At 40.4% G+C, this 71214-nt stretch overlaps 5 protein-coding genes across 7 annotated transcripts; 2 read left to right on the top strand and 3 right to left on the bottom strand.

Moving 5' to 3' along the window:
• The first annotated feature begins 37845 nt into the window (after positions 1–37845).
• On the top strand, positions 37846–41141 carry LOC127019606 (protein EOLA1-like). Its single transcript, XM_050901739.1, has 3 exons — positions 37846–37909; positions 38400–38682; positions 39982–41141. The coding sequence occupies exons 2-3, from the start codon at positions 38430–38432 to the stop codon at positions 40197–40199; spliced, it is 471 nt and encodes a 156-aa protein (XP_050757696.1). The 5' UTR covers positions 37846–37909; positions 38400–38429; the 3' UTR covers positions 40200–41141.
• On the top strand, positions 37846–56275 carry LOC127019607 (protein EOLA1-like). 2 transcript variants are annotated; one of them, XM_050901740.1, is made up of 3 exons: positions 37846–37909; positions 53534–53816; positions 55116–56275. In XM_050901740.1, the coding sequence occupies exons 2-3, from the start codon at positions 53564–53566 to the stop codon at positions 55331–55333; spliced, it is 471 nt and encodes a 156-aa protein (XP_050757697.1). In that variant the 5' UTR covers positions 37846–37909; positions 53534–53563; the 3' UTR covers positions 55334–56275. The 2 variants fall into 2 exon arrangements, with proteins under 2 accessions (XP_050757697.1, XP_050757698.1); XM_050901741.1 differs by lacking the exon at positions 37846–37909 and adding an exon at positions 52950–53043.
• Positions 41106–43829, bottom strand: LOC127019603 (heat shock transcription factor, Y-linked-like). The gene is made up of 2 exons (XM_050901735.1): positions 43089–43829; positions 41106–41839 (listed from the first exon to the last, which is right to left on the bottom strand). The coding sequence occupies exons 1-2, from the start codon at positions 43593–43595 to the stop codon at positions 41273–41275; spliced, it is 1074 nt and encodes a 357-aa protein (XP_050757692.1). The 5' UTR covers positions 43596–43829; the 3' UTR covers positions 41106–41272.
• LOC127019602 (heat shock transcription factor, Y-linked-like) lies at positions 56240–58172 on the bottom strand. Its single transcript, XM_050901733.1, has 2 exons — positions 57648–58172; positions 56240–56984 (listed from the first exon to the last, which is right to left on the bottom strand). The coding sequence occupies exons 1-2, from the start codon at positions 58152–58154 to the stop codon at positions 56325–56327; spliced, it is 1167 nt and encodes a 388-aa protein (XP_050757690.1). The 5' UTR covers positions 58155–58172; the 3' UTR covers positions 56240–56324.
• Positions 58173–59320: 1148 nt separating this feature from the next.
• TMEM185A (transmembrane protein 185A) lies at positions 59321–70775 on the bottom strand. 2 transcript variants are annotated; one of them, XM_050901736.1, is made up of 7 exons: positions 70701–70775; positions 67759–67935; positions 66109–66316; positions 63375–63458; positions 62239–62415; positions 61775–61898; positions 59321–59931 (listed from the first exon to the last, which is right to left on the bottom strand). In XM_050901736.1, exons 1-7 carry the CDS (start codon positions 70736–70738, stop codon positions 59687–59689), a joined length of 1053 nt encoding a protein of 350 aa, XP_050757693.1. In that variant the 5' UTR covers positions 70739–70775; the 3' UTR covers positions 59321–59686. The 2 variants fall into 2 exon arrangements, with proteins under 2 accessions (XP_050757693.1, XP_050757694.1); XM_050901737.1 differs by lacking the exon at positions 67759–67935.
• Positions 70776–71214: the final 439 nt, after the last annotated feature.

Raw genomic sequence — 71214 nt, 5'->3', positions numbered from 1 at the left:
GTGTCTTAAAGTCTCATTAATGAAACAAAAATCTTCGGAGAAGGGCTGATGTATTTGTAAATAAATCATCTGTGACTGTTAGCTGAAAAAAAAGCATTTTGTGAGGGAAAAAAAAACAGAGTACAAATGCTGGGAAGATCATACCTCTAGACCTTTTTTCAGTAGTGTCCCATGGCATGCAAGACACTCTTAACAAAACAGAGTTACTATAATTTAGTTTAATTTCTACAGTTCTTAGTAGAATTCTAAAGACAGTATAATAATCAGCACACAGGATGGTAATCCATTTTTATTGAGCACCCCAGAGCCTCCCTGAACAGGCAGCTCTTTCACCCTGCATTTTAATCACTCAGGAATGCACGAAGAAGGGGTAATGCTCTATGTAATATATATATAAAAGTAACTTGGATACATTACAGTGGTGTCCACCTAAGATGATTCTACACTTCTTCACCTCTAAATTTCCCACTAACTCTACTCTGGCATTATCAGCAAAGCTGAAGGGGGCAGATAAAGCAGGGGAGAGAAGCATAAAGAAGGCCATACCATTAACTCAGATATAATGAAAAGTCACTTATGGCACTTTAAACAGTTCTTAAAATTCATGAAAACTTTGCTTATGGGAAGTTTCACTCCTATGCAGTCTTCTCTGAATTACACTTCAGTGGGATTTCTTCTGTGATCAGCAGCTCTAATAATCAGGCACTACAAAAAGTTTCTGCTCTACTTGTGCTGGGGTGATTACGTAGATGCCTGACAGACTGTGTACGGATGACTGTATGTATGTAATACTGGAAAGGGGAGATTATTAATCTATTTTCCATAACCTTTTTGTCCTTTTGCTCCCAATGGGACGATTTTGCAGTGGCATAATGCAGGGTTTGTACACCCCATTATATGAGTCTGGAAGGAGCTAATGGGCTGTTGGGTACCTAATCAGCCTCTCCCAGAGGCGAACAACAGACTTCAAAGGAGGAACAAAAAATGAAGAGCCCTGCTTAATTAGTGCTTAGCTAAGCAGAGGAGCAGACTTCGGGGAACACACAAGGATAACTGGTCCCTGTCAGAGTCCCTTGGTAGAGAGGTAGGCCTGGCAAAAGACGTTCGCTTCTTCGGCTGCCAACGTTCAACTTAAGCTTGCCTGAGCAGCATGGACATTTTTCATATATTAGTCATTCACAGAAAAGAACAAAGAATCTGCTGTCAATACAACCCAGAAGCAAAACAAAAATGGAATTGTTCTGTATGTTTAGGTCTAATTTCACATACACCAAAAGAAATAGAGGTTGCACATATCTTAAGCAGACAGTTACATCCTTTCACACCTTCAGGTGTCTGAGGGCTGGGTGGAGCAGTGGAATGACCAGGAGGGAATGCAGGCAGAGGTACAGGTTGCTGTACACTGGGGGAAGCTAACAAGGGCACGGTCCCAGGTACACTCACTGCCTGGCAAGCTTTAGAGAACAGTGACAATTCCGGAGGCATTTTTATAAATTAACTGTAAGTTGCAAAGGGCTTTTAAACATTAACTGTGTACAACTTTTGTGCTTTTATTATAAAAGGCATGAAAAGATTTGGTTTTGTCATGATAGGTGTTTTTAGGTTTTTTCCTTTCTTACTTTTTACCTAAGAAATATCAGAAACTAAATCTGGTCTTTGACTTGCCTGTGAGAGCTGGACAGTAACTGAGAAGAGGACGATGTTCTAAGACAAATATATGTTCATAATAAGCTCATAAATAAATACTTAATAAAGGACAGACAAACAAAACCTGAATTTCTTTTACAGAATTCATACTCCACAGAATTGTGAACCACACAGATACCTTATCTGACTCTTTGCAGGTTATCATCATAGTATTCAAAAGAATAAACTTAAAAAAAAAAAAATTAAGGAGTAATTAAAAAGATAACCAAGGTAAGTTTTAAGGGATATACAAAAATATACCCGCACCTTACCTGTCTTTAGCAGAAAGAGATTATGAGAAAATATTGTTCCAGAAGAAACTTTTAATAAACAATTTCACTATCAAACTAGCTAGATATTTTCTGCTTAAATGTTTTATGTATGCATGTGTATAAATGCATATATTTAAATAACAATATTTTGTCCTCTTTTTGTTACAATCAATTTTAATTGTTCTTTCTCAATTTCATTTTTCTCTCTCTAACTGCATCTGAGATCAAGGTTGGGATAACTAGGTACACTGATATTAACAGAATATACCATTTGAGTATAGAGACCTCCAACACAAATACTTTCTCTTAGAAACCTTTTAATTTCTTGCTTGCATCTTGCTGTGTTGGAAACAAAGTAGATTGATTTCTCGTAATACCCAGGAGAATACAAGACATCGACAGCTGAGGAAAGGGACACAGAAGCTTTGGAGACATTAAAATAACAGAAATAAGAGCTTAAGAATAGCATCTATACAGACTGCATCACATCCTGTATTATGAAACCTACTCACGTCTAGAGGATACCACTTTGTTTTCAAAGACCAAATGAAGTGCACAGTCAGATTTATTATATGCTTCAAAAAAAGAGAGATATGGTCTCTGAATAAAGAATCCATGCTCAAATGCACAGCAAAACAAATATACAATTTTCTTATTTCACATTCTTCATACTGAGCATCACAGAGGTGCACAAGCCTTTTTATGCAGGTTAATTCATAGATGGGAAAATAAAACCCGTGTTAATAACAGAAATCTATAAAAGCTCAAGTCCTTAGAACAGAGGCTTTAAAAGCAAGCAGAATTAAGAGTGGCTGTTCACCACAGGGTAACTGAGGGAAAAAAAAGTTAAAGATGGATAAACTGTGGTGACAGTGTCTGTTTATTCTTTATCTTAAGACTAACCAAGTAGGGCATGAGCAAAGTATTATAAAGAAATAAAAAATGTGATAGACAAATAAGTCTTAAAATGGAAAGATTAACTGCTACCTCTCCTAATATTTACTACAAGCTTTTGACAATCAAGGACCTTCTGTAGAAATACCCAGCTCTTGGGTTTTAAAACACAATGAATTAAATCTAATTTAGAAACATCTGGTGTTTGTGTTAAAAAACCCCAGAAAGTAAGTAGAAAAGCATCATGATCTAAAGAGGCTAAAGGAAAGACAGCATGAGGGAAGTCCTGTTAAAACTGAACAAATTATTATATTTTCATTTTGTACAGATCTAAGTTCAGCGTGAAGACTTCCAGCAAAACATAGCCTAAAAGTGGAAAAGGCAACCTATTATTCTCTATTAGCTTCAGCTGTTTCAAAAGGATGGGATATCTTTATTATTAAAATATTAACCAGTATCTATTTTGTATTGACTTTTCACTTTATTCATTGCTTACATTAAATATGTAGCAGAGCAAAAATAGTGGTAATATAAGAAATAAAGATGTCCATTTAACATCTCCTGAAACAGTCTTGTGAATAACTACATGCAATGTAAAGCTAAAATCTCTGAATTTAAGAATGTCTTTATTTTGCCACTTAAATAAAATGAATACAACATCCATAAGATTATTACAAGAGATTTCATTAAAAACTAGTACTTTGCTCTCCTAGCTATGTATTAAGAGGAAACCTACTTTCTTTCACATATATTATCACTCCTTCAGAACTTGATATAGGGCTAATAAACGAAGGACCTATACTTTATTGAAAAAAATCCTTCAAGATCCCTTGCAAGTTCTGTAAAACTAGGAATAATAAATGCAGTACCTGTCCAAGCTGGTAATTCTGGTCATTATAATTCATGTATCTAAAATCTCAACACACTTGCAATTTGATACAGCACTGGTTCCCAAACTTCTGTTCCAACAAACCACTGTCAGCACAGAATATTTATTGAAGGCCACTGTGCACACTTCATACAGACATTTTAATTGGAAGCAGATCATCTTCAGGCTGCTCCTGGAGGCATCACCAGAAGCGCAAGCCTATGTGCATCCCCCTTCCTGTTCCGTAGTATTTCTACTATTGACGTCAGGCAAACCTTAAACAATCTGGAAATTTAGCTTTTCTAATCAACTGGAAGAATCATTAACAGTGAAAATTTTGGTTGCTTTCCTGGGGAGTCCTGCTTGCATTTGACTCTCCTGTATTCCTTGAAATGGACATCCATACACATATGCACAAAATCCATAAATATATAGGCAGAAAGAAAAGCAAAAATAGACACAAAACACGAGTACTGCCAAATCTCATTAAGAAGATATGCAACTCCCATTTGGTTAAAAAACTCAGATCAACATGAAATTTCTTTTAACAACTTTTTAGATGCATGTTACTTCAGATTACAAATGCTATAAGACTGTTGGAAAATTTCCTTTCATTAAAAATATATTTAAATGCATTTAGAACATCTATTCAAATGCTAGACATGCTAGATCTATAGTCTGCCTAACCATCATGAATAACTATTAAAATGCAACAATAAATAAAACTCTTTAATGGAAAGGATCCTTATCATGCAGTTCATTTGATGCCATGACCCACTTACAAATAACAAAAGGTCCAGTAACTCTAATAGAACCCGCCAGAAATACTGCTATTTCACAGCTTTTAACCCTAAATCCTGCCTTTGAAAATCTGGAATAACAATCATTGCAGTATGCCCTTAAAAAGAACAAATCCAGTCTCCAGTTCCAGAGCCAGGGAATCTTCAGCCGTATCACAGCTCAAGCGTCCCCTCTCTCATACAAATTACTGCTGCCTAGGGAAATAAAATCTTTCAGGTGTCAAGTTCAAAATACTCAGAATATTTAGTCCAATAGCTCATCAGGTTACATTTCACTAGAAGTTAGAGAGAACAAAGGGAACAAAAGGCATTGTTGGCCCTCTGTTGCTGTATGAGTATAATCTTACATAACTAAATGCAACTGAGTAACAAATTGGCAGCCCCACAACTGTTTTCAGACGAAATTGTTATTCAGCTGTTTCTTTTGGTTGCTTTCTCCACAAAATGAGTATTTCTTCAGGCTTCTCTGGGTTGAAGTTTAGTTAATTAGCTCTCCTCCAAATCTTGTTATAATTCAGAGAACTGTTAATCTGTTAGTCAAATTGGCTAACATGAAGACATAGATGTGAACAACAGTTTACTGGGGATATTATAACACTTATCCCTTGATTTCTCTTATTACTAACCTATGCATACAGAAAGGGAGGGGTGGTAGAGGTGGTTTTATGTTATCCATAGTGCAAGTTTTGAGAACAGGTAAGTAACTGTTCAGTAGAACTCTGTACGATTTCTCAGAAAAAAAGAAGAGAGCCGCTCCAAAACAATTTTCTCTACCCTTTCAAAGGAACACCAGCGCTACAGGCAGGTGACAGCACTAAGGCAGCGCAAGGGGAACAGCACATGCTCAGTATCTCCGGGAACTGACTGCTATGCTATGGTTAGTACAGTGCCTACATCACTTACAAACTGACTGGGATGAAAGAAATATGAAGACTCCAGGTATTGCCATCTACTCACAAAATCATAACATTACTCCCATGCGTGCCACTTCCCAGAGACAATAATCACATAAATCCTCCATTACCAACCAGCAGGGGAAAGCCCTACGGGGTTCTACAATCACCCATGCCAAGCAGCGCATGCAGGTGTCTGTCACAGCTTCCCTCCACTGATGATCACATATTTCATTTTGCTTTTACTCCACCGCAAATCTTAATGCAATATCTTTGACATAGTCCTCAGATTCTAGCAACCATGCTCCATCTGCTTTACAATATTCAGTAGCCTTTTGTGACCTTACTTCCCTATTACCCTAGATTGACCGGAAAGTCAAGAAAATTAGTTGAAATACAACTTTCCAAGTGATAAAAATGAGGAAGACCATTAGGGAACTCATTCTGTGCCACTGTAATTACTACTGGAGCTGGGTGAACACAAGTAAAATGAAAATGGGCTGTTGAGGGACATCATATATAACATAACAACTTAAATAGCTGTCCAAAGTGCGAAAGATGACAACAGTTTACTACTATAGGAAAGTATGTGGTCTGAAGGCATGTACATTGGCTCTACCACTTGGGCAAAAATATTTTTGTGTGTGTGTGTGTCTCAGTTTCCACTGCTGCAAAACTAACAGCACTTACAAATTTATCTCGCAGAAGTTCCTGAGAATTTAGTGGTAAGTGATATTATTAGACAACAGTAGTACAGACACTAGATGCATCATTCTGTGAAAGTTAATATTTACTTAAGAAGCACTGTATGGTACGCACAGATCAATAAGAAAAGATGTGAAATATTACTATAATACTTCCTCATTATATGCCAGAAGCCATCTCCCCTCCACATTCAAAGTAACCCATATTTCCCAAGGATAACCGTAATTCTTAATTATGAAATGATGACTTAGTCAGCGCACCTGCCCTTTAAGCATAAAATACCTGCTTTACATAGCATGTGCCTCTTTTGTGATTTCAAAGAAACTGTAAATGTAGAAGAGTGTGAAGATCAACAGTCAACAGTCAAAAAGTTTTCTGATGACAAATAACCACCTTTGAAGTGGTCTACTTCAATATTGTTATTTCTGGAATTTCAAGCATGAACTCTGCAAGCAGCCAGACTACACATTTCTATTTAGTGGCAATAAAAGTCAGCTAATTTGGTACCAAGTATGACAGGATGTTATTGTTTATGTATGGTCTTTATCTCATAGTTAAGGGAAAATCTGCCAAATTCCACAAGTTATTTCCTTATTAAAGGGAATTTTAGAAATAGAGGGAGGCACAGTGTTAGTGTGCAGTTCCCTAATTTTTTTCCATTGAAATGAAAATGTCATCCTTAGAAAATACACTTCAGTACTGAATATATTCATTAGTCTTTTGCATTTGATCTTAATTTGATGACAAAGACATTAAATGGATGTCATACTATACTGAATGCAGTTTTGACAATGGGTTCATTCATCCATTGTAGTAAGAAAAGGTCCTTGTATTAAAACGGCTTAAAATTTTCAAAGCATCATCTCAAAAGGTGATTAATTTACATGTTAGCTTAAAAAAAATCATGTCACATTCATTTTAAGTTTTTTCCTTAAAAAGTAATCAAAACACATTTGCACATTGCAACACTATTGGGTGGCCCCTGCAAAATCACAGTGCATAAATTACAAAGCAAGCTTTTTCACAGTAAACACAGAGCTGTGCACAAATTATAATGATGTCCTCTTAATCCCCAAAGCAGAGCAGAGCTAAATACATCTTTAAAATGTTCAAGAGCTGTTACTTTGGGGGTTTTTTTAACCCATATTGCAGTGCTATGAGCTTAAATTTCTATCATTGTGTCGCTCCACGCAGTGGATCTCTGAACATACATGCTTTCATCCTGTGAATTTAGGTGAGAGGATTCCCACCCCACCCCCCCATAAACCAATGCCTATTTTCCAGTCTTCGAAATAATGCCATTTGTAGTTTGGTTCTAACTGTAGTTACACAAGAACCTGTGAGATATCAAACAGGCTAATGAAACCCGACTGCTCTAAAAGGGACTGGCTGAGAGCTTGGCATTCATTTGCTAAATAAACATTTGAAGTTGTTATCTACTGCAAATGCTTTCACTTGGGGTCCAATAGTAACTTTCTTGTTATAACACTAATATTTCTAGTAATACCATAATGCATTGTATGTTAACTGAGTCATAGTATTTGACTGCCATAGCTATATCAATACTAATTTCTGAAACTTTTAGGCATGGAATGTATAAGCCTCTATAAATCTGATAGGAAATTTTATTCAAACACTGAATTCTTCCTATATATTTCTAATAGTTGTTTCAATTTCCTACCATACAGTCTAACCAGAAACTGATTATTATTAATAAGAAACATCTTTCATCCTTTATTATCGTATATAACTATCTTTCTGTGAAAAGTGAGGTGGATTATAAAATAGTAAAATAATGAAGTGATATTAATGAGAAAAATACTGATTAAAGTGATTTGAAAAGAAGAAAGTGTTGATTATACCCACATCCATTGTTTTTTTATATTGAATTAGTCCCAGTATGAGTGTCCGAACAGTAATGCTATAGTGCAGTAGGCACCAAATTAATTATTCTTTTGAATACTTTGAGCTAGAGTTACGCTTTCGCAGCTACCGTATTTCAAAACAATGAAATACTGTCATCAAAATGGCTTTGACTATTAAGCTGGATTTGAGTGAAATGATCTGTCATTGCTTTTCAGATTAATATATTAATAATTTGTGATATTTGTAATATATATTCCTATATTTCTTCAGGAAAAAGACTCCCAGAAATGTCCAGTTGTTTAACAGTATTTAAACTGGCATACAGTAGCACTCCTTTCCTATGCTGTAGCCACCTCATGACATAGCATGCATGCAAATTCAAAATGCTTTAGTTATTGTTATTTATATCTTTATTTTGTATTTTTAATTTTGGCAGGCAAGGCACTTCTTCTCCAACATAGGAAATTATTTGATCACAAAGATTAAAGAGCAAAATATGACCTGGGAATAAATACCCTAATATGATGAGTAAAATATCACGGGTCTGCCTCACCCTTCGTTGAAGAAAAATAGAAACTTATGTAATGAGGAGTTCATAACTTGCAATTACAGCCCCTGAAGTAAGGTAAGATCTGGATTGCATTTTAGCCAAAGCACAATTCAAAGACTGTCCTGCATCTGTTAAATCTATAGCTCACCTCTTTCAGAAAACATTAACATTCCTTGTACCTGCTCTACACGCTGTATTTATATGGCAGTCAGCTCCCAAATAGATGGCACGATTAAGATCAAAACAGTTGCTTGTCCCAGTATGCAAAGAAAAGGGAATTTTCTTATCTGCACGTACAGTACTTTGAGGCTGTCCTATGAAAGGTATCTCTCAATTAAATATCACTATTTCCCCCCTCTCCCCACCCCAAAAAGGTTGCAAACCTTGTATGTGATTTTTATTATGCCTAGGGGAATGGATGAAAAATTACGAATTGCCAAAAGTGTAACTAGAAAAACTGCCTTGAAGTGGGTGGGGGAGTTTAGATCTTGGCAGCTGCTGTGTAATCAAAACCTTTTACAAAAGCTAAAATAAATTAAGTCTTGTTACAGAAGCTTGCTGATTCTGGGAGTTATTGTCCTGCAGACATTGTAAGATGTTCAGCTTTTCAGACAGCATTCACTGGGGTAGGTGTCCAGAGCGAATGCACTGTATGTCCCCTGAACAGGAATAATTCACAAAAGCACAAGATTTTTGAAACAATGCAGAATCCATGCTTTTGAAAGCATGAAATGTAGCTAAGAAATGAAACTCTGGCTATTTGTGGACTCTGTTTGCTAATTTCTTTAAACTTAAGTCCTGTTAACCAAAGAAATCAGTAGGGTCTAGAAAGCTAACTTCCATGGCTGACACGGATATTCAGTGCATCTTTACTGATATTTGTAACAGCAAGCCATAGGCATTGAACTGAATCTTAATATAATTTTAAACTAAATTAATTTTGTCAACTGCATTTTGCTTAAGATATTGTTGACATCTAAGGAAAAAGTAAGGTAAAAAACTTGCTAGAAAGAAAAACAGGATTAAATTATGTCTTGTAAGGCATGGTTCAGAACACGTGATCGAAGATGTACCCAGAGGCGACTGTAATACTTTACATACCATTATTGGTTTCATTGATGTCAATAAGGAGAGAAAGTTGAACTTTCATCTAAACTCCTGTCTCTCAAATATCCCTCCTCGCTTTTGAGAAACTACGGCTCCAAGATGGTGTCCTTGCTATTAGGCATCAGGTAATATAATAATGGAGAGCTACTTCTTTAGACATACCGGCACCTGACTAGACTGGAAAAAGCCCCCAACACTCCCAATAGCTTTAGCATATGCTTATAGCAAGAGTAAGGTTTCATGGTAGAACAGGATTTTGAAATCTTCTGTTTTCAACCCATAGTTGAATAGAACTACAGAATCTGGAAGTCATCTGCACCTGGGCAATTGGACAGAGTTTGGACAGAACACCTGCATACATAGCCTGTAAGGAATTGCTAAGCATCAAGCGGATTCAAGCTTCTTGTTTCTGCTTTGGGATTAAAGCCAAACAGCAAATACAAATAACTTGAGCACAATCAAGAACAAGTGCTTTTTAAAACCCAGAAAATTAATCCTTTCCTGAATAATGGATTATAATTTTGTATTTATAACTCATATATTTAATTTTCAGGTGTTTCCTGAGGTTCATATTGACTCACATACCAACATGCATTCAAACCAACTTTAAAAAAAAGATCTTATTTTTAAATATGATATGAAATGCATAACAACTCTCAAGGAGAATTCCACAATATAAGTGGAACACCCACGTAACTTCTTTTTTTCCATGTAAACAGAGACCTATGATTAAAATCTGAGCTCCCATGGTTTTGATGCATACAAGTATGCATTACACACACTGTCTCAGCAGGCACTCATTATGCAGTCACAGCAAAGAAAAAGTAAATGCCTCACTGAACAAGGAGGAAGGAGGAGATTCTTCACTAGTTCAGTTGAAAGGCAACAACAACTTAGAGAAAAGAGGAATTATTGCATACTCCTTTTTTATCCATGATTTGGGATAAAATTATTTACTGATAATAAATAGCTAAAACAGTATTTCAGCTAAAAATTGCTTCTGGAAGCTATAAGCCTCAAGAATTTCTTACCATTCAAAGAGTAACTACACAGTATATAAGATTAACCAGGTAATGTAAAACCTGAGTAAATTATTAATTCAAGTTAAACCAGTAACAACAACCTGACCTTTAATATTTTGGGGGTAAATGATATATGTTCAATTACTCCAGACACACAGTTGCTGAAAGCTAGAATTAATCCAGGAGACATGGTCTAGTTCTTTATAGAATTTTTGTTCTACAGAGGATATAAATTAACCCATTGGTTTCAGATACCATAAATAATACAGATTATGTCAATATGCACACTTAAAAGAAGGTTACTTTTACATTATGTCCTCCCTTCTTTCTCCAAAGCCCAACTGCATACATTATCTTTAAGACGTTGCCCCAGTCATGTAGAATAATACAGGCTATATGCATCACGTATACTGCTGCATTCAACTTCAAAGTAACTGTTTGCCTCATTCACATTCTTATAGGACACATGTGGAAAACTCTACTCAGTATGCCAACAGCTACCGAGATATCCAAGCTAAACACAGCTCTTGTGCGGTCACGGGTATCCCCAAAGCTTCTACTTGTGTTATCCCATTATCTGAACATCAGTTTGGGAAAGACAGAAATGAAAATGGCTGGATTCCACTGCAGCTTAATCCATTTGATTCTCCCACTACATCAGAACCATAAAACTCTGAACCACAGATATTCCATTGCCTACAGTGTGGTGCAGAGAGCTAGATCTGAATGAGAAACAGTTGTTCCCATCTCACGACAATCAAGATTTCATTTATTTTCCCACTTTACACTATAATGATTTCCATCCTCCCTCCAAAAGCACATATTAAGCTAACCTCCCTGTAGAATATCTAGCAACAGATTAGATAGATTAGCAATAGATTAGGACATTTGCCTGATGTGAGAAAAAGTGTCAAGCCCCCAATTCAAATATTATATCAATCATTTATAAAACCCACATAATTTCTAGCAGTGGAAATTTGGAAATCTGCTGCCAGAGCAGACAAATAGAACACAGCCACAGCAGCCACTTGAGTCACATCACAGGAATGAACCTGGAGTTTCTGCAATCCTCCTATGCAACTAACTCTTCTTGGGCATGTTCTCCAATCCTGTAAATACACAAACATTGACTAGTTTCTACTGAAGGTTTTCAGAAAACATTGCTCCCTTTTATAATGCCATTCAGTCCAACACTTCAACTGAGTGGATTTCCTACTCCAATTATATTTTGAAGGTGCATTTTCAAAGAGCTGTACCTCTCTCATTTAAACCAGAAATCTCATTCTTGACAAAAATGCCTCTTGCCAGCCTACAAAGAGTTCTGGTTTGAAGAAATCTGGCCAATAAAATATCTAGTTAGATAATTCCTGATCAACACAACTAGAATTATTTAGCAGTTTGGGGGCTTGCATCATTTGAAAGCAGGACAATTAGTAAGAATATAAAAAAGGGCTTATTCTTTTGCAAGTAACTGAGATAAAAAGAAAACCAATATTTGACACCATCAGGGAAGTAGTTTAAAAAGGACATTATAGTGACTTACTATGGTAAGGACTGTACATTACACTTTGGTATCTCCATGCAATCCCTATTGATAGAAATGAATGTTGTTTATCTATACCTGAGGGAAGAATTTATTTTTAAGAATGCAAATACAGATTACATATTTAAATTAATGAAGCATGTAATGTATGTCAAGGACGAATTGTACAGAAATTTTTTTTACTAGTTTTAATGCTATCTGTAGCAGTTTTCACACATTCTTTAATTAGTCTGTAGGCATTTTGAAGGTTAAAGAACAATGAACTTTGAGAACATAATCATGAAGTTCAATGTGAAGAACAACATAAATCATATGCTGGAAGGGTGGCATTTCAATTTTGCCAGAGGCAAGGCAAAAAGCATAAAAACAACTATGTTAAATGGAAACTTGTTACGTTAAAAGTAAAGGTAAGAAAGAAATAGTAAGACTAAAGCTAAGACTGAAAATTACACATTTATCACAGTTGTTTTCCGCAATGTCTTTCCTATTCAAGCTTTACAACCTAAGGAGTCAAAGACAGAGGGTGCAGTGACTGTGTAAATTAAAGAAGCATTTAGCAATAAGGCAAACAACTGTAAACTTTGGAGGGGTGTTCTGAAAGTATATATCTGGAAGAGCAAATGCTGCCCAGCACACCAGGAATTTCCTCTACACTTACTATTATACACTGATTATTCCATAAATTCTTCCACTTCCATCTTAACACTACTAGAGGCTCACGGGTGGGACTAAGACAAATATTCCCTGAGAAAAATAGCAGCTGGAATTGCACTACTGTGTCATTGAGCCAAATTCTGTTACGAAACTCCAACTGTTAAGTTTTAGACTGGTATATGGCCAGGGTTCAGCCCATCCATGTGAAAGAGGCCCTATATTCAGCGTACAGCCAGTCTGATACCATAGGTGCCAAAACTTACGCAAAGTATGTGCTCTAAACATGGGCAGCGAGTCAAGCATTTAAATAACTTCACGATCAGTTTTAGGATAACATTTTTAACAGAAGCGGCTGGTTAGAAAATATCTAGCATAACTCCTTCCCCTCTAGCCTTTCCTTCCTTGTAGTGGTTGAAATTTTACCACTTTGTTGCTAACAGTATTTGCATAGTCACTGTTGAACCTAAGGTCTAAGGCAAAAAAACCCCACCCATCAGAACTATAGGCTTTTTGCTGACTGTTGTTGATGGCTTTAATTTTCTGTTGAATAGCAAACCCAAGTCTTCCTCTTATTAACAACATAATTGCAGAACTATTTCCGGCCGCTACTGATCCCTCTTGCTAAATGCACTCCTTTCTGCACCTTTACCTTTCCTACTGCAGTAATAACTGTGCTACAATTGTGGAACACCTTGAGTTGGAAAGAACCTTTGGAGATCATTTAGTCTGAACACCCTGCTCCAAACAGGGTTAGGCTGGGTTGCTCAGTGCCTGTCCAGGCAAGCTTTGAATAACTCAAAGGGCAGAGAATCCACAACCTCTCTGGACAACCTGTTCCAGTGCTGGAGTTCCCTGTTGTGAAGTTTGGGGTTTTTTCCACCAAGTTTAATAAGAACCTTCCTTGTTGCAACTTGTGATGTTTGGTTCTTTTTTGTTCTTATCCTGAACAACCAGAACCATTTTCCACCTTGTTGATTCTTCCATGTGTTAGAGGTCAATGAAGAGTTCATGATTTGCAGCCCCTAATGGATAAAACTCCACCCACCCTCCTGAAAACATATACTTCAGCAGTTGCATCTAGTGCAAGAATGCAGTTATAAAACACAGATGAAAAGTCCATACGTTTAAATTTTTATTAAATAAAAACATCAGATCAACTGTTGAAATGTACTGCATGTTAAAACTGTAGTGTGTTTCATCATGTGCTTGCAGTATGTTTTGCCACAACCTAGCAAAATACTACGGCATGCACACAGTCTTAAGCACTTGAGTAGTTCCACTGATCTTCAAAGGGATTATTCACATACTTAAGTTAAGTACTTTATTAAATGTTTTGATGGATCACAGTCGCAGTCGAGGTCACAGTTTCTGTATAAACTTGGGCCACATCTATATAACAACATAACATCAGAAGATATTTTTTTCAGATTGTACAGCACCTAGAGTTGAATGTTAGTGTGTACACGTATAAAGTCAAGGAATATTCTTCAAAACAGGGATTTATTCTACTAGCTCTTCAGCATTTTGGATATGTAACATGTGTATTTTTATCACATTGTAACTGTAGTAATTTGATTATGATATGTATATAGATAGATATACAAAATAAATTTAGCTAGCATTGGACTAAATACTGTAGAGCTTGCTCATTTAGACTATTTGCAAGAATAAAGGAAGGCTTGGCTCATTATTTGTAAACATATTCAGTACCTACTGTAGACAGAGACCAGAAATACTGAATATTCTAAAGCAAATCTATCCTAGTTCTGTAATGAAATTTTAAATTTCTAAACAGCTAAGGACTGTCAAATGGAAAGAACGTAATAAAACTATTAGTTTGTTGCAAGGTGATTAAATTTACATAAAGACTGTGGCTTTGATTAAATGCTAGGGGGGAGGGAAGAATCCTGTAAAATACAGAATCCCCTAAGTCTCACATCTGACTTTGTCAGTTTTATACTTCATGCTTACAGATTCAGCTATAGTAGTAGTAAAACCTGGTTTTTTTAATCACTGAAAATATGGAATAGCTGTAAATCAAATATACTTGGACTCTGATTGCGTACCTCAAGTTTAATTTTGGAAATTAAATTTAGGAAAAAATGTAAATAGAAACAGTAGCTTTAGAAGTGCATTTTTTGTCTATTCTTTTGTATGTGGTTTGCTCAAATGACATCATCAACATCAACACTATCAACAGACAAAATTCCTAGAACTGAAAGATTTCTTCCACGGACCACATATTCTTCGTTAAAATGGTGTAGGCTTTCTTATGAAATATGTTTCTCAAAGAATTTCAGTTTACAAATTGCAGGAGAACTCTAAAGTCCTGAATTTAAGTGAGTAAAAAGAAGGGAGTGGAACACAATATAAGAAAAATACACCCATAATACGTGGAATAAATAATAATATGAAATCAAGGCAACAGCAGTTTCTGTCTCACAGTACTAAGCATATTTTTGTTCAAGCAAGTATGCAGTTTACCTGCAATAAGGTTGTCCTATTTCATGAAACAGTTTGCAAGTACTCACCTTGGAAATACAAGACAATGCAGTTTCAAGTAAAAATATGCACAGTTATTTTTAAATATCACAAATGAAATAATTATCAAAATAAGAAATCTGAAAATCTTGTTTTGATTAAACATAGCAAAAACTTCTGCATTATTTCACTCAAGTAGGAGAAAAATGCTTGAAAGAATTTAGCTGCCTTAAAAAGTACTAATAAAACCCATTCTTACCACTTTGAAGTGAAACTGGAAGAGAAGGGAATGCAGCATCAGCATATTATCCACTGAGCCTAGGTTGCTTTATTCACTGTTGAAGTACTAATTTTGCTGCCATATTTGAAGAAGAGTGCTTTACTATACGTATTTTTACAAATACGTAGCCTAAGTACCACCAAGTGCCTCGCATAGATTCCCACCAAAATATGAGCCCTGTTAATAACGCTCTGCAGGTTTTGCAAGGTAACATCACATCCATTCATCTTCCCTGAGACATCCTCCTGGTCAGTTTCCGACATTCAAAATTTACTGCTAGTCATTTACAGAGATCAAAGGTAGCTGCATCATGCCAAAAGCACTGTATTTTCACATTAAGGAAAATCTCTTACCAGAAGTTGTGTCTGGTATATAAATGATCTCCTAGAAGTGCCTTATTAGTCAGTTATAAGCACTTGTCTACTTGTAATCCACTAGCTATTTCAGGTAATCTATTAAGACAATACCAAATAGATTCTGTTTCTCTTTCTATTGGAACATCTAAACTTCTAATTTTGAATTTAAATGCTAAGACTTACCAACTCATGATCTGCAAATCACAATGAAAGAGATGCTTTAAAATTATTTTAAAGTACATTTTACACGATATCCTGTTTTGATATGTGAGATAGCTAACCTAAAAAGTGTTTTTTATGCTTCCAAAGGATGTAAACCAAAATCTTCTTCATTCTTTGATGCTGTCACAAACAGAGAATGTAAAGAAAATGCCAGCAAGATACTATAATTAAACAAATATGAGCAAGTAAATCTCAACAGTGACTTGTAGAAAACTGACAGTATTTCCTTGCTGCTGCAGTTACAGCTTCTAGCAAGGCCACAATTCATCAACGGAAGGCCTCTCCAACAGAAATCTCAGCCAACAAATCTATTAAAACACTGTACCTTGTTTTCCTACAGTATGAGGATAACGAGAGCAGTACCAGTTACTTTTTCCTTTTTTCTCTTACAGACAGAAACAGCGTTGGAAGCACCAGTCAGAGTTAGACCACATGTTGGTTCCACAACTGCCACCAATAAATACTTGCTTCTAAATCCCCTGATATTAACTCGCTGGTATGAGCAGCTCCAGATCTTCAACTGGGGGCCATATGTGCAGGATGTGTTAATACTAAAAAAACCCCATAGTCTGTTGAACTAGCAAGTTTTGGTTACTATTACAGCTGGATTTTTATGTGCTAATTAGTTTCACAAATTCAACATTTGCACATTTCAACAGATTCCTACATAGACCAAACAACAAAAGTCACAGACAGAACAACTGCTTTTAGTTTTCTTGGCTTTTTACTGCTGGACTCCTCACAATTCCTTTTTCTTGTTTTCAGAGCAGTCTATTTTCTTTGAACGGATTGTTTTTAATAATTTGGTAAATAATTTTAACAATTTGATAAACTTCAATAATTTGACAAAGCATTTCATGTTACAAATGCTACACACAACTATATTGGTAGTTGGCTACACGCACCTCTGCTTAATGAGTTGTATATGCAACAGGCCAAACCATCGATGGTGTCTCAAGGGTGCATCACTTGAGGTAGTCAGCTCAGACAGACCCACTGTGCCTGACTAGAAGGTACTTCTCATCTAGGTATGTTACTCTCACATCTCAGTTCTAAAGATGGGACTTTCTAAGTTGGCTAGACACAAGGCAGAAGCACAGAACCCTATAGCTTTGCTTGCTTGGAAACACACCTAACGAGCAGATCCTGCTAAAAAAAAAATAAAAAAACAACCCAAAACTTATGTGACTAAGGCACTGTATTAGGAGTAAGTACCATAAGACCTTATTTTCCAAAGCCCTGTGCATTCATACCTCCTTTGGGATAAAAGACAGGTACAGCTCTTCATCATTTCTCGGATAAAGCCACTTGTCTTATAGTGCCCTCCCTTTCTATCTGTATATTAGGATAGGACATCTCAGACAAATAGGAGTGTTGAAAATATGTTCATTAATGCTCCTATGACAGTTTCATAATTAGGTGTTGGAGGATGTCTAAGGACTGTGAAAGACATCGTTATCATTTTTTAGTTAGATCTAATTTCTCTTATCTTCTTTCTTGTGGTTAGTCACCAGGTTCTAGCCCCAAAACTGTTCTGCTGAGCAGTGCTATCTACTATTTTTGCTCTGTGTTTTAAATTAATCCACTTCAGCTCAGGTCTAGACTGCCACCATCAGCATTGCTACACATCCCATTAGGCAGCTACAGCAATGATTTATTATTTAATGACAGCAATGTGGCAGAAGTGCTGGCGTTATGTTTCTTAATATCTATTAAGAGTTCAATAAAACAATCTGCTGAAGGTCTTTTTGTTTCTCTGACGTACAAAGACATTTTCTACAGATAATGCAGCAGATCACACAGTAGTAAGTATGAACCTCAGTAGGAAACTTGTATGCTTTATTTCAAATCTGTCAACATTTTTCATGTATCTCCAAAGAAACTATTCATTGCACTCTTCTCCCCACAAATCCTCCAAATTAAATATGCTTAATACAGAAAATACATTCTAAAAGACTTAGAATGGAAAAAAATACAAGTATTAATAAAGTCAGAAAAACATGTTAAGTTTTTCATGCATCTCACTACATCTTCTTTCACTTTGCATAAAATAGTGTGCTAAGCTTAAGGACATAATTCCAATGGAGGTACATAAACATTTGCATATCAGTTCGCATTCTGTATGCAGCTCATATACGTCTAAATGGGCCTGGGAGGCCTCTACCCTCAGTACATAGATTCATAGTTTGCAGCAGCATAAAACATATTAATCAAGTACTACAGACATCATACTCCAATCTAGAAGCCACAGAACTAGCCATGAGGAAACACACATTTCTGTCATCCAGGCAGTAACTATAAAAGATGAAATTATCGTTCAGCAGTAGGGAAATTCGTGATCACAGAACTTAGGACTTCATAGGATTAAGACCTACATGCTTGAACTCATTGCCAGAAGGATTAAAGCTGACTGTCAGCTTTACTACATTCAGAACAAAATGCAAGAAATGCAAGAAAGCCAGTGAAAATCAAAAACTTAAGCTCCAAATTCTACCCTTTTTAGGTCCAGCTATAATTTTCATGCATCCCAGTCAGCCCTATGAAAAGAACCCACAACAATCCCAGGAATGAGAATTTTTCTTTGAATATTCATCATGTTTGTCATCGTAGCAAGCGTCTGTGCTTTCTCTTTAAAGAAACATCTTTTTACTTACAGATACGTCTTCAAAATGAAGTTTCCAGATACAATTGACTTGCAATATAGCGCTGCTACCGTGTTTTGTGACTTGCAGAGTCACTAATTTTCTGTACCTCAATTTTCCCATCTGTAAAATGAAACCAATAAAAGATATTCTGCTCAGATAGCAGAAGTGTTATTTTGCGAATAACATGTAATTTAGAACTCTCAAATTCAGAATTCTAAACACAGATTGAGCTCTTGGACAAGGACTGCAATCTAAATAAGAGAGCACTAGAATATTCTGATTTTTACCAATGACCAGTCAACCCACAAATATGATAGTTACCATGCAAGTTTTGTTTAGAAAATAAGAGTAAAAATCCCCCTTCAGGTATGGGAGCATCATTAAAGATTACCAGCAGTTTATTGGGGAATCATGCACAATACAAATGCAGTTATATCAGCTGTTTTAATTTACTAAAGAAATCCTCAAGATTTGTAGTGAATTAACCATAATATTTCTTTATTCTTTGGCTATTTTAACATAAGAATTTTTAAAGCGTTTTAGTAATGTGTTTGTCTTTGATTATCTATTTTGACTGCCCTATCCATTAGCTCATGCATCTGTCAAGAGGGGTATGCACTGGTCTGTATTTATATTTTACAAATTAAAGTGTACTGTGGCAGCTGAAACTTGGTGGGAACTGGGAGATTCTCCCTCTCACACAGGCAAGACGCTGTTGATCCCCAGAATCTTGCTTATGTGCAAGGCAGTAGCTTCCAGCTCTGAGTGAGATCAGACCTCAGTGGGAGCTGGCAGCAACTGCTTCTCACAGATGCCTCTTCTCAAGATGCCACAGCTCCCAGCTATAAGCTTGTGGCCCTCTGCCAGCTCTGCTCTGTGCCACTCACAAGGCCTACACATCACCTTTCATACCTGTGTGGTAGGTTGTTAATCTCTGCTTTAGTGCTTTGCAGTGCAAATTATACTTTAATCTTAATTTCCTTGTGACAAAGCAAATATGATTAAGAGTCTAAAAATAAGCAGAAATCTCTGGTGCGCTTGCGCTTTTAGCCTAGGATTATAGCAACCCAGATTGATCAAACCATCACAGCTCCCTCTCCTGCAACCTTGTCTCCTTTTTCAATGTAATACCTTTAGTTCAGTGAAGAACCATCCAGAAGAAAACACTTCATTCTCTTCCTATTCCTAATCTGTCCCAGTAACCACAATGCTTTTTTTTTTTTTTCCTTGAGGTACCTACAGCTCTATAGGCAACACACAAATGATTTCTGGAACTCTGACAACCACGAATTTTCAGCTAAGAGATCACGGATAAAGTACAAGTTGCCAACAGCTAAGCCATTTTTCTTTATTTGATCATCGCTTTTAGCAGTAACAGCCAATTTGTCACTAAACAAATAAACTACCCATGCATTGAGTTCTGCAGTGACTGAAGTGATATTAACCTAATCCAGAAACAGGGAGTCCCTTGAACTGCAGTATTTTTTCCAGTTGAAACCCTTATTTACATGCCTTTTTAAAATTATTATTTTGTACTTTGTTTGACTTCAGTTACATAAGGAATAGCTCAGTGCGGTAGCCGGTCCATGAGTTGTTTAGCTTAATGTATTGATTTGGGGTATTTCTATCTTTCATATATACACACATAATAAATGAGAAGACGAATGAATGATGATTGGGTAGGACAAAAATATTTGAAAAGAGCTCAACCTTTTTTTTTGCCTTAATTTGCACTTACTTTCAGAGAGAGCATAGTAATAGTATATCAGGATCTTTAAAAAAAGCACCCACCATTGTTATACAGTTTAGTGGATTCATGATGTGAAATGCAACTAAACAGTTCACACTAAAGCTGACTCAGATAGCTTAGACATACTGAGCACAGTATTTTACCAACAGTTTTACAGACTGTGATACCAACACATGTAGATACACACGAGATGTGCTTTTAAAACCTTCTGTTGGCAGCTTTCTTTTAATGGCCATCAGGTTTCTCATTCTTTCCATTTTCAATAACAACCCTTTAACTATCCAAGGCCAGTTATGTTGTGCCAAACAGTTATCCAATGAGTATGAAAGCAAAACGACAACTTTGCACAGAGAATATAACATGGAAGTTGCAACCACACGGAATTAATAAGTATTTAAATTGCTGAAAATTATGGCTTCTAACTTAGCTTTGTTAAGACAGATAATCACAAAATATATAGGCAATCTTAAGATTTCTTAAGATTTTTTTTTTAATTTCTTTAGAAATTTGTCAAAATATTTTAAGATTTCTTCAGAGCTGTCATAGACAGAAAGCCAAGCAGCACACAGATCGATCACTGGATAGAGTCTTCCATCTTCAGCTTACAGAAGAAGTTCAGTTCACGTTGCTAGAAGCACATGCTTGATTCAATTGAAATTTGCAAAATACATTTAAGAAAACCCAAACTTTACATACACTATTTTTCATGCTTGCTCTATTTCATGTTGATGAATAACACCTATAAAAGGTAAAATAAAGGCTCATGACAGGAATTAAATAGCTGGGATTTCCTAGAACAGTATAGATATTTATCAAGATGGGTGTCTCTATGACAACAATTTTAAAAGGTCACCTCAACAAGGTTTCAGTGGGAACACCAAGCTGAAGAACAAATCTTATTCTGAAGTCATGTTGACACCACTGACTGATAGTGCTGTGCAGAATAAGTACAACCTAAAGCCAAATATGCCAATGGCATTAAAGAGGTGAAGAAATGGTGCATGTCAAAAGGCAAAGAGCAAAATAAAGTTAGAGAGAAATTGTGTTTAGAAGTGTCATATTGGGAGCTTAAAACAGAAAAAATGATAACTTAAACTTGATAGTTTCCTTTTAAGAAGTACCAAATCTTGTGATAAAGTTGGATGGTTCTTGGAATGCAATCCATAATTTTTACTAACAGTCTTCTGCAAAGAATCACAATAAACCTTTGTTGAAGTCTTCTAAGATATGTTCATAAGATGTACAGCAACTCTGAATTTGTTGAGATGATAATTCATTGTACTGACTCAATTTCTACATATACTATCAAAGAAGATTGTCTAAAAAGGTACAGAATTCTTATCTTTACAATAAGTCTTGACTGTAGCAGTCTAGTCTCTTAGCAGAGTAATTTTGAAAAAAAGGCAAAAGACATTATGGTTCCCACATTAGAACAATATAAACATGAACTTTTTCAAAGAAGTAGTAGTAGGCAATTGTTAGATGTAGTGTAACACTGTTTGAACAGGATCTTTCAGAGGCCCACTTTGCTCACTTACCTGGTTGCATAAGGCATTATCCACTCCTCGAAAGCAAGTTAGGTATACAAATGAGCGAATCAAGCTCTGTAACCCTACTATTTTTTTCTGAATTTATAGCCATACAAAGAAATCTTCATAAGTCTTGGTTCTTATTCTGAATGTTCTGAAAAACTATTACACTTTCTGGCTAGGATTAATGGATCGAAACTCTTAAAACAAATTGTGACAATCTGATAGCAAATCAGAGGTCCAGACAATGCTTTATAGTGCGCTAATAACTATCTCACAATGGAAAATAGAGATCAGATTAAACAGTTGTAATAATTGCCTTTCGACAATGTCAAAAAGACAGCTATGAAAAATGAACATTTGCACCCAAAAAGAATGCATGTAAGGTTAAAACACTGAACCAGAACTCAGTATCTCTAGACCTATTTAATACTTTTGAATAGATTTCCTGTGTGACCTTGGTTAGATGATTTAATCTTTTGCCGTTTCATTTCTCTATGTCAGTTTTGGGCAGAAACTGTCTTCTTGGTGTGTGTCTGAAATTTTAAAAACTGATTAGAAACTTTAAGTCACACATCCAATTGAAATTAATAGGAGTTTTCTGAGGGAAAAAAAAATCAGCTTGGAATATGCTTACAAAAACAAGAGTACACAAACCCAAGTTTTTCTGTATTTCAGACAACTGGATAACTGCATTAGCACAGTATGATGCGCAATCTAGTGTGACTACCTGGCTTGCATCCAACCAATTCAGAGAGCAGACCAAGGAGCCTAGATGTATTTCTAGCCACCCACATAGTTCTGAAAATCTCCATATGCACTGCTATTACAAAGGGGCTCTGCTACAATTTTGGATTTCTAGGCACCTCTAACAAAAACTACCCCCCCACACAAATATAAATAAATAGATATCCTTTACTCTACCTCAGCTACCTCATATAGGTTTGTAAATATTTTCCAAAGTTATGGGTTTTATAATTTTTAAATTCTTTCTCACTGAAGCCAGGGTCTGTGCACTGTAATGAATAAATAGAAGATCAAGTCATCTTGATGTATCATGTGACAGTAATCTGAATCTTAAGTGCATGAACAGAAGTAACACAGGAAGTCTAGGAAGATGACACTAGGGTTGAACAAGTGCAATAAAAGTTATTTATTGACTAAGCAAACTTGTTCTTTTTTCCTTTAAGCTTTTTTCTTGAAGTTTACTTGTCAAATGCCAGCCTTTGGAACACCACACAGGAATGATGGAATGACCTGGAATTTTTTAGAAGGTATGGACAGTCCTTTCCTAGAGCTACCATCACTGACACTTGGAAGTTTCTGAAACCTGCAAGGAATTTAAGACCCTGTGTAATGACCCACGACTTCTGCAATGACTTGATCTTGCAATCATTGCATCCTTAATAGTTATCACTAGCTTTCTTGGTCACTTGGTAATTCAGTGTGTGCGAAAGTATATGTGTGGCATGGTGTATGGGGGGGTGGGGGGGGTGGTGTTTCAAAGGAGAATTAGCATGCCAGTGTTATTTTCAAATAGACTTCCAGGCAAATGTCTTCCCAGTAGAGTATCACAACCGACATGGCTACTTCCGACCCCTGTACTTAAACACACTCAAAATCCAAGTATTTATGACTTGCTATTCATGAGGAAGGCCTACAGAATCACTGAAGGACGAGATGCAGAGAAACTATCAGTCTCTCCCCAAATCCTCCTTTGGGCAGATGGAGTCTTAAAGTAAACAAACAACAGCTTCTCAGAGCTCTTGTGGTTAGGAGAGGTTGTGGACAAAGCTTAAAATATAAAAGTAATGGCAAATTATAAAAAAAAGTAAATGAAAATGATGAAACAAAGAAAATCTATATAAAGTAGCTGCTGTCAGTTAAAATAGGAAAGAAATACTCTCCAACTATCCCAACATGCAGTAATGGAAAAAGAAAACAGAAAGTAGAAGAAAAAAAAAAATACTTCTAATACTTACTTACATGTGCTTAAATAGATCATTACCTCTCTTACATGAGCAACTGTCTTTTCTGAGCCTGGTCTGGAAGTCAGTAATACCTATTCCCAAATAATGGATAACCAGAGCAGGAAAGCCAATAAGGAGCAGATAGGTCACATGCTATAGAAGGAGACTGTAATGATGCTTCAATTATTAATAATTTAGTTTAGCATTCAGTTTTTAACATTTCATGAGGATTCATTGTCACATCATCCAACAAGGATGGAAGATGCAAGGCAAGAAGATAAAATGCAAAAAGAAATAGAAGGGGGAAAGGGACAGAAAAGAACAAGTCTTTTTATTGTTCCAGGCTTATTTAGTTGCTAAACTCAATCTGGTTTAGCTTTACTCTTTATGGATCACTTAGCTGAACTTGTAACTAAAAGAGAGAACGCTCTAGGAATACAGTCCCATGACATATCTGGAAATCACTTTTTGAATTATACAGATCGTGGATTATACAAACCGCTATCTTTTTCGTATGTGCAGACACTTTTTTTATGTAAGATACCTTTCCAGCTCACATCTGTTTTTATGCATGCACGTATATACATAGATAAACACACAACGGGCATGTACATCTCTTGTTAAAGGCAACTGGTCATACACGTATACATACTGTGCCAAAGTACAATCCTGAATGTTTTGTTCTGTTGACTGAAATCAGATTCATTGCATATAATAGCACATACCGCCAAGTACAGCAGGGTATCACACGGAAGTTAGTGTCTCCTTGCCTGCAAAGGATCAATTCTTTCTTATGTTTCTCCCAGAAATTTCCTTACACACAGCTTGTTCTTTCAGGAGTGTATGAGAACTTGAGTAGGGACACTTTTGATACTGCAGAAGAGAGGGGTAACTAAAATTCATTATGGAAGTCTGCACAGCTTGCGAAGGCCACAAACACAGCACCCCATTTTACCTCATTTACTGCGATGTAGAAGAGCCAAACAGTATCCACTAGATCAAAATTCATACAAAACAGACTCTCTGCATGCCAAATAAATACGTCGTTATGGATCAATCTGTTTATAAGTAATATATCACTGAGTTTTAATAACACTTTGCATAATTAAGTCTAGACAGATAAAGTCTAGTCCTAGTGAATATACAGCTATATTTCAGTGGTTCCTCTATGTAGATAAATTTTGAAAATGCTAATACATAAAGTTGTTTTGTAAGGCTAGCTCTCTATATGCTGCATATTTACCAGGAAGATCATCTTTTGATCTTGAGCTTTGGGTTCTTTTGACTTGATGCACCCGTAGAAATAAGTGGAACCACTTAGTTATGTGAATAAACTACCCAGGATTCAGCTGTTAGCATTTCTAACTCTAGGTGTCATTTTCAGACAAACACAACCATGGTAGAGGTTGAAAAACTACTAGAGAGCAAGATATATTTTAATAAAGATGTTAAGACTCACTCAGATGAATAACTGAAGAATCACCCTAGCCTAAAGAAAAAGAAATTTACATGATCCTACAACAGTGAAGTAAAAAAATTTTCCCAATGATTTAAAAAAAAAAAAGGGCTTATTATTAACAAGCTGAAGATTACCTATTAATAATTTTCCTTGCAAAGAAGACTGTGTTAAAACATACAGCTACATTCATAAGTAGTACAATTTAAAAGTATACTAATGAATCAATGGTTTGTTGTTCTTATAGATTGGCTAAAAATTGTGGTGTTGCAGAATTACAGTTCGGAGTGGGGAAGCATCCACTGTGTGAAAACACACCAGTACTTAGCAACTATTTGTTTATTCTCTTGTTCCTGAAGCTGCATAGGAAATTACTACCTGTCTGTGGTAACTGGCAATTACAAGCAAAAAGAAATTAACTAAAGTAAGTGTTACCTTACTAAAATGGAAGTAGGCATTTAACAAAACAAATAGAACACAACTACAGCATGCAAGTTACTAAGGATGTTCAGTTTCTTTAAGCAGAACATACAGTATAGGTGACAATTTTTCCAGTAGCTTGTGATGTATCATACAACCATTTTAAACAGCGATAGAATATGTATTAGATGATATACAAGTAAATACTGTAGTGGCTTCACAGTCCTGCTCTTTCATATCAACATGATTCCATAGCTCCTGAGGTTAAAAACTGCTGTGGCTTTAGATTTTAAGTACTGGGCACAGAAATAATTTACATGTGGGAATCTAAAGCTGCAAAATTTTGTTACATTGCATTTGCCCTGTGTCATTTTCACAGGCATTAACAACACTGGAGGCTCTACTGTCTTCAATGCTGCCAAAACTGATATATCAGACTTCAAGTAGGTTTAAATATTTATATCTAGAACTGCTATTTTCAGGCTGTGCACAGATTTAACTGCATTTAGTTTTAACTCTGGTAATTTCTGTGCACACTTTAAACTCAAGTATGCCAGATGTTTAAATGCCACAGAGGACTAGTATTACTTGCTTAGTTATATAGGTCCATTCCTCATGTATGCAGTTACCTAACAAGAAAGTACAGAAAAGACACCTTCCAGAGGGGCTAACACCACCTTCTGATGAGACTCATAGCGAGAGACTTGCCGATTCTGAGTTCTAGATATAACTGACTGACTCATTTTGCAAACTTCTGTCTGCATTCTCAGCAGTGAACATATAAATTAAAAATGTTCAGATTTTCACAGGCTAAACTTATGTAACCATGTTCTAAAATGTTGGCCTTCCTTCTAACTAATGTTTGCAAAAGGAATCAAAATATTTAAGGGAACTATACTGCAAAATGTTGGTTGTTATATAAAAGTAAAAATACAGAACTATTAACAAAACCCCCAAACAAGGTGATAAAACAAAAAAATGACAGCAAAGAACACTATTCATACAGCATTGAAAAGGGAATATGCAGAGATTAATCACAAAGTTTAAATTTGAGTATAAACATAAACTTATTTCTATAAAATATCAAACTTAATAAACTTAGGTTGAAAAAAAACCCTAACACAAAATAAACATAAACTTTAAGAAATAACAGGATAATGTAACAAAATGAAAAAAATACAAAATGAAATAAAGGAAGCAGAGATACTGAACTTACTACTACTGCAGCACTTGAGTTTACACTTTATAGAAACCCTATGAACTAACATCACAGGGCACTACAGGCACTAGGGTTCTGGACACCCTCAAGTTAGTACCAAAGCTTGAATTCTCTATTAGAAAAGAACACCTTGACCAGCTAATTCCAGATTTATCATTTCTGCCACACAGCCCTGACTTCCTCTTTCCTTACAAATAAATGTACTCCTAATCTTGCATACTGTTACTTCTGGCCTTAATATCTGACCAGCAACTAGACAAAAAAGTTGGCAGTCCCTTGGAATGAAACTATACAAGCATATATTAAACACAGAATATTTGTACCAGACAGGTCAATCTAAAAGACTAGCCTCTGCTTTTAGGACTTTCTCCAAATCCATGAGCTGGAACCACAATAAATATTTGTAAAGAAATGATGTCTCATCGTAATGCATTTCTGATCAACAGAATACTGATCCATAGCATCAAGTGACACAAGTCAGCTCCAGAAGAATACTGTCTTTCCAGATATGAATTTCAACTCACAAGATCAACGCTGTATTAAAATGGAAGAAAGTAACTTGGTAAGACTTTGCTTTGCCAAGCAATCATATAAATCAGATCTGTTTAAGAAAGCCCCTTAGATGAGTAGTAAAGCAATCCGCTTTTAGAAAAGGCACTAGAATTTGCTACGAAACAAGCATTCTTTCTCCATCTCTGACAAAAAGAGCCTAGGTACTACAAAGAGCCAACACTATTTCACTATTGTGAAGTTGGACTGTTACTTGTTCAAAAGTGTAACTAGACAATGAGGACCTATTAAAAATGCCAAAAGTGTGCACGCACGTGTGTGTGAATAGACCTTAAACTACACATTGCTTATGGGACATCATCAGTTTGGTACTCTCAGATACAGTAGATACAGGTTGCATTTATATTGGTGTTTTAGTTCAGATGAGGAACTTCTGAAGCAAATGATTGTAAGATGTGAAACAGATCCCAAGGGATCAGATCAGAGCTAGTCTGATCCCCTGAAATACAAATCCTGGGAATACCAGGTTCTCAGCACCAGCTCTGCACTCTGGTAAATTTTAATGTAGACACAGACACAAAGGATCAGTCTAACAAATGAAGAAAACCAGGAAGAAAGCATATAGAGAAATAGTGTTCTAGAGTTTTGTTAATAGCACTTCAAATCTGCAACTGATTGCAAATAGATGACAGCTACAACTGTGCAAATACTAAAATCAAGAACAATCTTTTCACCAACACTAACAGACTTAGGAGCAGTACAATTCGTAATTATTTCATTATTTGTTGCTTACTGTCATTTCTAAGTCATATTTTTATATGGCAAAAATAATCTGCATGCATGATGAACCTCCTATTATGTTCAGTTAGGCTGTGATAAGTCTCCAAGGCAAGTGTTCTAGGACACAGTTCTGACCTCACTATGATAACTTCATTAACTCCAACAAAAATGGTTTTTATTTATTCTAAAAAATCATTAAAAACCAGAATCATACTCCAAATAGAAGACTGCAAACTTCTCATAATATCAACTTCTCATTAGACATCATCACACACAGAGACAATAATAATCCCATCACCCTTTTTATTATGGGAAAATTCTCAAATAACCTGTAGGACTGGGCAGCGGATATCATGTTGCCTTTCAACTTAAGCCCTACCGTCAATAAAACACTAACTGCAAAAGATTCACAACTCCCCTTTATCCAAAACATCTGCTCCTATTTTGCTGTCAGATATCTCAGAAGACATAAGGCTTCCTCCACCTGTAACAAAACTATGGGCTAGGACTAGCTTTTCTCTTTTTTCCTCATCATTAAATCTCTATTGCCCTCTATTCCAAAGAAGAACTGGTATGCTTTCTTGACGTTGAGTATGAAGACAAAATACATATCTAATGATCATACAGTGTAGTCCTCCCATAAGAGTTAATTATGTGGCTTTTCAGACCATCAGATTAAATTCTTTTTGCTTAATCTTAGCATGCTTGAGAAGCAGGACTTTCATTTACCCCACAGGTATTTGTACTTAGGGGCTAAAGAAACAATGCATGAGGTGCAGAAGAACTGGTAATACTGGCAGTAAAGCAGGACTAGGATTGGAGCTGGGAGTAGGAAACCGAGTTAGATCTAAATGAAGCATGTAGTAACATGAAGCTCTACACAGACAACAGTAGTTCTTTGTTACCCAAATAAGCACAAGTGTGCCATAGTCTATTGCATCGCACAAAGTGTCAGTGTCCTCCCTCCCTTTAAAGCAAAGGAATTAAATTATCCACATGAGATAGCTCCAAGTTGATTTTTCAAGTAAATAATAGTTCATAGTACTAAAATAATTTGTTGTCCATGTTCTAATCGTTACTATTTCTGACCTAGTATGGAAACAATGTTGTCTCCGAGAAACAGTACAAGCAGTTAAAAGAAGGACGACCAAGTAGTGTTTGAAAATGTGTTTGCATCCCTCAGCAGACACATCTGTAGTCGCAAGTTACTTGCTCTGAACGCTACAGGAGCTGTTCTGTGGGTCATGGTGCCACCTAGGGGAAAGCTGGAAAAGACTGAGAAACGTAGGTCCTGAGAAGACAGCAACATTAAATGAACAAACCCTTAAAATTTGGTCCAGCAAACCTAACTATACGAAATGAAGAATGTACATTAAATTTCGAAGAGAAAAAAAAATCTCTTATTTAAGAGCTCAGCTGTATGTTGAGCTCTGTTTTGTGACAGGATACAAGGTATTTTATAGAGTTTATTTACAATGAAGGGCATATAAGTCTTCAATTCAAAACTACTTTGATAATTAAGATATGTTCAGATTTTGGACAAAATCAGCCTATATTTTATTTTAATTTCTGCTTGCTGACGTATTAGAAATGAGGTTCATTTGACGTCTTGATTAATGATTAAAATAAAATATGGAGTAGCCTGGTGTACATTTAGATTAACACTGTAGAAATAACTGACAGTATACTGCTTTATCTTTGAAAGTATGCCTAACAAAAGGTAACACTTCATCTAAGTAGACATGCATGATGAAAACATACTGTATTTGCTAATGGGGACAATAGGGAAGTGAAAATCAAGACACGTGACAACTAAGAGAGCATTTAAGTCTAATATATATGAAAAATCCCTGAAAACAAAAGAAAATGCAGAGAAAGTATGAGATGGTGTACTTTAAAATATGATCTAAAAATTCAATACATATATGTAAGAAAAAATATATAAAAACAACAACTACAGATAAAATGGTTATTACTGCAACCCACAAAACTCACTAAAGTAATATACGCACATGTGCTTATTAGAAAGAGCAAGTCAGAAGTTAACTATTTTTAAATCTTATGTAGAACGCTAAAAACAGTTTTAACCATCGCACAGCAAACCAATCAGTTCTAGATTTGGCTTTTATACATTTTTCTAATCATCATGATCATAAACATGCACATCAAATCTATACAGGCATCTATATGCCCATCTGTTGTATAAGTTTCCATTTCATCTCAAATATTCTTAGATAGTAAGAATAGAAAAACAACCTGTATCAGCTAGAAGCAACATCTTTCCTAAACTCTTTAATAACATCCTTCCCAGTAATATAACAACTCATTTATTGGTGCCTTCTCTAACACAGTCTATAGTGACACCAATATTCCAAAACAAAACAAAAAAAACCAAACAAAAAACACCCAAACAAACAAAAAAAAGCCCAACCAAAAAAGCCAAGAAGAAACAGAACTGGACTGACCCCTGATGTGGAGGCACTTCTCTCAGGGAAGATAATGTTTGCTAGTTAGTTTGCTAGTTTGAATTCAGAGAGGAAAACTGCATTTTCCATTTTTATTAGTGTTTTATCAGTAGCCAAAAAGTAATGTTTTAGTTACAAACGAACATACAGGACCAGCTTGTAAATGCCTTTCCTTCTGAACATGAATTCTTTTTCTTGTAGTTCTTGCCAGGAATATCTTTTGTGATTAATTCAAAAGGGTGAGGCAATTCATTTTCTCCTCTTTAAGTGTCTCCTGATGAGACAGAATCAGGAGGTACTTAGCCAAACACAGTAGAAATTGTTGAAGAATTCCTAAGCATTGTAAGTGTCATATAAGGTAGATGTTACTAAGGAAACAAAGGAAGTCATTCATATTTTAGCTGCCGCAGGTAGTGTGAACTTTCCATCTATTAGAAATAGCTGTAAATGATCTTTCAAAACTTCCAGTAACACCCTGCATCTGAAAACAGATTAAAAACTGAAATAATTATAAAAGCTGGATGGATAGCATCAATCAGACGAAATAAGGATACCTATCCCCTTTACAGCAGGAGTGCAGATTCATTGGAAAAAAAAAGTTTTCAGCATTTTAGAGGGCATGAACCCTGGTCGTGGGCCCACGGCCATACAAAGGTGTTGATCAGTCTTATCTTTAAAAATGTTCTATGCAGCCACGTACTGCATTCAGAGTTGCCTGTGGATTGGACATAATAATCAGCAGGGGAAGGAGAGCTCATTACCACAAGCTCTGCTTCCCCTGCAGATTACCTCAGCATGAGGCCACGTATCTCAATCAAAAAAAGATTGCTACGAAGAACTACACAAGATGTTTCTAAATCAGCTAGCTTGGTGTTCAGACTACAGTTACAACCTTCTTTAACCTTCAGAAAAGCAGAAGGACCAGTATGGTCTCTGAATATTAGCAACCTTAAAGTTTAGAAATACATCACTAAACAGATAAAACTCACCAGCAGACCTGGCCTGTCTCATGCTCACACAACTGGCGCCCAGTTCAAATACATAGAAAATTCAGCAGCAAGACCTGATGTAAAAGGGACAAGGCAGGACATTGCATATGTTGGAGGGGAGTGGGGGCTTAGGGTTGTCTAGCACATTGTGTAGTACTGAGAAGAACCTTTCATTCAAAAAAAGTGCAGAGTGGTACCTTATATACATATTTAGCTGCTTTAAGTAACACAGAAAAATAAGCATAGCTGCAGGAAGCAAAGACATTTGCCTATCAGAAATCTTTGGACTTCACTTACATAAGAGCTCCAAATCATAACATCAGCGTTTGGAAAACTTTTTAATCAGAATGTAATATTCTGGAGAGAAATAACAATGTTTGCCTCCTTGTCCCAAACAAATAAGAAAATCAGACACTTGTGACAACTTGTGAGGACTAAGGGTGTCATAAAGTCAGAGACTGGAATGCAACAAGAATATCCCCGAAATAATGTTCTAAGTACACAGAGACTCACCTAGGTATTACGTACGTCCCGTTTTTCTCCGAGATAAATTATCATCCAGTCAAAAAAACCAGTAATTTGCAATGACATGGCTGAAAAAACTCATCTGCGATGGAAGCTTAGGAGTTAGTAAGAGTAACTAGTCTGTCTCAGTACATGTAAACTGCTGGCTCACTCTTCCACTGCATACTCTGCAAAGATATATAAGCAATGTGCGCAGCTTCAGGTGCATCCTCAGTAGGAATGTGACTAAACACATGTCCCTTTGCCAAAAATTCATATGTATATAGTCCAAAAAAGTTAATGTCTCCCATAGCCAAAGGAAGATCTGAAAACAGTTTTTGAAGTTTCCACCTAGGCTGCAACTATGTGAACTAGAAGCTGTTTTAAATTTTGTCTGACCCCAGAAAATGGATCCTTCTTAAATCTCTCTCTCACAATTCATCTTTGTTCAGCTTACATGTTTCCATATCACCCAAAGCACTTTCTAAAGATGTGCATGCAGGTATTTTATGAAGCCATTTATTCTGTTCGTATTCAAGTGTTTGAAGTTGGAAGGCACTCAGCTGCTTGAATAGAAGAAAGTAAACAGAAAAGAACATCTAGCACAGTCAAAACACATTAGATTTATTTTTAATTTCTGGCAATGTGCCAGAAAGTTTCCTTGCAGTCTTTGTCCAGTAAGTGTATTTGTTCTGTACAAAAGAAATAATGCTTTTTAATTTGATTTATGGAGCTACTTCTAAATCAAGAAAGCAAGGCTTTCTTACATCACAGCAACATACTTGATTTTCAAATGACACTACCTCCATTAATATTGATAAACAAACGATAAAGTTTTCCAGTGAATTTTTTTCTGTACAGAAACAATGATATGGACAAGAAGTTACATTCATTAAATCAGAAAAACCTTTTAGTATATTAGCTACTACACACCACTATACAGTTACTACGACATACCACTACACAAGGCAGTATGTTTGACTGCAAACAAATACTGGAGGCTAATGCTTACACTCTACCTTATGCTTTCATGTTGGATATTTAAAAAAAGAACAGTGCATATGTTCTTACATAAGATCTGTCATATACACACGATCTGTTATGAAAACATACTGAAACCTGTATAAGAGAAAATTTAGTATGTATGCATTTTATTCTGGAACAGTGCTCTGAAATACAACTGCATTTTTACCACCAAGCTATCCACACTGAAAAACCTCATTAAAATATTTCTCAGATGCAGGAAAACTCTGCTATAAGTAACCAACAAACTATAACCACTGATTATTTATACTGCCAAAACTTTTGACAAGGATAGTAATGTCAGTGATGTGTTAAAACCAGAAATGTACTCTACTCGCGGCGGGGGCGGGGGGGCAGGTGAGGTGTGTGTGAAAAAAGAAGAGGGAACCACAGATTCACATTTTCAGAGAATTGTTCAGAAAACAGTGTTGCAACAAATCTGGAAATAAGAGAATCATCTAAAGAAACTGGAAATATGTTTACTAAAACACTTAAGACAGTCATCATTTCTCACAATATATACAAAGAAATATAGAAGAGCATGGTAAAATGTAAGAATAATATGAAGCTGGTTTTCCAGCATGTACTGGGGCTTCATAAACTACAATATTAGAACGAGACACAGAATAAAATTAAGGGAAAGGGGGCAAAATGTAGAAGGTTGGTAGAAGTCCTTAGGACTTCTTAAGATTCCATCTTAAGATGGAATTGCTGCCAAAAGAATACAGAGTCACAGCATCACACTTCACTTTGTCTGGTGTTCTAAAATGCAGGAAAATGCAATGGATGTTCATATGTCAACATATCCCAGCTTCTCGTGAACGTTGACTGTTAAATAGTGACCACCAATAGAAATTATTGCATTGTATTTCACAGGCTATTAACTGCTGAAAGTTCAGTTTTGACCTCCAATATCCTGGAACATACTGCACCCTATCTTTACCCACTTCTGAAACGAAGTGTATCTGATCAAGTACCTTGACCTGATTTTGACCCAAGATATCCCAGCACCTCTTGCTGTGTACTGAATCATGTAAAATCAGCTACTAAGCGAATTTGACAAGAAACACAGCAATGCTTGCCTATCTAGATGAGATCAGACCTGAGTCCTTATAAATGATGTACCAGGCATTGTTTTAGCTCCAGAGACAGCAGTAACACATTCTGTAATTGGAATTATGCAGCCTTTATTCAATCAAAATTAAAATCAGGGGTGCCCTAAAGAGAGCTAATTTAGAGACACTGAAATGAAGTACACTTTACAGAAGTATAGACCAAACTTGTAGAATTTCCTGTTGTTACCATCATGTGAAGTACTGTGCCAAGATTAGATAATTTAGGATTGGTGTTAGCATGTGAAAGCCACAGTGACCAAAAAACAATTACGTGCATCTAAGATGTCAAGCATAAGCTGATCATCTGCTAAGATCAGAATGAATTTTCTTTTTCATATTCACTGCTGTACACTTCAAGTCATTATCTTATAACCTGAGGAAACCTACTGAAGTCAGTTTACCACTCGTCACAAAAAAGGCTGAACACATACACAAAATCTGATAATTTCAGGGCCTTATTTAGGTACTGCTATAAATTGTTTTTAAGTCTTCCAGTGAATGTCACAATATATCAGACAAGGTTTCCACAAATCAAGTAAGGTAGTTTTATGACAGGAGATTTTCAACATAATATTTGTTGACCTTTGGTAGTAGCACACAAGTCTTGTGCTATTTACATTTTATTTAGAACTGTTAGACTTGAGATTTTAAGTACCTTGGAGATTTTTCTTAAATCGAGAAAGAATGTATTTTATTTCTGTGACGAAACACATGATACAAATCCTGCTCTAAGTTATATGAGCGTAAAACAAAGCTAACACTTACTTACACAACACCAAAAACATTTTGGCCTATATTTTCTCCAAAATAAGTAACCCTCAAATAAACTGTAATTATGCAATGGAAAAATACCAAAAGCAAATGCAAAACAAAAAAAAGCATAAAAGCTCATTACATACTTGCAACTCTGAACAGATTCAGCAGGTTCTTCAACTAACCATGCACATCGAGTAAGATGGAAATAGCTTAAAGCCAAAGAACATTTAAAATAACAAGCCTGTAAAAACTACACTGACCTTAACTTCACGTCATTTCTTAATCTCTCTTGTTATTACAGCATTGTATAAAGGACTGGAATGACCCCATCTGGAACATTTTGAGCAAGATACTGGAAATATTCAGGGGAAAAAAGGATAATGAGAATAGTAGGACTTTCAGAAACTGGTAATAAGAAAAAATAGGTCTCAACAGTTAAAGTCTATCAGCCATAAAATACTTTAGAACACACAGCATTCACTGAACGTATAGTTGAAGTGTACACCAAAAACGGCTATCATGAAAGCTATCTGAAGCGCGTATCATCAGAAAAGAATCATCTAACCAGGCTGTCCAGTGCAGTTACAGAATACTAAGGTTACAGGCGAAGTTTTACCGATAAATACCTGTTATGCACAAAGTCATAGAGCTGGACCAAAAAAATCTCTTTACTCTTACCTTTTGCTGTATGAAGTTCCTCTGCCTTTCTTAAGGAAAGGAACAGCCCCTCTCTCTCTCAGTGGACTTCTGGCAGATGGCTTTTCTCTTTCCACCTCTGAGTTCCTGCAATTGTTAAAGTAATTCTGAGATTTCTCATGGTGGAAAAATGTGGTTCAGTAGAGCATAGGAGAAATTCTAAGTCACTGAAACCAGTATTCAAAGTCAGGATTTGATGCTGGTGACCGCTCTCTCTTGCCCCTTTGTAAGTATTACTAATTGTTCTTTTCCATCGCTCCCAGTTTCCCTCCTTGGTTCTCTTGCCTGTCTCTCCTTACTTCTACTGCAACCTCATTCCTTTTTGGGAACGTTCTCGCCTCCTTTCTCTCCTCCCTTCTTTCTTCCTCTCAGATGCTGCATACACGGAAAACCTCCCCAAATACTTCTCATATTTATAACCCTCAACTGAGAGATGTGGCTCTACAGGAAAGATGACTCTCCTGTGATTTCTACTTGGATACACATGCATCTGCATTTTTTATCTTCTATACCCACAGAAATTCAGGCAGGCTCTCAACTGTTCATCTTGCTGCACCAGTAGCCATTGTCACAGCCTCTCGCTGTTCAGCATCAGGGTCTGCCCTCATAAGGTCACCTTGTTTGGCTATGTTGGAAATTAACTCTGTTAAAAAACCTGTGTTCACCGACATAAAATACATCTCGGTCATCCCATTAAAACTGAACAAATCCAGTGCAACCATATGCCTATTTTAACGCCCCTCTTTTCCAAATTACCCTTTGCTGTGAGGTCTCTGATTTTCACTGCGTTCACTAGGCCTTTGCATAGTGCTCCCTCTTGGGAGCCATCCAGCGGTGGCCTACCAGGGATCCCATGAAGCTAGCACAGAGAAAACCTCTGTTGTCAAACAATAACTGTGTTGTTCCAAGTATTTGCATTAGAAAGGCAAGATGTTCCTGCAAAATGTACATTTCAAACGGCAACAGTATACAAATGAGATTCTCCTCAACGAATAGGGTTGAATGAAAACACTTTGACAACTTCTGTCCAGAATGAGCTACTGGCCAAAGCAAGCAGGGAGGTAAGGCACCACCGACTTTTCAGGTGCCAAACGGCTTTTAGTTACTTCCAGAGGCGCGAGGCCCTCTGCACGCCCGCCCCTCCAGCTGTGCACACCAGTGCCGTGCTGCAGCCGGGAAGGGCACGCCGGAGAGTGTCTGCTGCCATGTTACTCCCAGGGGACTTTGACGGTGAGCACCGGCAGAAAGTCCCTCACCAGCGCCAAGGCCCGCAGAAGTCCCAGCAGCGGACGCTCCTGCGGCTCCCAGCTCCCTTCTCCCCTCCGCAACCACCAAAACACACCCCGGGCACCACGCTCCTCTGGAGAGCCTTCGCCAGGCCTTAACCGCCGCCCTCGCTTCCCAGCGGGAAGCTGGGGGTGAGACAGCCGCCCTCGTCGCGGGAGAAGCAACACAAAACCCAGAAGGAGAACATACGCGCGGCCAGCCGCCGCCCTCGCTCCCTCGGCAGCGCAGCCGGGCGCGGAAGGAGCCCGCCGGCCGCCGCCACACGCGGGCCGCTCCCCTCACGCCCCGCGGGCGGCCCGCGCGCGGAGGGGCCCAGGCGAAGGGCACGCGCCGCGGGAGGGGAGGGGAGGGGAGAGGAGGGGAGGGGAGAGGCGCAGCGCGGGAACCCGCCCCCCGCCGCCGCAGGGCGCAGCCGACACGGCCCACGAGCGGCAGCGGCGGCGGCGGCGGCAGCAGCAGCAGGGGCGGCAGCAGCGGCAGGGCCGCCCGCCGCCGCCGCCCGTCACCCCCCTTCCCCCGCGGCCCCGAGCAAGGCGGCAGCGCGCCCCGCCGGCCCCGCGCGAGCGGAGGGAAGGGTGCGGAGCTGGCGGCGCCAGGTAGGAGGCGGCCCCGGGGCCTCCATGCCCGTGAGGCGGCGGAGCGATCGCCGTGGGAGGGAGCGGGACGCGGGCCCTGCGGCCGGCGGAGGATGGCGTCAGTCCGGGGCCGGCCCCGGCCTGCCCGCTGAGGAGCGAGCTTTTCAACCCCGTCCGGCCTCGGGAGCAGCCGGCAATGCCTCCGGCCGTGCGGTGCCAGCCCGCCGGTGCAGCGGCCCACCCGAGGCCGGGGGGGTTTCTGGCGGCGCTGAGGCGGCCGTTCCGGGCAGCGCCGGCCCAGGGCGGGCTGTGCCCGGAGCGCGGCGGGCGGGCGGCGTTTGCAACCCGGCGCCCCGCTGAGTGGGAAATCCGCCCCCCTGGGGAGGCAGCGCGCAGGTCGCTCCCGTGCAGCATGCTGATCTTCGGGGCACTTGCTCAGGCAGGTCTGTAGCGTGTCGTGGTCACAGGCACGTTTCTGAAGACTAATCTCGGGGTGTCTGTTTGCTTGTAGGACATAAACGGGTTCTGATGCAAGGAAAGGATGAAATTTGGTTGCCTCTCCTTCCGACAGCCCTACGCAGGATTAGTGCTAAACAAAGTCAAGACAGTAGAGACTCGCTGGCGGCCTGTGTTAGCAGAGTACAAGAACTGCACCCTTGCTGTTCATATAGCTGTTAAGGACTGGCAAGATGAAACATGGAGAGCAATTCTTTTGGACAGGTTTGGTATGACACCAAAACAAGTGCAAGATTTGTTGGATAAAGGGGAAAAATTTGGCAGAGGAGTTATTGCAGGTAAGCAGCCTTGGATCGTATTTTCCAAGCAAACTTTCCAGCCGTTAACATTCAGTCAGAAATAAAATTCATTCTTTTTCATTGTGTTGGAAATGTGAAGTATTTTTGACCCTCAGGATAAAGAATTTTAGTCAGGCCTCAGTTGTTAAAATACACTCACTCTGCTAAAAACTTTAGGCTACAACTCTAAGTCTGTACAGGAAATAAAATTGATTTGTGCTAACTTGTCATGCAGTAAGATAGGATAATGTGGGTGGCATACTATTTTGTTTCATGATCATAAATGTCCGTTCCACACTTTTTGCATTTTGAGCTTAGGAACTCTTGCTGAAACCATTTTACAGTACTCGCAGTCAGGTGAGGTCAGGACGTTGCAGTGCTTTGCATGGCATGGTAGAGCATTACATAAACCAGTCCTGTTTCAGTTCTACAAATGCTCCATTGCTCTTGTTATTTGTGCAGTGAAGAAGTTTGTTTCTGTAACACAAAGTCAGGATGGAGTGGTGTTTCTTTGCTTATCTTGTGCTGAAATACAATGTCTGTTGCTGCACTGTATACTTGCAAAGTTTTTAGCCAGCCAGCGCTCGTTTTGCACTCTTTTCTTGTAGGTATCTTTTGTTACACCATCTATCTTGCATTCTTCTCCTTTGAATATTTTTAGCTGTTCCTGCACAACAAAATACTTCTATCACACATACCGGAAAATTGTTCCAGTTCTACGGTGCTGAAAATTGTTAGGTACTAAGTAATGTGCAGATTGGTAACCTCGACATAAATTGGACGCTACATTGTGGAGTAGGTGTCAAAGCTTCTTTGATCTTTATTTTAACATTTTTAATCAGGAAGCAATACAGAAATTCCCTTTTGTGACATTAAAAGGGTTCCAGAGAGCAGGAATTTCCGCAGTTTAATGATTTTAAAATGTTACTAGAACAGTGTCCTGAGAGGAGCAGAGAGAGTTTTATTTTTAATGAAGCCGTTTCGAGGCCAAATGCAGCTCAGGAGTTGTGGTAGCAGCTGTATCTCCTTAGAGGCAGGCTGCTTTTAACAGAATTCTGTACCACCGAGTTGTGAATATTATAGCTGCGTGCTTCACCTGTTCTTCAGCAACCTAAGTTCAGTCACAGAGGCCATCTTCTGCAGTGAACGACGCTGGTTTGAGGTGGGTGTGCTGCGTGCTGTGTTCTTCCGGTAACAAATTAGCTGTTGTCTGTGCCCTCTGGGAGGTTTACTTTTGGGAAGCTTTTCCCCAGGAGATCAAAGAGCCACCTAATGTTACATTTCCATTTTATAATACAGGATTAATTGACATTGGAGAGACATCACTATGTCCAGAAAACTTGCCTCCTGAAAAGGTGCTGGAGCTGGAAAACAAAGCTGTCCTCAGTCATCTAGAACAGAAATACTTGACTGTTGTTTCGAATCCAAGATGGCTCCTGGAACCGATTCCCGCCCGAGGGGAAAAAGGTGTGTGGCAGGTGGACGTCCCCGAAGAACTGATCCCTGCAGGAGCATAGGCGTTGCCCCTCACTTCTTTTTCCTGCCTGAATGCACGCTTGGAATTCACAAGTCAGCATCTTGAATACCAGCGAGTTGTTGAGGATTCCCTTGCAAAACGAGTTGTTTGAAACAACAAATACCTTTGAAGAACTGCTCTTTTGAGGCAAAATAAACACAATGTAATTTTTGGGACCATGACTGGAAATTATTAATGGTTTACGAGATTTTTCCTATATAAATAAGGAAATGCGATTTTTTAAAAGATATGGTTGATGTATTGTGGGCCAGTTTAAAACGGGAGTAAATCCAACCATGTTATATGATACATGCCTCTGATTAGAGGAAGAAGAAAGCGTTTGTAGGGCCCTTCAGAAAAATTGTGCTTGAAAGCAGGTTGCCATCATTAATGTGACATCTGTCTCACAGCCCACTCCTAACCTTACATTGGTGGGATCATTGAGAAAGCAAGCATCTGAGATAAGGCCGGTCCTAGGGACTTCTCAAACAGAGGCGGAGGTTTGCTGGACGAGGTTGCTGTGCGTGGTGTGTGTTATGCGCTCTAAATGCAGAGCTTCCAGCAAGGACCAGATTTTCCTCACTCGCAGGTTAGGTACACCAGATGTGCACATGATGGGGGGAGCAGCCTGCAGCATACGGCTCTGTGACCTGGCAGCCTGTGGAGAAAGGTGCTTGTACAAAATTAAATGAAGCGAGTATTACAGTATTTCTTTCTCTCGTTTAAGGTGAAAAGTATCAGTAAGCTTTGCAAAATGTGATCTTGAATTAAAGACGAGTGTGAAGAGTAACAAGTAGAAGTCACTACTTTTGGCACTGGCAGAGTTTTTCCAAAATTCACCCTTCTGCATGACAACGAAAATCCTTTTGACTTTCTGGAGCAAGGCACAAGGCCAGGCATAGGCAAGGCTATAAAAACAGGACAGGACAAGTGGCAGAGGCTTTGTGTTCAGCTAGTTTATTGAAACACTTAGGAGACTCTATTCCCTCGGACTACACAATTTCCAGGAGAGCTGTGGAAGGCACCCAGCATGCCCCGGACTGGGGTCCAAGGCCATCACCTGCAGCTCCGCTGTTAGGACCACAAGTGCCAGTCGGGCAGTGGCGGTACGGTGGAGTTGGGCCCCAAGGTGGCCTTGGCACAGACAGAGCAGCGGCTGCCGCCGGCCCTGGCAGAAAGTGACTGCTGGGCATGGCCGGCATGGCATGGCAAAGCGGCAGCGGCAGCAGAAGCAGCGCCCTGGGCGCCAGCCAGGCCGGGGCTGCAGTGCTGCAACAAAAGGGCAGGGGCCGGAGGATGGAGCTGCTCCCTGCCTACTGCTGCCGCGGGGTCTGCAGATGCAGAGGCACGTCTGACTTGGGTCACTGCCTCGGCACGTCGCTTGGCAGGTGCGGTCTTCCTGGGTGCAGAGATGTGCATGTTCTCCCTCGGAGCTGCTGTGAACAGACCGCTCTCCTCCTCAGAAGTGGTTTCCCACGCAAGCTCAACATCTGGTTTTCTTTTCCGGTGGTGTGCATGCAAAGCCGGGTCCGGTGAAAATTTGGTGTTTGCTGGTGGGTTTTTTGGATCAAAGCTTTGCTTACACTTCACGAGCAGATGCAGAAAATGTCTTCTAAAATTTGGGTTGTAGTAGTAGTGAAACTGGAGAACACAAAGGAAAAGAGTGAGTTGCCACCACCTTGAGACTGGAAACCACAAAGAGATGAGAACTAAGAATTGTAATTGCAAAAGAGAAGCGTGGATGTTAAAAAGGACTATCGGGGTCTGAAGTTTAGGCTGAATAAAATGGTGCGATACAGTCCTGTTAAGTAGTAGCCAGCCTTGGGTTCTTGCCGCTTGGTAGCGGAGAAGCCTAGGATTTTCAAAAGCACACAAACTGATTTAGAAGCCCAAATACCATTACTTTTGTTGTGGTTTAACGCCAGCCAGCAGCTAAGCACCACGCAGCCGCTCATTCACTGCCCCCCCACCCCTGGGATGGGGGAGAGAATCAGGGAAAAAAAAACCTCGTGAGTTGAGATAAAGACAGTTTAATAGGACAGAAAGGAATGAAAAACAATGATAATGATAATAATAATATGACAATAGCAATACTAAAAGAATTAACTATACAAAGCAAGTGGTGCACAATGCAATTGCTCACCACTCGTTGACCGATGCCCAGTTAGCTCCCGAGCCGTGATCCCCCTCCCAGCCAGCTCCCCCAGTTTATATACTGGGCATGATGTCATATGGTATGGAATAGCTCTTTGGCCAGTTTGGGTCAGCTGTCCTGGCGGTGTCCCCTCCCAGCTTCTTGTGCCCCTCCAGTCTTCTTGCTGGCTGGGCACGAGAAGCTGAAAAATCCTTGACTTAGTATAAACACTACTTAGCTACAACTAAAAACATCAGTGTGTTATCAACGTTATTTTCCTACTAAATCCAAAACACAGCACTGTACCAGCTACTAGGAAGAAAATTAACTCTGTCCTAGCCGAAACCAGGACAACTTTTCAGCAACTTCAGCATGGACTGAACGTGTAGGGCACTATGTGATGCTGACACGTACCTTCTCAGCCTTAGCAAATGCCACAAGAAAACTGCACATCTGGTTCAGCAAGACACATAGCAAATACCAAAAAAACCCCCCAAACCCCGATATGATGAGAGTATCTTTTCATTGTATGTGTTCAAAGTAATTGGAAATAACCAACATATATTTTATCAGCATTTCTACTACTCAGAAATGCTACCTCAAAAACTCCTGAATGTGAGCCGAGAAACAAATGACAATCACAACATTTACTACCATCCTCATCTCCTGTGTAGTAAAGGCCTATTTCATTGGAACAGACATCTGTCCCACTAGAATATTCTGAGAGTGAGTTTGCACGTAGAGGATCCAACGTACCTCCCTGGCTGTTTCTTCTGCTAGCAAGTCATTGCGCGAGCCCGATTTTGGAAAGTCGGGCAGCTTTCTGGTGAATCCGTACAGATGGAGGCGATGAGTGAAGCTTTTCATGCTCTCAATTTCAAAAATTCTCAGATGTCCTCTCCTTGCTAGTACTTCCTCTTCAAACAATCGTTCGTGAATCACTACGCACTTTCCGTTGTCACCCCACCAAATGGACTCAAACAGATGGCTTTCAACAATGTCCCAGAGCTTCTTCAGAAAGCTGAGGCGTGTAAAGGCACCGCCTTCGCTAGAGCTCTCCTCAGATGAAGTCAGACGCTCTCTTTTTGAGCGGCGTTGCTCAGTCAAAGTCTGTAAAGACCTTTCTTCTATCGGAGGTCCAAAGGCAGCGTCAGTAGCTGCTCTTGTGCCACGTGCTGGATGGAGAGAAGTCGTCAAGCCTGACGAATCAACTCCCTTGGCCAGAACAGAATCACATGAAGTTTCCAATGAGGAAAGCTCCATTTTCAATTCTTTTTTCTCAGTTGGAGTAAATTCTTCAGCCAAACCCTAGCAGCTAGTCCTGCCAGCCAGCCAGCTGAAAGGAAGTGACCCACCGACCGAGAATCCCAAGGGAAAATTCTCGAACGTCACCATGACACCCGTGCTGTGCTGCTGTGACATCAGAGAGCAGCATCCCTTTCCTAGCGAAATGAAGCAGCAGCAGCAAGTGCTAAATAGTGCTTGTTGCTTCTCATTTACAGACTGTTGGTGGGTTTTTTGACTCAAGAGCCAAAAAGTAAATAAAACTGCAATGAAATTTTAAGTGTAGGATAGGACAGTGCTGCGTTGGGTTTCAGCTAGTAGCTCGTGCATAGTCTTTTTTAAAAATTTACATAAATATTTACTAACCCTACAGAAGATAAAATGACAGGTGGCTTTCCAAAAGACTAATTTGGCCATAAATTATTGAGGGCATCCATTGGGGGAAGGAAAAAAAGAAATCACCAGTAACAATTTTCCATACGATAACAACATAAAAGCAAGCTAAATGTATGGAGACAGGCTTAGTCACGACCAAAGAAAGAAATTCTCAATACACTTCACAAGCAGACCAAAACTGCAGTGAGTTTACAGAGCAAACATCACAGCTGGTTCCTTTCAGCTCTGAAAAATCCTAATCTTATTGCCTTGTCAACAAAGAACATGAACTGCAATGTGGATGGGAAGAGCTACTCATCTGCACTGGTTCAGTAACGTTAGATGGCTGAAAGTGCAAACGCTCCTTTTGGCAGTGCCAGTTGTGGTGGGGATAAAAGCCTAGAAAATCTACCCTGGCCGCTCAGGCAACTGAAGCTACAAGCAAGCAGCAGAGAGCACTGTTTGGCCAAAGAGGAAAGAGAATACTAGCTCAGGCTACTAGGGCAAATGCTAATTAAAAATGGTAGGTGCCACACTATTTTCAGAAGCCGGAGTAGAAAGATCCAGTCACGTCCCGTGAGAATGAAACCCGTGGAAATAAGGAAGGATAAAAGGCTAAGTTACAATTCAAATCCCATTGAGATTTCAAGTTTCGTCCCAGCAGAAGTTATGCTCTTACAGGAATAAGAAAGAAAAGCAAGAGACACTACAAACACTGAAAACTTACTAAAGTCACCTGAAAACAATAGTAATAGACACATCTGAATTCTTTCATGAGAAGGTATACACAATAAAGCCCTTTTTGAAAAAAAATACATTGAAGCCTTGAGTTTCAGTCTGTTTCCATGATTTTTAAATACTTACAGTGATTGTCCAAATGTTGTTGCCATTCAAGTTATCAGTGCAAGGCAGAGAGCCTGGCTTTGTCTGACTGGGATCAAGTCTGATCAGAAATCTCAGACTTGAGATTTTAAGTACCTTGGAGATTTTTCTTAAATTGAGAAAGAATGTATTTTATTTCTGTGACGAAACACATGATACAAATCCTGCTCTAAGTTATATGAGCGTAAAACAAAGCTAACACTTACTTACACAACACCAAAAACATTTTGGCCTATATTTTCTCCAAAATAAGTAACCCTCAAATAAACTGTAATTATGCAATGGAAAAATACCAAAAGCAAATGCAAAACAAAAAAAAGCATAAAAGCTCATTACATACTTGCAACTCTGAACAGATTCAGCAGGTTCTTCAACTAACCATGCACATCGAGTAAGATGGAAATAGCTTAAAGCCAAAGAACATTTAAAATAACAAGCCTGTAAAAACTACACTGACCTTAACTTCACGTCATTTCTTAATCTCTCTTGTTATTACAGCATTGTATAAAGGACTGGAATGACCCCATCTGGAACATTTTGAGCAAGATACTGGAAATATTCAGGGGAAAAAAGGATAATGAGAATAGTAGGACTTTCAGAAACTGGTAATAAGAAAAAATAGGTCTCAACAGTTAAAGTCTATCAGCCATAAAATACTTTAGAACACACAGCATTCACTGAACGTATAGTTGAAGTGTACACCAAAAACGGCTATCATGAAAGCTATCTGAAGCGCGTATCATCAGAAAAGAATCATCTAACCAGGCTGTCCAGTGCAGTTACAGAATACTAAGGTTACAGGCAAAGTTTTACCGATAAATACCTGTTATGCACAAAGTCATAGAGCTGGACCAAAAAAATCTCTTTACTCTTACCTTTTGCTGTATGAAGTTCCTCTGCCTTTCTTAAGGAAAGGAACAGCCCCTCTCTCTCTCAGTGGACTTCTGGCAGATGGCTTTTCTCTTTCCACCTCTGAGTTCCTGCAATTGTTAAAGTAATTCTGAGATTTCTCATGGTGGAAAAATGTGGTTCAGTAGAGCATAGGAGAAATTCTAAGTCACTGAAACCAGTATTCAAAGTCAGGATTTGATGCTGGTGACCGCTCTCTCTTGCCCCTTTGTAAGTATTACTAATTGTTCTTTTCCATCGCTCCCAGTTTCCCTCCTTGGTTCTCTTGCCTGTCTCTCCTTACTTCTACTGCAACCTCATTCCTTTTTGGGAACGTTCTCGCCTCCTTTCTCTCCTCCCTTCTTTCTTCCTCTCAGATGCTGCATACACGGAAAACCTCCCCAAATACTTCTCATATTTATAACCCTCAACTGAGAGATGTGGCTCTACAGGAAAGATGACTCTCCTGTGATTTCTACTTGGATACACATGCATCTGCATTTTTTATCTTCTATACCCACAGAAATTCAGGCAGGCTCTCAACTGTTCATCTTGCTGCACCAGTAGCCATTGTCACAGCCTCTCGCTGTTCAGCATCAGGGTCTGCCCTCATAAGGTCACCTTGTTTGGCTATGTTGGAAATTAACTCTGTTAAAAAACCTGTGTTCACCGACATAAAATACATCTCGGTCATCCCATTAAAACTGAACAAATCCAGTGCAACCATATGCCTATTTTAACGCCCCTCTTTTCCAAATTACCCTTTGCTGTGAGGTCTCTGATTTTCACTGCGTTCACTAGGCCTTTGCATAGTGCTCCCTCTTGGGAGCCATCCAGCGGTGGCCTACCAGGGATCCCATGAAGCTAGCACAGAGAAAACCTCTGTTGTCAAACAATAACTGTGTTGTTCCAAGTATTTGCATTAGAAAGGCAAGATGTTCCTGCAAAATGTACATTTCAAACGGCAACAGTATACAAATGAGACTCTCCTCAACGAGTAGGGTTGAATGAAAACACTTTGGCAACTTCTGTCCAGAACGAGCTACTGGCCAAAGCAAGCAGGGAGGTAAGGCACTGTTGTCCCAAAAATCAGGATTCTTTCACCCGGTGTGCAAAAAAGCCGATTAACACACAGAGTCGAGATATCTGTTTATTTTACGTCTGCGCAGAGATGGGTGCTAGGTGGTAACTGCACGGTGAAAGAATCCTGATTTTTGGGACAACATTTTGGCACCCCAGATGGGACGGCCATAAGGCCTTGCCCGCATCGTCTTGCCGTCCCCAACAGCGGATCGGACCGGACCGAGCTCCAGCGCGCACCGACCTATTGATCGGGGACTCCTCCGGATTCCCTCCGAAGCCGAGGCGACAAGCGACTCAAAGGTGCCACACCGACCAGGGATATTTGTATCAGGGTGAAAGGGGAATGAATCCTTGGACTGGTGAGTATAAAATTTAATTACAAATTCAATGACTCCCGTGGAAGGTTAAAGGGTAAAGTCGCACGCAGACGCTCGGCAAGGGGTGCCGTAGTTGACCAGGGCGGTCAGAACTGAGTGCGCATACTGACCAAGGGGAGTCAGAGTGGTACTGACCAAGGGGGGCCAGAGGGGTAATTACTGACCAAAGGGGTCAGAGGGGTAATTACTGACCAAGGGAGTCAAAGCCGGCAAATAGGTAAATTTGGTTCAAATGGGATCAAGCCAATCCATGATTCCTCCCTGTAGCCCTTTGGGGTGTATTTTGAAAAATTGGAATAAGTTTGGGGGAGATCCGATGGCTAAAGATAAAATGGAAAGATACTGTAATCCATGGTGGCTGAATTATAAAATTGGGTAACGATGAGGTCTGGCCAGAAAATGGATTGGTAAACTATAATGCTATATGACAATTGGTGTCGTCTTGCCGTTGGATGGGGAAATGGGACGAAGTACCTTATGTTGGTGCCTTTATGACTTTGTACAGAAAATCTGATATGCGGGAAAAATGTAAGCTAAAGACTGACCTAGTGATGTATACAGCTTCTGAGAAAAAGGAGAGTGGTTGTTGCATAGGCTGTGATGATTGATAGAAAGATGGCAGGGGGAGAAGAGCAGGAGGATGTGCAACTGTTAGTCCCGACAGCCCCACCACTATACAAAAGTAGTGCTGGACAATTGCCAATCGATCCTAATTTACAATCGGGCAATGAGAATTTTAGCCCCATTTTCAGCCGGACTAGAGGGCATGCTGAACCAGTTGTACAGGCTCCCCTGAGACAGGCGGTGGGACCGGATAGACTGCTGGTTTTTATACCTGTTCCGTTCACTACCTCTGGCCTGTTAAATTGGAAACAATCTGTTGGATCCTCTAAGGGAAACCCTGAGGGAGTACATCAACTATTAGAAGCTATAATGTTCACACATAATCCCAACTGGGGAGATATACAGGCTCTGCTAAATACATTCTTTGCGGCAGAGGAAAAGAGAATGGTGATTGAAAGGGCCAGGGAAGAAGGGGGAAGGAGAAACAGGCCAGAAGATTCTGAGGAGTTCCTACCTACTAAAAGGGACCCAGAAGGGGATCCTAATGGGGGGGAAACGAGGGCTCAACTGAAGCAGTACCAGCAGCTGATACTATACGGGGTTCAGCATGGAGTGCCTAAGCCGAAGAATGTGTCTCAGCTTTATGAGGTAAGGCAGGGTCCGGAGGAAAATTGACAGTGGGTCTACTCATTCAGTAGTCACCACTTGTAAAGGACCTCTAAGTAAAGTAACTATACCTATTGTTGGGGCAACGGGAAAAAGAACATTAAGGCCATTTTTGGAACCAATGGAATGCCCAATTGGGGGAGCTAAATTAATTCAAGAGTTTGTATACATGCCAGAATGCCCCCTACCTTTTTTGGGGCGAGATTTATTATGCAAACTAAATGCACCAGTAACCTTTTCTAAGAATGCTGTACAGCTCCATATCCTGCCTGAAACCACCTGGAGAGCTCAGATCTGCTTGCTGACAGATGAAACATCGGAAGAAATTGAAGAGAATATTCCAGATGCTGTATTAAATGTGGTAATTCCCCTGGTATGGGCTTCTAAAAACCCAGGTAAAGCAAAAAACGTGAGTCCGATTAAAGTAGAACTAACAGAGGGGGCAAAACCAGTAAGGGTGCATCAATATCCTATTAGGCTGGAAGCTCGCAAGGGCCTCGAAGCCCTGATAAATTCCTTTATTCAATATGGACTGCTCAGAGAATGTCAATCTGAATACAATACACCGATTTTACTGGTGAGAAAGCCTCACTCCCAGGATTACCGACTGGTGCAGGACTTGAGGGCTATAAATCGGATAACCAAAGACATACATCCTATGGTGTCTAACCCTTATACTTTGTTAGCATCTGTACCCAAAAACAATGCCTATTTTACAGCGTTGGACCTAAAAGATGCTGCCTTCTGCATTCCAGTGAATGAAGAGAGTCAAACACTCGTTGCTTTTGAATGGGAGAATCCGACTACTGGAAGGAAAGGACGACTGTGTTGGACCGTTCTTCCCCAGGGATTTAAAAATAGTCCCGCTTTGTTCGGTGAAGTACTGGCCAAAGAATTAGAACAATGGCAAACTAATAATGATAATGTTACTCTCTTACAGTATGTGGACGAGATCTTAATTGGAGCAGATACAGAACAGACTTGTACGGAAGCCACAGTAAGCCTGCTAAACTTTCTGGGAATAGCCAGATTCTGCTGGATATGGATCCCCAATTTCGGACTTAAAACCAAACCCTTATACGCGGCCACAAAGGGCCTTGTGGGAAGTTGTTAGAATGGACTCCAGAGTGTCGGAGTAGTTTTGATGAAATTAAAAGAACATGACGGAAGCTCTCCTCAAGAAACTACGTGAAGAAACTCACATGGGAGCTGATGCTATGATAAGCGGTGTTAAGAGATACGGGCCAAAAAATGCAGACAAATGCAGATATCATAGTAAAGAGATTAAACTTGTGTAAATAATCCCAAAATACAAAGAAAGCCGCCAGCAGGTGACGTAAAAAGAGGAATAACCCCTAGGGAATACTGGCAAATAGATTTCTCTGAATTGCCAAAATGTGAACAATGTAAGTATCTCCTTGTTCCAGTCGATACGTTTTCCGGATGGCCTGAGACTTTCCCTTGTCGCAACAATAGGGCTCGGGAAGTAATTAGGATATTACTAAAGGAAATAACCCCCCAGATGACGAGAGGTGGACCATATGTCGTTAAAAGGGTTGGACAACAACGACTTTTGTTTAATCCATCGTGGTCCCTCAAACGGGTAGAACTATCAATGCAGATTAATATCTCTGCAGTTAAACCAGCCTGTTCACCATTCATAAGTACATCCTATACAGGATGGTTAGCGTGGTTACATGGGGGGTCTCTTACCCTTCCAAATCGAGTAAAAAGAGATGTAACTGGTATCCTAGGGACGGGACTGGGAGTCTTAAACAGCATAGATGCTGAAGTACTTGCAGACAAACTCAGTACAGCCACACATGATCTAAAAAAACCTAGAACGTCCATTGCAATCCTCCCTGTCAGCTTTAGGAACTCATCAATGGCTGTTGTCTGATATATTGCCTCAATGGGAAAGGGTTAATGAAAAGGACCACCAATTAATCATAGATGCACTTGGTATAGCCCAAAATAATATTTCACTAGCTATTAGTTGCATCCAAGCTCAACTGTGGGTGCAATATACAATAGCAGCAATTGTAAGAGAAGGTGAAGATGGCACCTTACCTACTGAAATTCGGAAAACCATCTGGGAAAAGGCAACTGCATTTGAAAGAGAATTCCAGTCATGGTGGTATCTGGGCAATTTCACTCACAATCCTATCCATAACAAAGCCACGGCCTTTGTCGTCACCATACAGAATGCATCAGTAAAAACCATCTGCCCGATCATCGCGTTAGGCTTAAATCACAACGGGACTGTACTCTATCCGTTAGAGCATCAAGTATGGGCCCAACGAGACAATAACAGATGGCAGACTGTTAAAGTTGATGCATGTGTGGTACGGGGACAACAGGGATGTATTTGCAGAAGTAATACCATCAAAGCTCAAGACATTTGTCTTGACGCTGGGCAAAATGTTTGTCACTTCGAGATACATGCAAAAGAAATCCCTAGAACTGTACTTATATATATTGGGAAAGGATGTGTGTGTATAAGAACTCTATGTAATTTTATAGTTGTAGATAATATTACTGTCGGGATAAATAATCACTCAAATACTTGCATTTGTAACTTTACTAACATTATAGGACGTGATGTCAACTATTCAGCTCCGGTTACGACTTATCAGCTAATACAATCCAATTATACTTTAGTTAAGGATCTATTGCTTACTTCCATTGGGATGGATCTCACGCTGGTGAAAAAATTTTTACAACGTAATGATCTACACCGGTTGCTGGAACGTGCCTGAGAAGAGGGACAAAGGGCTTTAATCACCGTTCACCATGACACAGAAGAAATACATGGTGTTTTGGACCGGGTGAAGAAAGATGGAGAACATAGGTGGTGGGAAGCCCTCCTCGCATGGCCACCCAAGGCAACAGGCATTCTTAATCTCATGCTACACCCTGTTGTGATCTTGTTATCACTAACATGTTTACTGCTTATAATCATACTGTATCTTAAGGTTTGGCACATGATAAAGCAAATTGCTCTAATGCAATCGCCCAGGGTATGCACGCTCACGGCAGAGGGAGATAAATCCCTCAAACTTCAAAACTTCCCTATAAAGGACAGGAAAAAATTCCAGCGAGACATATGTCAATGGGAAGGAACCTATGAGCAGTTTTGGAAAATTTTGAAATCTCCCAGAGACTGAAGTTTTAGAATGAAAATATCTAAGTGAGACTTATTTTAAATAAGGACTATTTATCTAAGTCTCAAAGGGGAGAATTGTTGGAGATATGCGAGAAACAAAACCAAAGGATGCTACTTAGTTAACGAGGGACCTTGAGAAGAGAAATACAATGACACCATAAGTCAGCGGGTAAAGAAATACCAAGATAAGCACAGGGGCAATCAAAGAGCTACTTGAACTGTGAGTGAACTATCCTAATCAACATACTAGAAAACCCACCCTTAGGTAGGGAGAGCCCCCGACCAACAGAAGCCCCTTCCTCACAGAACATGCGCAGTAAAAAAAGAGGACGCTGCGACTTTCAGTGGAGATGAGACAAGCGAGAACCAATAGGAACGAGGGTAACTAAGCGAAACTGTAAAAATAGCGATAACTGTTGCTCGAAAGGTCTAAAATGCTTTACCGTGTGTTAACCAGGCGTGCTAGCTGTGTGGAGTTCCCACCTAGCACCCGTCTCTGCGCAGACATGAAATACGCAAATATCTCGACTCTGTGTGTTAATCGGCTTTTTTGCACACCGGCTGAAAGAATCCTGATTTTTGGGACACCACCACCACCGAGTTTTCAGGTGCCAAACGGCTTTTAGTTACTTCCAGAGGCGCGAGGCCCTCTGCACGCCCGCCCCTCCAGCTGTGCACACCAGTGCCGTGCTGCAGCCGGGAAGGGCACGCCGGAGAGTGTCTGCTGCCATGTTACTCCCAGGGGACTTTGACGGTGAGCACCGGCAGAAAGTCCCTCACCAGCGCCAAGGCCCGCAGAAGTCCCAGCAGCGGACGCTCCTGCGGCTCCCAGCTCCCTTCTCCCCTCCGCAACCACCAAAACACACCCCGGGCACCACGCTCCTCTGGAGAGCCTTCGCCAGGCCTTAACCGCCGCCCTCGCTTCCCAGCGGGAAGCTGGGGGTGAGACAGCCGCCCTCGTCGCGGGAGAAGCAACACAAAACCCAGAAGGAGAACATACGCGCGGCCAGCCGCCGCCCTCGCTCCCTCGGCAGCGCAGCCGGGCGCGGAAGGAGCCCGCCGGCCGCCGCCACACGCGGGCCGCTCCCCTCACGCCCCGCGGGCGGCCCGCGCGCGGAGGGGCCCAGGCGAAGGGCACGCGCCGCGGGAGGGGAGGGGAGGGGAGGGAGGGGAGGGGAGGGAGGGGAGGGGAGGGGAGAGGCGCAGCGCGGGAACCCGCCCCCCGCCGCCGCAGGGCGCAGCCGACACGGCCCACGAGCGGCAGCGGCGGCGGCGGCGGCAGCAGCAGCAGGGGCGGCAGCAGCGGCAGGGCCGCCCGCCGCCGCCGCCCGTCACCCGCCTTCCCCCCGCGGCCCCGAGCAAGGCGGCAGCGCGCCCCGCCGGCCCCGCGCGAGCGGAGGGAAGGGTGCGGAGCTGGCGGTGCCAGGTAGGAGGCGGCCCCGGGGCCTCCATGCCCGTGAGGCGGCGGAGCGATCGCCGTGGGAGGGAGCGGGACGCGGGCCCTGCGGCCGGCGGAGGATGGCGTCAGTCCGGGGCCGGCCCCGGCCTACCCGCTGAGGAGCGAGCTTTTCAACCCCGTCCGGCCTCGGGAGCAGCCGGCAATGCCTCCGGCCGTGCGGTGCCAGCCCGCCGGTGCAGCGGCCCACCCGAGGCCGGGGGGGTTTCTGGCGGCGCTGAGGCGGCCGTTCCGGGCAGCGCCGGCCCAGGGCGGGCTGTGCCCGGAGCGCGGCGGGCGGGCGGCGTTTGCAACCCGGCGCCCCGCTGAGTGGGAAATCCGCCCCCCTGGGGAGGCAGCGCGCAGGTCGCTCCCGTGCAGCATGCTGATCTTCGGGGCACTTGCTCAGGCAGGTCTGTAGCGTGTCGTGGTCACAGGCACGTTTCTGAAGACTAATCTCGGGGTGTCTGTTTGCTTGTAGGACATAAACGGGTTCTGATGCAAGGAAAGGATGAAATTTGGTTGCCTCTCCTTCCGACAGCCCTACGCAGGATTAGTGCTAAACAAAGTCAAGACAGTAGAGACTCGCTGGCGGCCTGTGTTAGCAGAGTACAAGAACTGCACCCTTGCTGTTCATATAGCTGTTAAGGACTGGCAAGATGAAACATGGAGAGCAATTCTTTTGGACAGGTTTGGTATGACACCAAAACAAGTGCAAGATTTGTTGGATAAAGGGGAAAAATTTGGCAGAGGAGTTATTGCAGGTAAGCAGCCTTGGATCGTATTTTCCAAGCAAACTTTCCAGCCGTTAACATTCAGTCAGAAATAAAATTCATTCTTTTTCATTGTGTTGGAAATGTGAAGTATTCTTGACCCTCAGGATAAAGAATTTTAGTCAGGCCTCAGTTGTTAAAATACACTCGCTCTGCTAAAAACTTTAGGCTACAACTCTAAGTCTGTACAGGAAATAAAATTGATTTGTGCTAACTTGTCATGCAGTAAGATAGGATAATGTGGGTGGCATATTATTTTGTTTCATGATCATAAATGTCCGTTCCACACTTTTTGCATTTTGAGCTTAGGAACTCTTGCTGAAACCATTTTACAGTACTCGTAGTCAGGTGAGGTCAGGACGTTGCAGTGCTTTGCATGGCATGGTAGAGCATTACATAAACCAGTCCTGTTTCAGTTCTACAAATGCTCCATCGCTCTTGTTATTTGTGCAGTGAAGAAGTTTGTTTCTGTAACACAAAGTCAGGATGGAGTGGTGTTTCTTTGCTTATCTTGTGCTGAAATACAATGTCTGTTGCTGCACTGTATACTTGCAAAGTTTTTAGCCAGCCAGCGCTCGTTTTGCACTCTTTTCTTGTAGGTATCTTTTGTTACACCATCTATCTTGCATTCTTCTCCTTTGAATATTTTTAGCTGTTCCTGCACAACAAAATACTTCTATCACACATACCGGAAAATTGTTCCAGTTCTACGGTGCTGAAAATTGTTAGGTACTAAGTAATGTGCAGATTGGTAACCTCGACATAAATTGGACGCTACATTGTGGAGTAGGTGTCAAAGCTTCTTTGATCTTTATTTTAACATTTTTAATCAGGAAGCAATACAGAAATTCCCTTTTGTGACATTAAAAGGGTTCCAGAGAGCAGGAATTTCCGCAGTTTAATGATTTTAAAATGTTACTAGAACAGTGTCCTGAGAGGAGCAGAGAGAGTTTTATTTTTAATGAAGCCGTTTCGAGGCCAAATGCAGCTCAGGAGTTGTGGTAGCAGCTGTATCTCCTTAGAGGCAGGCTGCTTTTAACAGAATTCTGTACCACCGAGTTGTGAATATTATAGCTGCGTGCTTCACCTGTTCTTCAGCAACCTAAGTTCAGTCACAGAGGCCATCTTCTGCAGTGAACGACGCTGGTTTGAGGTGGGTGTGCTGCGTGCTGTGTTCTTCCGGTAACAAATTAGCTGTTGTCTGTGCCCTCTGGGAGGTTTACTTTTGGGAAGCTTTTCCCCAGGAGATCAAAGAGCCACCTAATGTTACATTTCCATTTTATAATACAGGATTAATTGACATTGGAGAGACATCACTATGTCCAGAAAACTTGCCTCCTGAAAAGGTGCTGGAGCTGGAAAACAAAGCTGTCCTCAGTCATCTAGAACAGAAATACTTGACTGTTGTTTCGAATCCAAGATGGCTCCTGGAACCGATTCCCGCCCGAGGGGAAAAAGGTGTGTGGCAGGTGGACGTCCCCGAAGAACTGATCCCTGCAGGAGCATAGGCGTTGCCCCTCACTTCTTTTTCCTGCCTGAATGCACGCTTGGAATTCACAAGTCAGCATCTTGAATACCAGCGAGTTGTTGAGGATTCCCTTGCAAAACGAGTTGTTTGAAACAACAAATACCTTTGAAGAACTGCTCTTTTGAGGCAAAATAAACACAATGTAATTTTTGGGACCATGACTGGAAATTATTAATGGTTTACGAGATTTTTCCTATATAAATAAGGAAATGCGATTTTTTAAAAGATATGGTTGATGTATTGTGGGCCAGTTTAAAACGGGAGTAAATCCAACCATGTTATATGATACATGCCTCTGATTAGAGGAAGAAGAAAGCGTTTGTAGGGCCCTTCAGAAAAATTGTGCTTGAAAGCAGGTTGCCATCATTAATGTGACATCTGTCTCACAGCCCACTCCTAACCTTACATTGGTGGGATCATTGAGAAAGCAAGCATCTGAGATAAGGCCGGTCCTAGGGACTTCTCAAACAGAGGCGGAGGTTTGCTGGACGAGGTTGCTGTGCGTGGTGTGTGTTATGCGCTCTAAATGCAGAGCTTCCAGCAAGGACCAGATTTTCCTCACTCGCAGGTTAGGTACACCAGATGTGCACATGATGGGGGGAGCAGCCTGCAGCATACGGCTCTGTGACCTGGCAGCCTGTGGAGAAAGGTGCTTGTACAAAATTAAATGAAGCGAGTATTACAGTATTTCTTTCTCTCGTTTAAGGTGAAAAGTATCAGTAAGCTTTGCAAAATGTGATCTTGAATTAAAGACGAGTGTGAAGAGTAACAAGTAGAAGTCACTACTTTTGGCACTGGCAGAGTTTTTCCAAAATTCACCCTTCTGCATGACAACGAAAATCCTTTTGACTTTCTGGAGCAAGGCACAAGGCCAGGCATAGGCAAGGCTATAAAAACAGGACAGGACAAGTGGCAGAGGCTTTGTGTTCAGCTAGTTTATTGAAACACTTAGGAGACTCTATTCCCTCGGACTACACAATTTCCAGGAGAGCTGTGGAAGGCACCCAGCATGCCCCGGACTGGGGTCCAAGGCCATCACCTGCAGCTCCGCTGTTAGGACCACAAGTGCCAGTCGGGCAGCGGCGGTACGGTGGAGTTACGGTGGAGTTGGGCCCCAAGGTGGCCTTGGCACAGACAGAGCAGCGGCTGCCGCCGGCCCTGGCAGAAAGTGACTGCTGGGCATGGCCGGCATGGCATGGCAAAGCGGCAGCGGCAGCAGAAGCAGCGCCCTGGGCGCCAGCCAGGCCGGGGCTGCAGTGCTGCAACAAAAGGGCAGGGGCCGGAGGATGGAGCTGCTCCCTGCCTACTGCTGCCGCGGGGTCTGCAGATGCAGAGGCACGTCTGACTTGGGTCGCTGCCTCGGCACGTCGCTTGGCAGGTGCGGTCTTCCTGGGTGCAGAGATGTGCATGTTCTCCCTCGGAGCTGCTGTGAACGGACCGCTCTCCTCCTCAGAAGTGGTTTCCCACGCAAGCTCAACATCTGGTTTTCTTTTCCGGTGGTGTGCATGCAAAGCCGGGTCCGGTGAAAATTTGGTGTTTGCTGGTGGGTTTTTTGGATCAAAGCTTTGCTTACACTTCACGAGCAGATGCAGAAAATGTCTTCTAAAATTTGGGTTGTAGTAGTAGTGAAACTGGAAAACACAAAGGAAAAGAGTGAGTTGCCACCACCTTGAGACTGGAAACCACAAAGAGATGAGAACTAAGAATTGTAATTGCAAAAGAGAAGTGTGGATGTTAAAAAGGACTATCGGGGTCTGAAGTTTAGGCTGAATAAAATGGTGCGATACAGTCCTGTTAAGTAGTAGCCAGCCTTGGGTTCTTGCCGCTTGGTAGCGGAGAAGCCTAGGATTTTCAAAAGCACACAAACTGATTTAGAAGCCCAAATACCATTACTTTTCAGCAACTTTAGTGTGGAATGAACATGTAGGGCACTATGTGATGCTGACACGTACCTTCTCAGCCTTAGCAAATGCCACAAGAAAACTGCACATCTGGTTCAGCAAGACACATAGCAAATACCAAAAAAACCCCCCAAACCCCGATATGATGAGAGTATCTTTTCATTGTATGTGTTCAAAGTAATTGGAAATAACCAACATATATTTTATCAGCATTTCTACTACTCAGAAATGCTACCTCAAAAACTCCTGAATGTGAGCCGAGAAACAAATGACAATCACAACATTTACTACCATCCTCATCTCCTGTGTAGTAAAGGCCTATTTCATTGGAACAGACATCTGTCCCACTAGAATATTCTGAGAGTGAGTTTGCACGTAGAGGATCCAACGTACCTCCCTGGCTGTTTCTTCTGCTAGCAAGTCATTGCGCGAGCCCGATTTTGGAAAGTCGGGCAGCTTTCTGGTGAATCCGTACAGATGGAGGCGATGAGTGAAGCTTTTCATGCTCTCAATTTCAAAAATTCTCAGATGTCCTCTCCTTGCTAGTACTTCCTCTTCAAACAATCGTTCGTGAATCACTACGCACTTTCCGTTGTCACCCCACCAAATGGACTCAAACAGATGGCTTTCAACAATGTCCCAGAGCTTCTTCAGAAAGCTGAGGCGTGTAAAGGCACCGCCTTCGCTAGAGCTCTCCTCAGATGAAGTCAGACGCTCTTTTTTTGAGCAGCGTTGCTCAGTCAAAGTCTGTAAAGACCTTTCTTCTATCAGAGGTCCAAAGGCAGCATCAGTAGCTGCTCTTGTGCCACGTGCTGGATGGAGAGAAGTCGTCAAGCCTGACGAATCAACTCCCTTGGCCAGAACAGAATCACATGAAGTTTCCAATGAGGAAAGCTCCATTTTCAATTCTTTTTTCTCAGTTGGAGTAAATTTTTCAGCCAAACCCTAGCAGCTAGTCCTGCCAGCCAGCCAGCTGAAAGGAAGTGACCCACCGACCGAGAATCCCAAGGGAAAATTCTCGAACGTCACCATGACACCCGTGCTGTGCTGCTGTGACATCAGAGAGCAGCATCCCTTTCCTAGCGAAATGAAGCAGCAGCAGCAAGTGCTAAATAGTGCTTGTTGCTTCTCATTTACAGAGTGTTGGTGGGTTTTTTGACTCAAGAGCCAAAAAGTAAATAAAACTGCAATGAAATTTCAAGTGTAGGATAGGACAGTGCTGTGTTGGGTTTCAGCTAGTAGGTCGTCCACAGGAAGGAAGAGGGAGGTCTGCAGTGTTAGGAATAAAAGCGCCACATCTCTGAAGTGTTTCAGGTGCGCACCTTTCACACATGCAGAAACATCCATACACTCTTTGCTCTTATCTCATTGCCATGCTAACGCTAAGGAAACGTGACCCGTGGTATTTAAGCTGCCTAAACTGTGGGTTCCCCTAAACACAAAGAGCAGCTGCAAGGATGTGGGAGTATCCAACATCTGTTTTTAGGAGCTGCTGGAATAGAGGTTTCAAAGACTAAATTCCTCTAAAGCACCTGGAAGTCCAAGACAACCTGTCAAAGGAGGTCTTTCTTCAAACAAGAAAATGCTATACCAACACCAATGAGTTCCTGTCCTGAAAAGCTGACTTATTTACACAAAGCTGGTAATGAAGACCAAGCTATGATGTTTTTACCAGCTAACCAACAGCTGTAAAACCTACAACGAATGTTTCTGGCATAGATGGCATGCACAACGCAAGAGGGAACAGCTTATTAAACAGCCAGTCAGAATGGTGTACATGCTGCTCAAGAAGAATTAAAACATGAAACTGGAAAAGCAGCAAAAGCAACACAACTCCCAAGCCAGTGCAAAAGTTGACATACTTACAGGAAAATTTACATAGCTAACTCAAAAACATCATATAAGTTGCTATACATTCTGTTTCCCCCCAAAAGCTTTCCAGTCTTGCCTGAGAAGTGCAACACTCCTGTGCCTCTGCGGTTAAGACAATGATTGTGGCTGAACAGAGAAAGACGTAAATGAGGTACTATGCTGAGGCAACCCCAAAAAAGCATTTAAACCAGACATGGAAATCACGTGTATATTTAGGACCTAAAAGACACCTGGAACAGCACAGGAATTTCATACAGCGTTTTTAAAAAAATACTTTTAGATAATACTTATACTGTACAGGACAAGACTTTTAAACAATATATTACACTGCTAAAATGTTCATATAAATACTATACAGGCAACCAACCCGTCAGGAAGGTTCACAAATTAGACCACCACTTATCTCTGGAAAAGCTCTCAGATTATCTTCAAGATCTCTGATTTGTGTAATCCAAGCCACTGATTCAGCAATATCTATTTTAAAGTAATTGGGACAAGGCATGAGATGAAATACATTTGTCTGCTGATTCCCAGTTCAAGTTTAATATGCTACTGGCATCTTAATCTGGCATATCAATGTTTAACTTGGGAGGTGGAATCACGTATTTTCCAGGACTCTGTGTAATGACCACTCCAGTCTTTTTTCGAAACATCGGTGCAATTTTTGGTGGTTCGGGCAGCGGTGTTTCTTCTGTTTCCTCAGTATCTTCATGATGAAGATCGTAAGAAATATTTCCATATTCTCGTAAGAATGGGAAAATTTCAAGCAGGAACTGGCAAAAGTCTTTGCGAATTCCAAACCACCCTAAAAAAAAAAATAAATCATTTCACATGATTGCAGAACAGAATGAAAATTTCATGAAATAGGCAGACTATACAATCTCGTTTAAGTTCTCTTGATTGTTTGCATATGAACAATATAAAATTTTTTAGTGCTGCTTCTCAGTGTGTTACTTACACCTATATCATATAACATTACAGTTCAGATTATATACACACAGATGTACATACAGAATATAGGCATGCATTTGCATGCCTCTGCCTGTCTGCACATGCATGTCTGTGTATATATCCGTATGTATAAATTACAGCTAGACTACCACAGCAAGGATCCATTTCGTTTCACATGTTAAGCAGTGCCAGTCACATCAGTACCCAGAGAAAGAACACAAAAGACTCTGCATCTCAATCAAAGCAATCAGTGCCACATGGGAAGACATTCAGGCCACCTTTTGTTTGATACACATAGGTTACAATACCAGAGGGAATGGGACAGCATAGGCAGGCAGATTAGTAAAGGTACGTATTCAGTAGTCCCCGAATACTTTTGTTGTTAGCCAAATACGATGTGATGCCAGGAGTACCTCATCCTTGGCATTACCTGCGCTAGATGAGAAAACGGTACACCTTCTGTGTTTGTCATGTATTTTGCTATATGCAAAGACTTGGAAAGAGAGTGTTTAAGTAAGAGGCACTTACTGTAATTCAGCAGATGGCACTCCTCTAGTAACCAATACCAAAGGTCAGTGTTTAAAAGGAACAGCCTGCCCAGGTCAAATCTTTCACACTGAACGAAAGCAAGGTATTAAGCATTTGCCAGGGAAGATCCCATACAACCCATCCTTTTGCAGAGATGATACTTCATGGCCAACTGGTGTATTTCGCTTAGCACTTTCAAGGCGGATTTTCGTGCAATCTTCTGAGGCTCACTTCAGGTGCATAGTCTTTTTTAAAAATTTGCATAAATATTTACTAAGCCTACAGAAGATAAAATGACAGGTGGCTTTCCAAAAGACTAATTTGGCCATAAATTATTGAGGGCATCCATTGGGGGAAGGAAAAAAAAAAAAAAAATCACCAGTAACAATCTTCCATACAATAACAACATAAAAGCAAGCTAAATGTATGGAAATAGGCTTAGTCATGACCGAAGAAAGAAATTCTCAATACACTTCACAAGCAGACCAAAACTGCAGTGAGTTTATATGGCAAACATCACAGCTGGTTCCTTTCAGCTCTGAAAAATCCTAATCTTATTGCCTTGTCAACAAAGAACATGAACTGCAATGTGGATGGGAAGAGCTACTCATCTGCACTGGTTCAGTAACGTTAGATGGCTGAAAGTGCAAACGCTCCTTTTGGCAGTGCCAGTTGTGGTGGGGATAAAAGCCTAGAAAATCTACCCTGGCCGCTCAGGCAACTGAAGCTACAAGCAAGCAGCAGAGAGCACTGTTTGGCCAAAGAGGAAAGAGAATACTAGCTCAGGCTACTAGGGCAAATGCTAATTAAAAATGGTAGGTGCCACACTATTTTCAGAAGCCGGAGTAGAAAGATCCAGTCACGTCCCGTGAGAATGAAACCCGTGGAAATAAGGAAGGATAAAAGGCTAAGTTACAATTCAAATCCCATTGAGATTTCAAGTTTCGTCCCAGCAGAAGTTATGCTCTTACAGGAATAAGAAAGAAAAGCAAGAGACACTACAAACACTGAAAACTTACTAAAGTCACCTGAAAACAATAGTAATAGACACATCTGAATTCTTTCATGAGAAGGTATACACAATAAAGCCCTTTTTGAAAAGACAAATCTTAATAAAATGCATTGAAGCCTTGAGTTTCAATCGGTTTCCATGGTTTTTAAATACTTACAGTGATTTCCTCCTTTTTGTCCAAATGTTGTTGCCATTAAAGTTATCAGTGAAAGCCAGAGAGGAACAAATATGGGTATAAATGAAAAAGAATTATGCCCATCCAGTCTGTGTACTAGTAAGATCTAAATGGCAAAAAAATGGTACCATGTCAGTTCAATTGCAATACCCACTTTCAAGCTTCTTAAAAGATATGCTGATCTCAGATCTTTAACTTCACACATCTGTGAAGAAAAATGGCCTCCACAGAAACATGCAGTTACAGTTCCAATGTGATGCATATTTTACTCAAAAAACTTCGAAGAAACATAGAATTCTTGTTTTTCTTTCACATTTGCTGTTAATATTTTATGCCAAAACAAAAAGCAGTATTCTCATTTTAGCAAGTATAAAAAGAGACAGAGCAACATTCATCACTCACTGGAAAAAACAAGATACATAAAACTCGTTATGCTTTTTTTCTACCTCAAATGTGAGCAGTGGAACTACAATTGTCATCCAGCTGACAGCCATCGTTATGTGTGTCCTCCTTTGCTCAGCAATCACATCCATAGAGCGCAAGAATAGAACAGACCATACGATGTAATAGAGCACTACCAGACACAGAAAGGACATCAAGATCCACAGTGGAACACAAACAACCTGAAAGAAAAAGAAATTAACTGCTTTTCCCCCCCCCGACAGTGATACATTTTTATCAGTTCGATTTGTTTCAGGTGTGGGGTTTTTTTTAAATAAAGCAAGTCTACATATTAAGTCTAAACAAGAAAAAGAAATTTAAGTCTAATGCTCTTTAGCTAATACAATCTCTAACAGAAAAGCTTCACAAATTGCGTGTGCTGTTATGAGCCATATCAGCTCTTTGGGGGTCCTCACTTAGCTTTCTAAACCCCATCAAGCTGAAACAATTTAAAATTAAGTCAATGCAGTTCACCTTTAATAAGACTTCTGTGACTTCACATGGGCTCAAACAGTACCTGAAATTGATTTTAGCAAGTATTTTCTACACTGGACACCTTACTTGAAACAGTTTCTAAATTAGATCATTTTCCTAGTTTTTTGGAAAATAGAAAGGACAGACATAATCGTGCCAGATTATCAGTTTTATGGTAGTTTACAAAAACCCAGAGACAGAAACAGTGCTTTTTGTATTGTAAAGGCACTTGGGACAGGAGATCTCAGCAGTTTTGACAGTGACCACTTGCACAATAAGTGGATTTACATGCATGGTAACACAACAAATAAAACAAGTTATCTACCACACCATATTCACCAACACATTCCCTAAGTCACCAATCATTTTCATGGCTAGTTTAGTGTTCCCATTGGAAACTTTTGGTTAGGATTTCTCTTTCAACAACTGATCAGAGATTAATCGCAGTTGATGCCACATCCCTCTCCCCCGAAGGATGAAATGCTCAAAGAACAGCCTCTGTTTCCCATGACAACTGAATGAAATGCCAGACCTTCAGTGAAGGGATTGTTAAGCGAGCAAAAATGTGATCATGGACTCTGATCATACAGTAACTGTTCCCTATAGTAAATATCTTTATGAAATTCAGCCTTTAAACAAGGATAAGAAGAAAACACTTGTTACATACAAGCCACGGCCATCTGATGATCTCGTCTAGTCTGAGTGCAATAAATATGAACTGTAGAATATTGACTGAACACAAGATTTCCAGCTAGAAAAAGAAAATACATATTAGTTAACTCTTAGCATGATAAAGCTATTTCCAATATAACCAAAGAAACTGTCAAAGGACTTTTCTGACTCCATGCTTATCACTGCAAGATGGAACATCATTTGCATTTACACTAGCTATTACTAAGCATCCCTAAATTTGGGAGGCTGTGATCCCAATAGAGTAACTGTAGAGGCAGCGGTCTCCTGAGGAAAGATCTTCCTGGTATTTAAAAAAAAAATAAAACAAAAGCACTACCTGCAACACTTAGAGTGATTAAAGAAGTAAGAAAAGCCAAACTAATCAGACTGAAAAAAGAAAGCTCAAAAGTCCCAGCTCTATCGGGGGGGGGATATACATAGAATAGTGGAAGATGACATCTGAATTCAATCATTTACTGTATAATTGAGAGACATTTAAAATGACACTGAAGACACTTGGGTTTTGAGGCAATACAGAAAAGCAATACTTCTCATTAAAAACGTTAATGAAAGCTTTTCGTGTGTCCCACTTGCCACTATGAGAACGAACCCTAAATTATTCTTTAAAAAAAAAAATCAAGTTTGTGTCTAGCTTGAACAAAGTGAAACAATGAAATACCATCAGACTTGGCAAGATTTCATTTCTAAATTTATGGGCAACCCTACATGGGTAGGAATTTCAAAGATCCAACAGAGAATTATTGTCTGAAAAGACTAACTGAAGCTCTTGAATGTAAGTTAGAAACATTTTCCATTTTAAAAAACATGTAGGGATGTAAGGCATCTTTGAAATGTAATATTTCTCAGAAGGCAGACACTACATGCTGCTTTTCACTAACATATGATTGTGTACTACAATCTCTTGGATAAATGCCTTTGGATTTTTGACTCCCTGTACTGTGAATTTCAACAGGCAGCAGACACTTCCCTACTTCAGAGACTGCACTGAAGTCTTTACTGTTGAAGTACAGGTTACTTTGAAAAGAATGGAAAACTAGATTTAAAATAATTTTGTACCACTGGCTTTCTAAAAAGAATAAACCACTAGAACCGCCCCCCACTCAAGCATAAGACAAAGCAACCTGAAAACTGCAAGAGCAAATAGAGAGAAAAATTAAAAAAATCAGAGGATCCATTGCTATAAATAATTTTTAGAATCAAATTAACATTTGACCTATATATGGCAAGTGCATGTACATTTGGAGTGGCTAGGCTCACAATTTAATGAATTCAATATGCCTTAAATAAATCGTGCTTTATTGACTATAAAAAGCATAACACATAAAAGAAAGCTTCTGATGATGATACATAGACAAAATCCCACTATGTACTTACTGATCACCTAATCAGTTTCAGAAGAGGAACAAGTAGACAATATCTTTCCGATTAAATAATTATGAAAATAATAATATATTAAACAACTACTTTGATTACTCATGCAAAAAATTAATACCCTGGATTAAAGACAGGCCCCTCTTATGTTTCTAGCAAATGAAAGGGAAATAACGAAATCTTCCCAGAGTAAAAAGAAAAGAAGGTAGAACAGCACTAAGTGAAGATGACAAAATAGTAAAAAAAGAAAAAAAAAAAAGAAAAAAAAGAGTTGACAGATCAACTGCATAACTTATTTTCTTTGAGACAGCTGTTGCCTTTTAGGGGTGAATGGATTCCATTTTTTTCTGCCAGTACTTAGCAGCTGTGCAGTCATCTGTAAATCAATGGGTAATCAAGCATCATCCATTAGAAGGCAAATACTTCTACACAAATTTTACTTTTAGGAATGGTTAATGGTGACTAGAACTCTGCAAAATGAAATTCTATTTGCAATATTTTTAAATCAACAATTTAAGGTATCAGTTTACCAGCCATCCTAACAATCACTTACCAAAAATGTTTCTCTCTCTCTCGAGATGAACTCAGCTTATGCTAATGTTAGAGAAACATTCCCTTGAAATTAAAAACCTGAAAAAGCTGAACCTCATCTAAAAATCGGATTTTTAATTGTCATGGGGTAGTTTGAGGACATGGCAAAAAAAAAAAAGAAAAAAAGAAAAAAAAAGAAAGCCACCTTAAAAAAAATACCAGTTCAATAAGAATTCTAAATTTATTGCAAAATGCCACAACCATGGGAAGATCTTGACAATCCTTGCAAAGTTCTTCCAAAACCAAAAGGAGTGAGTTAGAGAGGAAAGATAGAGGCAGAAAGTAAAAAAACTACTGTATATGCCTCCCATCCGCATTCTCAAATTGACGATTAAGCACACAGATTGGGATAGTAAGAAATATTTCAACCCCGATTATCTAGGGCTCTGACAGTTCAATTCTGCCTAGGGACAGTGCTTACTATCAGTGGAATTTTCTTCAGTAATTTCCATTTTAGTGTCTAGTATTAGTCCATATTGCAGAGTTAGTGGCGAGTCCTTTTAACACAAAATAATAAAAAGACAGGTTTAAAACATACTGCAATTTGGTAGTTGAAAAAACTAGAAGGGATTAGAAAAAATGGTATTATTCCTGATCCTGATTTTTCACTCCAGCAGGTCAGTGCAAACAATTAATTCAGCTGATGCAGTCATCCATATCATGCTTTACTGAGAGATGAACTGTATCCGAATTGATACAAAGTCTTGCATTGCCACAAATTTTACAGGTAACAAATGAAGCATTACCTCCAGAGACCTGTCATGTCGGAATCCCCACACACAAGCTGCAACTGACACGGGAGATACAAAGAATAATGGCATGAAGACCAGAAGCCAGAAATGGGTTCCTCTTTCGATCCTGTCACACACCAGAACTTCAAACATCAGCAGTAGCAGGTGGATGCCTACTGCAATCAACATAGCTTTGAACTCCACACAGGTTTCTCCTTCTGCTCTAAAGAGAGGATAAGGAAGCGTTCAGTTTACTTGTCAATAGGAAAGCACACTATCCTGCAAACAACTGTAAACAAAGTGTCTCGGGATGTTAAGTTTCAGATATTAACACTTGTTTTTAATAAATGTACACATTATGCCCAAAGAGCTACTACTAAACTGCACTCCTGATGACATAAGAGGATTTCTTGCCCATAAAGCTGCACATTTAAAGTATCTTACTCAAAGGGGGCAGTGGGATTTTTAAAACTTGAAAATTTTCTAAGGATTCCATAGCTGTGCAGATAAAACAGGATTTCTTTGTTACTGTGTGAACACTCAGATATCATGCAGGCTGTTAGGAAATAAGCTAAGTCTAAAATTAACTGTTTGGTTCCTGCACCAGCTTTCACTGAATCAACATCTTTCCCCAGAATTTCTTTATTCGCTAAAATCAACGTATTGCAACAGAATATTATGTATTACTAAACAGCAAAATGCCTGCAAAATAACAGCACGCATAGAGAAACCACACTTTTTCCTACACAAGTAGAACCATCACTAGAAGGGGCAAACAAGACCTGAACAACACAATATAGTGTATCAGAATGAGACCTGTGCACAAAATTTTTCATTTAATATTCACCATAGATAAAAAAGAGGATTGAATTTATTGCACTTCATTTAAGGTAGTTTTTCTTTTCCCCTAGCATTTTCAAATTCACATCCTACTCAGATTACAGTAAACACTGATGTATCTAAAGGTCTAAAAGTTATTCTACCCTAGACTGACAATTAAAATATCAATGTTAAACAACTTTGACAAAAACGAAAAGGAATTTACAGAATTTGTTCCCACAACCATCTTACTTTACAAATGTTACACATTTGCCTATATTAGTGTATTAAACTACTTGAATATTTCTTATAAAACTGCAACTAAAGTCTGAAAAAAATTCTTTATGTTCATGGCATATTCAAGAATCGCTACGTATTCATCCATATGTTCACTGAGGTTACATGCACATCGAGGAGAAAAAAACCCAACATTCTTCAGGATGATCTGTACATTTTGGGAAACTGATTTAGAAAATAAACCAATTAAATATAGTATATTCCTAGTGCATATGAAGATACATATTTCTATATGGCTTATACTAAAGCAAAGAAGTCCCAGCGTTCTAATAGAAAAGTGCAAAAAGTCACTCCATGAGAAGTTTTAGCTTCTCAAAGACAATATTGTCGAAGCCTGTGATAAACTGTTGCAACTAGGATTAAGACATCCATAGCTGCATAAAGCTGTTTGCATACACTATAGGTTATGGCAATTATTTTAAATATGTTGAAAACAAACCTTCTGGATGCTATATCTTATGCTGTTAAAAACCCTATTTATGAATTTGATTCAGTACAGAAAACACATTATGTTCCATCTGTTTTGCAAAATAAATATCCTCAACTTACCGATACTGTGGGTTTCGGGCCCATACTCCTGTTCCCACTGAGGCACCAACAATCACCATTAACTTCCATAGCCATATTGGAGCAAATACAGCCCAGTAACTCCATTGAATTTTGTCATCCAGACGTAGAGAGAGCAACACGGAAAAAAGCAGCAGGCAGGCATAAATAAGAAATTTGCTATTAAACAAACAAAAAACCAGAAATTAAGGCAGGCAACTTAACATGAACTTTGTAGAGAAGAAGGAAATTGGTCATAGCTGAAATTTAATCAGGATACTTGCTAACAGAAAACGTGTGTCAAACGTCTTTGCAAAGAATCAGATCAGTTCTGAAGAGTCAAGTATTTCATCATAAATATAGCATATGTCATCTCTTTCACTTACAAAACCATTGCTTCAAGGGAACACATCAAAAGCATTCTTGCATGACAAACTTAATGAATGGACATCTATAAATAGTTCCCTCCCACAAGGATCCAGTCAGGAGCTGTATTGTTAGAGGTTCAGAAATACACCAGTTGTACGTGTTTTCAGAAAATGTGTTCTTTCATACAAATCAAATGAGAGAGTTTTTGACATTCAAAACTCACTTACATAATGTACGTAATTTTATCCACACTATTTTTAACTAAAGATTAAAAACTATTACATATTATAATAGAGGCAGAATCCAGAGATGATTTTTTTTTATTTTTACATTCAGTTAGAAAAAGCAACATTATAGAAAAGAAAAAAAAAATCAGGTTAAACTTTTAACAAAGTTACTGATTATAGAGTGAAGTTTCTAACTGGAATACTGAGGATGGTGCTTACAAGTTTAAAATAGTTATGTTGATATATTTTATAAACTAGTCAACCTAAGAATGAATAAATGTGTCCGGAATACTTGAGAGCAGTGGCACAGCAATTGCTCGTACCACCAAAAAAATGAGACAAAATAGTGACGTAGTACATGATTTCCTCACACTACAGGAAGGGAAAAAGTCACCCACCCATTCACCAGAGGATCACAGACTGCTTTATAAAACATGTAATTAGACTTCAACACCACTTCAGTGAAGTAATTATATGTATTTTAAAACATGGATAACCTAAGGAACAGAGTACATACTTGCTACAGAGTAAAGCAGCAATAGTCAGGAATACTACCCTTACTCCAACAGCACAACTCAAACTAACCACTTTCGCTCTCATCAAATAATAAAACATTCATTAGAGCAGCATTGCCTCGTTTAGATATCAAGCTGCTTTGTCTCTATTCAGAACAAGTGTCTCAGCTGCCCCTTAATAAGAAAAAGCAGTTTTACTGTGTCAGCATCTCCTCGCATGCTTGATGAAACTACCTCAGGATAGGATGATATAGACCAACAGTCACTCTTCACAGCAGCAATGAGATCCCTCAGCTTCCTAAGCTATTCGTACTTTTCCAACATTCAATATTTGTGTAATTTGTACTTTCTCTGGCTCCTCAATAAATACAGAAGTAAAATGCCATGTGGTAAAATACCACTGCTCCCTGAGTGTTCCAGTAAACATCAAAACACTCAAGATTAAATTATCTGCAACATCCAGCTTGCTCATTCATCATTTAGACAGCATCCAAATAAGCTGCAAGCATTGCTTAACAATAACAAAACTTTATAAGCTTCTGGAACTTCTGTTCCTACTTTTCCATTACTTCCAACCACACATATTTCAATTGTTTATTTCAGCCTCTCTGCAACAATGCACTTCCTGAAGCATTGGTTACCGTTCTGTTTGTCTTAAACAACCGACTGAGCACAGCTTTTTGTAACTGCAATCATGTAAGGCCTCTTTCACAAGCAAGATTTTTCCAGGACTCTCGGTATTTCATGCCGCCCTGAAAAAGTTACTTGCGGGCCTTTATTCTGCGGTCTTAAAATACCTGGCAACAACAAAACCAGTAAAATTCAACTCATTCTCTCAGCTTCTTTAACAGTTACATGTATCCGTATTTGCTTGGCAAGACAGCAGAAGCCCAGTTGTAGTGACTATCACCTTGTTAATTGTAAGAGAGCCCAGAATGAAGAATCACCATCAGCAATTCTCTAGACTAGGATTGTTAAGCACGATACCTTCACACCTGCAAAAATTGAGTGTTTACCATACACTAAATGCCTGTGTTAGAGCGTAAGGCAATTTTGCTTTCCAGTATAAAGCTTTATACCCCAAATCATCAAGTTGGAAAATTCAAAATCCAGAACGAGACTTGGAGTAATCTGAGAAAGTTACATAATAAAACAAAAAAGATGACTGGAATTGGGCCTGGAAACCAGATGACGGATGCCGGCGTTCACAGCCACCCCGATCAAGAACCAGCCGAGGGGAGCACGTACCGACACCCGCGGGCGCTGGGAAGGAAACAGGCCAGGAACAGCGTGTTCGAAACGCCCCCCCCCGAGCCGCCGGTACCGGAGCGCTTCCACCCGCCGTGCGGAAGGGCCACCTGCAGCCGAGAAACGCTGGAGGATGGCACGCACCACCGCTGCTCCGGACCGGGCCGGCGCCGCTCCCCAGCGCGCTCCCGGGCTAACGCTGCCGAAGCCGGCTTCCGCCCCCGGCGACCCGCCGCGCTGCGCGGCCGCGCCGAGACCCCACGCCGAGCGGCTCTGCCGCGGGCGGGGCGGGGAGCGGCAGCGGAGCCGGTGCCGGCGGTGCTTCCCCCCGCGCCCCTCGCCGCCGGCTCCGCCTCATCCCGGCGGCAGCTCGGGCCCCGCCGCCCCGCCGCTTCCAGACGCGTCCCGCTACCGGCGCGGGGGAGCGGAGCCTCCGCCCAACGGCAGCGCTACGCCGGGACAGGGAGCCGCCGGGACCGGGCCAGGTGCCGCTCCGCCACCGTGCGGACCGGCAGCGGCCCGCCGAACGGGCCCTGACGCGGCGGCGCGGCCCGAAGCCGCCCGTTAAGCGCCGGGCCGCCCTCACCTGGGGTTGAAATCCTGGAACAAGCCGCGCAGGTTCATTGCGGCTCGACCCTCCGCCCCCGCCGCACTCTACCAGGTACGCATGGCGTGGCCGCCGCCACCGGAGCCTGGCCTGGCCTCGCCGCCGCTCCGCCCCCGCCGGAACCGGGCAGCCCGCACCGCGCATGCGCGCCGCCCGCCAGCCCCCCTCGCGGCGGCGTTCCTCCGCCGGGAAACGGGCGGCCCTCTCTACCGGGCTTCGCGGGCGAGCACTGCGCACGCGCCCTAAGCAAGACGGAAGCTGTGCCAGCAGATGGGCCGGGCGTTGACTCGGGCGGGGAGGTGGCGGCGCGGCTCTCGCCCCGCCGCTCCCTCGTCAGCCCTCCGGGCGGGCGCGGGGCACCCCTCCGCGGCAGCGGGTCGTGTTTGGGGTCGTGCCCGAGGCCCGGCGGCTGGCAGGCCGTTCCCTACCGGGAGAAGGCGGCCCGGGCCTCTCCCCGCTGAAGCCTCCTTTTGGGAGTGGCGCCTGAGGGCCG

Source organism: Gymnogyps californianus, chromosome 9, assembly GCF_018139145.2.
Source record: "Gymnogyps californianus isolate 813 chromosome 9, ASM1813914v2, whole genome shotgun sequence".
NCBI lineage: Eukaryota > Metazoa > Chordata > Aves > Accipitriformes > Cathartidae > Gymnogyps > Gymnogyps californianus.
This window is presented reverse-complemented; position numbering and strand designations above follow the sequence as displayed.

What these genes read in the sequence shown, in the direction of transcription:
- LOC127019602 (XM_050901733.1), bottom strand. Translation starts at nt 58,154, where the DNA reads ATGGAGCTTTCCTCATTGGAAACTTCATGTGATTCTGTTCTGGCCAAG. An exon ending in CAGAAGAAACAGCCAGGGAG is followed by an intron (nt 56,985 to 57,647) that starts GTACGTTGGATC and finishes TGTGTTTTCCAG; the next exon opens with TTTCACTACTACTACAACCC.
- LOC127019607 (XM_050901740.1), top strand. Translation starts at nt 53,564, where the DNA reads ATGAAATTTGGTTGCCTCTCCTTCCGACAGCCCTACGCAGGATTAGTG. An exon ending in TGGCAGAGGAGTTATTGCAG is followed by an intron (nt 53,817 to 55,115) that starts GTAAGCAGCCTT and finishes TTTATAATACAG; the next exon opens with GATTAATTGACATTGGAGAG.
- LOC127019603 (XM_050901735.1), bottom strand. Translation starts at nt 43,595, where the DNA reads ATGGAGCTTTCCTCATTGGAAACTTCATGTGATTCTGTTCTGGCCAAG. An exon ending in CAGAAGAAACAGCCAGGGAG is followed by an intron (nt 41,840 to 43,088) that starts GTACGTTGGATC and finishes TGTGTTCTCCAG; the next exon opens with TTTCACTACTACTACAACCC.
- LOC127019606 (XM_050901739.1), top strand. Translation starts at nt 38,430, where the DNA reads ATGAAATTTGGTTGCCTCTCCTTCCGACAGCCCTACGCAGGATTAGTG. An exon ending in TGGCAGAGGAGTTATTGCAG is followed by an intron (nt 38,683 to 39,981) that starts GTAAGCAGCCTT and finishes TTTATAATACAG; the next exon opens with GATTAATTGACATTGGAGAG.
- TMEM185A (XM_050901736.1), bottom strand. Translation starts at nt 70,738, where the DNA reads ATGAACCTGCGCGGCTTGTTCCAGGATTTCAACCCCAG. An exon ending in GCCCGAAACCCACAGTATCG is followed by an intron (nt 66,317 to 67,758) that starts GTAAGTTGAGGA and finishes TCCTCTCTTTAG; the next exon opens with AGCAGAAGGAGAAACCTGTG. An exon ending in GACATGACAGGTCTCTGGAG is followed by an intron (nt 63,459 to 66,108) that starts GTAATGCTTCAT and finishes TTCTTTTTCTAG; the next exon opens with CTGGAAATCTTGTGTTCAGT.